At 38.0% G+C, this 72,089-nt stretch overlaps 2 protein-coding genes across 3 annotated transcripts; both read left to right on the top strand.

The window, feature by feature from the left end:
* Positions 1-638: 638 nt before the first annotated feature.
* On the top strand, positions 639-51,610 carry rsu1 (Ras suppressor protein 1). 2 transcript variants are annotated; one of them, XM_007250370.4, is made up of 9 exons: positions 639-867; positions 2,917-3,028; positions 4,326-4,376; positions 8,947-9,067; positions 11,835-11,953; positions 13,543-13,625; positions 15,306-15,420; positions 21,194-21,326; positions 49,371-51,610. In XM_007250370.4, exons 1-9 carry the CDS (start codon positions 850-852, stop codon positions 49,471-49,473), a joined length of 855 nt encoding a protein of 284 aa, XP_007250432.1. In that variant the 5' UTR covers positions 639-849; the 3' UTR covers positions 49,474-51,610. The 2 variants fall into 2 exon arrangements, with proteins under 2 accessions (XP_007250432.1, XP_007250433.1); XM_007250371.4 differs by lacking the exon at positions 639-867 and adding an exon at positions 2,492-2,640.
* A 6,797-nt stretch (positions 51,611-58,407) lies between these two features.
* On the top strand, positions 58,408-64,184 carry c1ql3a (complement component 1, q subcomponent-like 3a). Its single transcript, XM_007243319.4, has 2 exons — positions 58,408-59,224; positions 61,654-64,184. The coding sequence occupies exons 1-2, from the start codon at positions 58,634-58,636 to the stop codon at positions 61,831-61,833; spliced, it is 771 nt and encodes a 256-aa protein (XP_007243381.1). The 5' UTR covers positions 58,408-58,633; the 3' UTR covers positions 61,834-64,184.
* Positions 64,185-72,089: the final 7,905 nt, after the last annotated feature.

Genomic DNA, 72,089 nt, shown 5'->3' on the forward strand with positions numbered 1-72,089 from the left:
GTAAATTTACAGGAGAGAGAAAAATTCTTCTTAACTTTCAGTGGAGGTCAATGTAAAAGGAGTTTATTTCAGATTATTGTTGAGAACTTCTATTGGTCCATTCATCAAGAAATTGTCAAAAATGGATATATTTGTTTTTCATTGGACATCAACGATACGTATTGTCCGTATGGCCCCATTCTATCTGGTTTAGGATTTAGGGTTTTCTTAAAGATATACACTAAAAGCTGCTAAGGTTAAACACAAGTCATTACAATCATTGTACGTGTGTTACATAAATCAGTTGTTATAACCAGAATAACAAACACAAGACATACGTAAACACATTGATCCGTGTATGTGCTTACAGTTACAACCACATGATATATGATTTTAAAGGGACACTATGCTATGATGTTTTCGACAGCATGTCTTTTTTTTTTTTTTTTCAGTGGTCGACGAAAGTTGATAAAGATTTTTTCACAACGTAAACATGCAGTGACACTCAATCCGTCTCAGTGAAGCAAAGTTTAACCGGCCTGTTGGCATCTGTTGCCACTTTACCACTCACCAAATATAATCAGGCCTAAAAATAGAGGCCACTGTTTTTCGCCCCCTCCTTGTAATGATCAACCGAACAAGAGAAACACAGAGGGACAGACATGACAGAGAGAGAGAGAGGGAGGGAGATTAAACCCAGTGATCCAAGTCTGAAGCAATGCCAGCCAGGAGGCAGCTGTTTCCCACTGAGAAGAGGTGTCTTGGTTTACCTCAGCTCACTGTTGGGGTGCTCCATGCTGGAGGAAGAGACAGAGGAGTTTCAGGTTGCTGTGGGCCCCCTTGTGCAGATTTCAGGACGCTGGCCAAAGAATGTGTCTACCATGCAAGGTAAGCTTAAACTGGCACTCATGTTGGTTGGGTGAGTGAGATAAATAACAGCTAAATAACAGCTGTACCAAAGTCACTTGATGTTAGGGATTCCCTTTTTGAAACTGTAAACTATATAGGATTCAGGCTTTCATGCTGGGAGGTGAAAATTCACACTGATTTACAGTGTATTGTATTGCAGAGCACACTGTTTATAACTATTTCTCTCTATAATAAGTGTTATGCTTGTACAAAACAACATGTCACAGTAAAACAGCTGCACCTGACAGAAAATACAGTGAAAATAAACAAGAATTTTTATTTTAAAAGCAATAGTTTAATATCTTGTCGGCTTTGAAAACAAACCTTGGTTTCAGATTTCTCCTGGATGCCTCCATCCAGCACACGGATTTTATAAATTCCATCACCAGCTTACTTTACATTATTAAACACTGATAGCCCAAACCAGGTGTAAAATGACTATAAATATCGCTTTAATTCTTCCATGACATTAATTGACACGGAATCATTTATTATATAAATTATGTTAAATGTGTTGTGATTATTTTGGTAGTTATGTAACAGTAGCAAAACATACACTTTTCTTATTGGAAATGCTGATCCTGTAGAAGTCATTAGCTGTAACAATAAGAGTGTTTATTATAAGAGTGTAATAATAAAAGTGTTTATAATTGTACACATATCATATAACATTAAGAAAGATAGAATTTATTTCTTGTTTTAAAAGAAACAGTTATCTTGTCTACCCCTCTGCCAGCACATGAATTTGTTAGATTCTATCATCTGGTTTAACATCATTAAGTACTGTTTTGCCAATTAGCTTGGTGTTGGATAGTGACTATAAATAATACTAGACTCCCATGAGAAAAGCTTAAGCTCTGGACATACCTAAAACCTTTTCTTTTAGTGTTAATGTCTTTCATATTTGTTCTAATATCAATGATTAACTAAATTCTACAGCCAAGATAAGAAGATTTGAAATTCTAATTTAAATATAGACTAGATTTATTAAGACCACTGTCCAAGGCAACTTTATGGCAGTTTCCCAAACAGAGAATAAGTATCTACACTGCAGTATTTTAAATTGGTGGTTCAGTAGTTAGAGCACTGGGTCATTGACAACACCCCACAGATACACACATACATACATGTATGGTATGTATGTGTGTGTACTTGCATATTATGAACACTAGGACTGCTACTACTAATACTACTACTACTAACATGACTATCACTACTACTAATACGACTTCTACTACTACTACTACTGATAATAATAATAATAAAAATACTGACGATGATACTACTATTACTACTAATTATAATAATAATAAAAAAAAATTATGATCATTCTGATATGCTGAGATTACTGATGTTGTTAAACTTAAATAAATATGAATAAACACTTTATTGTATATTTATTTATTTGTTATGATAAATATTTGACCATAACTCGGTATAAATAAAATAAATAAATAGAACATTTTCAGAAATTGCACTAAAATAAACAGGGCTCCTGGATACATTTTTTTTCATGTATTGGATCTTGCTTGTCGCTGATTGGCCTAAAATGTTTATCTGTCCCAGTAAATCCCTCACTGTCCGCCGCAGTAAGAGGCCTTTTATGGAAGCTGGAGAATGTGTATCAGCTTCCGGTTGGGCGTGCGGCAGAGTTGTCGCTCTTAGAAACAGCGGAAGATTGTTGTGCCTGAGGACAAATATTTCTATATATAACTATAAACTGTTTTACAAGCGTCCATTCCGTCCGGCGAGGTAAATAACTCACAGCTTTTACCTCGCGGCTCCGTTTAGCTTGTTGTTAGCTTTCGTAGCGTTGGCTAGTTGAAGTTGTAACTTTGCTAGATAGCTAGCTATATAGCGGGCTAACCACTTCCATAACAGTTCGCTAGCTTAGCCTGCTAACCTAACGTTAGACTGTACACTTATAACGTTACTGACTGTAGCAGCAGCAACAGCCTCCTCCTCAGCCTCGGTTACAGGCTTAGTGTCTATTTTTGCCTTTACTCATTCAGTCTGCTTTCCTTTCAGAACATGTCCAAGTCCCTGAAGAAGATAGTGGAGGAGAGCAGGGATAAGAGTCTGCCTGAGGTGGATATGTGCGACAGGGGGATCTCCAACATGCTCGACATTCCTGGGTTGTGTGAGTATCACCTCAGAGTCTCTCACCAGGCTGAACGTTTTCAGGGATTTTATAAAACGTTTAAAATGACCAGCTGAAAACCTAGCTAACAGCTAACTAGCATAAAGGACTGACTACACTCTTGTTTTGTCAGCCTTTTATTTTCCTACAGATTCACAGTCTTGTTTTGTCGTTATTATCTATCTACTAGTAGCCCATGTAGTTTTGTTAGGGTTGCCACCTTTCAGAAATGACCTGGAACTGGACCATGACCCCCACAGGCCACCTCAAGATATAAACATATAATCAAATGGTCACCCTGTCTTCAGTTTGTCAATAAGTGGAAATTGAATGCAGATTTCATTTACAGCTTTTTTTAATTAGATTTCTATGTACTTCTATTATTATTATTATTATTATTATTATTATTATTAGTAGTAGTAGTAGTAGTAATAGTAGTAATAGTAGTGTTTCTGTGTGTAACATCAGTAATATTCACTTTTGTTTAACAAACATGCTTTAAAATATAAAACATATAATTATAACTGATGTATACATAAAAAATTACATTCTTTTGTAAATATATAAAAATGTAACATAATTGAAAAGTTACTTTGTTTCAGTAATTTCTGTTTAAAATGTGAAACTTTTATATATTATAAAGATGTATTAGACACAGTGATCCATTTTAAGCGTTTATTTCTTTTATTGTTTATTATGGCTCACAGCCAATGAAAACCCAAAAAATCAATGTTTCAGAAAATGTAAATATTATATAAGATTAATTAGTAGTTTTTGCGGTCTGGGACATCTCCTTAAAAGTTGTCAGTAGAGGAAAGCATGAAGTGCTGTAAGATTTTGTGCGAAAACTAATAAAACACAGTGGATCAACACCAGCCGATGACATGGTTCTCCAAACCATCACTGACGATCAGTAAATTTTGCTTTTCATTTGAAAATCAAGGAGTCAGAGTGTGGAGAAAGAATGGAGAGACACACAGTCCAAGCTGCTTAAGGTCTAGTGTGAAGTTGCCAAAATCAGTGATGGTTTGGAGAGACATGTTATCTGCTGGTGTTGATCCACTGTGTTTTATCAAATCCAAAGTCAGTGCAGTGTTTTCCTGGAAAATCTTACAGCACTTCATGCTTCCATCTGCTGACAACTTTTTATTCAAGTTTTGACTAATGAAACGTTAGTTCAACATGACTTTGCATATATGTTTTAATATTTTTTGGACTGTTTAACAGCTCTAAATAGAAGTCCAGTATGTTATTTCCCAAAATCAATTGAATCATTGTTTGTTATTCTGTCTTTTAGTCACCTTGTCCAACATAACACAACTTGTCCTGAGCCACAACAAACTTTCAAGTAAGTTCATTATTTCACATTTTTTTGACAAATAGTTGCAAGAAATAGTATTGAAAGTTAAACAGACTTCCTAGGTGTGATCTTTGATGTCAATGAATATAGGTCTAGGAATTGTGTTTGAGAAGTAAGGGAACCAGAAAGTAAAAAACAAAAAAACAAAAACATATGATTGGGGGGAAATGTGCTACTAATATATCTTGTTTAGACCCTCCTTGAAATGTCTGTTGAAGTATGTGCTCATGTACACCACTAGAGAGCAGCATTGGCCAGAGAACGGTGGTGTAGTTTGATGTTCATAGATTTATTTGTAGATAAGAAACACCATGGTAATTCAGGTTAAAGAATAAGGTTAAGTTTGTCACACAGGACATCTGCATATTTAATATCATGGTCTTATTTGCAAATTTCATTTGCTACAGTCTTGAGATATTCACGTATAATAGTTTTAATTGCATGATCTTGATTTAGTGTTTTGTCTATAAACTGCAGGAATATGTCCAATTGATTTCAGTTTCATTTACTAGCTGGACTGTATTTTACTCCAGAGTTTTAAATTAAGCCAAAATCTACGTGTCTTATTTCATGTTTACTGTAAATGCCTGAGCAGGATTTGTTTGTTTGCAGTGGAATCATGGTAATCTCCATGAAGATCCTCCAAATTTGATATCGCTCATGTTTGCCAGGTGTTATTTTTAGTGATGATCAAAGCAGCCTAATTAGATTAAGTTCATCTGTGACTTTTCACCTAAGGGGGAGTTTGTAGTTTGTGATGCTTTGCTGACAGTATCACAGCATGTGAATCCAATACACACTCTTTAGGTGTATTTAAGCAAATGGAATCTTTGGACTCAGTTAGAACAGTTAGATTTGGTTCCACTCTACATTCTAGATAAAACATCTTCTCAATTTCAAGTTTTTCTCCCTTTTTCCCCCCTCTGTATACCCCTGGGCTTATCATCACACTGCTTATTTCCATGGTCGAATCCTCCCATCTCACAGCCTGTCTGCATAAAGTGCAGCGATGTAAAATGTGCCATCTTTCTGAACTTTTCAAGGTAGTCAGGAATTACAGTGACATTTGGAACCCTTTCATTAGTGAGGCCGCTGAGTAAAGTACCCGCAGTGGCAGGGATAACAGACACTGCTACTGCCAGGGTAATGAGAGAGCGAGAGAGAAAGGGAAAGAGTTGGGGCAAAGGTTTGAAACCTCTCTCTACCATCCAGTCTTTACATCGCAGTCACTTATTACCATCAATCACCCTTACCATTAAAGAGCTTTGTGGTATTACTGAGAAGGCAGGGCATCTTGAGTTCCTCAGCTCTCATATTTATTCACCTGCCTGCACTCACTTTCTCACATTTATATGAGGCCTTGCATGTATGTATAGTTAACACAAAGGATTGTAAGTGATGCTCCTTTAATGTATTAGGAGTGTATGATATAACAAACATGTAATAATAGAATATTTAGTTTAATTTCAATGTTTAATAATATGTGATTACTTTCACAGTTTTGTAATGACACATTTAGTAAACATATATAATAACAAATTATCTGTATCAGCTGCATTCTTGCTACTTTAAATGTATTTCGTGTGCTTTAGGCAAGGGGTGATGCCTGTGTTGCATGTGCAGGAGCATGTGCACTGGTATAAACAAAAAAAGAAATCTATTTATATATTTATAAATGCGCACAGTAATGTGCACAGTGAACTCTCCGTATATTTTTCCAGACAATTACATGCTTGAGTCACATGTGCCTCGTTCAGACATTGTACTAGTAGGCTGCCAGAATAAACTACAGGCCCAAAAAATAAAACATTTTTCAAAATTTGATTTGAATTTTTCCCCTCAGGATTTTACTTTTTCCATTAAGTCCCTGTTTGGAATACAGAGTTTGTACAGTCATTAAAAACCTAGGAAAAGTCTTGGAATTTAAAAATGGCAATTTCCAGGCTTGGATATGTTTTGGAAAAATAAAAATACTAAAAGTTTTGGAAATTTGTCTACAAATCTTTGTGTTTCCATTTATTGATGGAGAAAATCAATTTTGAGCTAACAATTACATCAGCTCAGAGTTAATTCAGTAATTTAGCCCTACCTTTTTCAGGTTTATTTTAGGCCTACTATAATATATTTTGATTATAGTTTTAGTTGATTTTTGTTGTCCATGTCTGCACTGATGTTTTAAAAACCGAATGGTCATGAAAATTTGCCTTGAAGGCATGGAAACGTTAGGAAAAAAATAATGGAAATTTATAAAAAGTGTATGAACCCTGGGAATAAATTATTTTTTCTTTAAAAAGTTTGTGTGATTTTCAAAATATTCCAAATATTCAGTAAAAAAAAAAAAATCCCGATTTGTATGCACATATACATCTTCTCTGGACAGTATCTGAAAAAATGGGTGCCCATGCTTGTATGACAGGTGCTTGAGATGGTTGGTTTGGGAGAAGTAGTTTTGTCTTATAAAAGAGCTGGTGAGCTTGACTCAACCTCTAATCTCTACTGCTCAGACTGGTTGCAAAAATGTAAACATGGTGGACAATTTTGTCTTTTCTATTGTCATTTCAAAACAAGCAAAATAAAATCACAATGTCCATGTTTTTCAATGGTTGTTGGTTCTTGTGATCTAAAGTAATAACTATGTCTAAAGTATGCATAAGAAATGTTATAAACTTGCACACCCCTACTGAATATAATTAATTTAAATACTGTCAGAAGGGCTGTCTCACCTAAAGAATCCTTTTTATCTGAGTATCGATTGTTGTCCTTTATTGCACTTTAACACACTAATAATGATTCAGTATTCTATGAAGTCAGGCCCTCTCTTGAGCTAGTTAGATCACAGTAAGTGAATAACATCCTGAAGAAAGAGAAGGATAAACTGATAACACTTATTCCTAATTTGAGTTAGGGCTCAGGGCTGTGTTGGTCTAGGACCTGTTCATTCATTCTCAGTGTATTCCCACACTGGCCTATTGAGGCTAAAAAGAAATTGTATTGATTTAGAAATCCTAGATAAAGTGTAAAGATAAATACTGACCTTTTTTTCAACAACAGTTGAGTCAGCATACCGGTCAGTAAATCATTTTAGGTCCCTTATATTTCTAGCAGTTCTTGACCTACATGTTTTGTATTTTTATTTATGCTATATTATTACAGTGCTATGGTTGGTTAATAGAGCAGTGTTTTTCAACTTTTTAAAATAGTTAAAAAGTAAAATTGTATTATTCCTCTATAAAAAAAACAAAAAATATAAAAGAAGCTTGTATAAATATAAATATTAAACCTCTCCAGACAAATAAAATATTGTTATTGTCAGATTTGTTCTCCAGGTTGTTCAAGTTGGCTGGGTGGCCTCTAATTCTAGTTTGGTTTAAGATCTGAAATAGTGCTGGGCGATATGGGAAACATCATATAAACAATTCCATATCGTGATATCACGATAATGATATATATCATGATATACCACATTTAAGTATGTTTTCAGTTATTCTTCGAAAAATATGACAAAATAATATCATTGCTTACTTTTTTCCAACTTAATTTCAAAGTGACATTAAACCCAACATTCACAAATGAGAATTACTACCTTTTATTGCAGTAGTATATATGTATCAAATTAAAACAGATGAGGTAGATGCAGTAGCTAAATTTTTCGAAAGAACAATGTGCCTCCATTGTTCAGCTCTCATGAGTTTAATAATGTAAAGCATGTCGCAAACCGGCGTGTTCGCGCAATAACGTAAAGCAGCGTCATGTCGCAAAACCACATTATGAAGCTTTTTTTTTTTTTTTTTTTTTTTGCTTACTTTGATTACTTTATTATCACTTATGTAAACCAAGTTTCTGCAAAGTGACCACACTAATACATTTCATTGTAGCCTACTTTATTTATTTGCATGAATTTGCATAATTGATGAAATTATTGTAGAAACAATAGGGTATGCGAAAATCGCACAGCACAGAGCATGTGTGTGTCAGTCTACTGGTCTGTGCTAAAATCCTGAAATGTCCCTGTGATATTGTATCAGTATGCCTTGTGTGTTGTTGGTGGAGCTGATCTCTCTGAATGCATTCACATCATGGTGTTTGTGTAAACCCCCACCCACCTTTATAATGAATGCCAATTGAACGGCCTATAATCACATAGATGCCCTGTTATTCTCATTGATCTTTGTCTCAGAAAACACAGGCGGGCCAGCAGGCTAGAAGGGTGGGAGGGAATTGGGTGGGACAGAACTGTTATGCTAAACGCCTCCATCATTAAAATGTCAAATCTATTGCTGAGCGAGTGACCCTTAATTGAGTCATCAAACACGGAGCGCCCATGCCCTGGCTCTTATAATTAGCTCATTAAACCCTGCCATGTCACTAGCAAGCCCTCGACCCTGTCCCTCGATACTGTTTAAACACTTCATATGGACTAACTTTTATTCTAGATTTGCATCTGTGAATCTTTTGGGTCCAAGAGTAATTTGTAATATTGGCAGATTTGACAACAAGCTTTTAAGAAGATCTGCTGTTTTTATATTCTGTTTGTTTCTGTCTGTTCCTCCTCTGTTAGCTGTGCCCCCAAACATTGCTGACCTTAAGAACTTGGAAGTGCTGAACATGTTCAACAATCAGATAGAGGAGTTGCCCACCCAGATCAGCAGCCTTCAGAAGCTCAAACATCTGAATCTAGGGTAAGAATTTTCCATGCAATCACTTATATTGCGTTTTTCTTCATTGCTTTCATTATCTTTATTGAATTTAAAAAAAAAGAATTATTTTTTATTATATTATTTTTTATTTATACAATGAAAAGACTCAATATTTTATTTGTGTCAGTACTATTTAAAATACACAGAAGTCTGCAGAGATTACGAACCAGGTTCAAACTTTTTAAATGGCATACCTGCATTTCCCTAAAAAAGCGTTGCTACGTGTTGTCATTACCTACGTGGGCTGTGTCTTCTTATACTTGACATTGATTGGTCTGTAAAAGGGTCAGAATACATGCTGTAAATTCAGTGAGTTGCCTTTCCAAGTGTTGTGCACAATTCTGCTTCCCTGCCAGAACAGAATTTGTCTCTCTTTATGCATAAAAGTCAACACAACAGCTTACATCTCTATGAATAGTTTTATTTCTGTTTATTAAAAAAGAGGATTCATTTACAGATACAGTAAGAATAGGCTTCACCAGCGTAATCTGTTGTGCCCATACTGCTGTGTTCAGTGTGTGCTTGTGCCCCTGAAATTCTCCCTGTCCTTTTTACCAGAGCAGTGATCTCTAAGGCACTTATGGTTGTTGCTTGTTTCTGAATGTCATTCCTGAGTGCAAAAAAAAGGAGCAGTAGTGGATTTTTAAGGAGAAGTAGGTCTGAAAGTTGTCTGCGTATCATTTTAAAATCTAGAATATGACTGTGGTTTATGTGGATGGTTTAGTGATTTGAAGTAAATTTTAATGGGAACATGCAGACCACCACATAATTCTTAACTATGGTTATTAAAACACGTTTATTTATAAAAACATTGACAGCGTTTTATTGATGTGACTCATAAAGAAAGAGTGCACCACCTTAATGGCCAATACTGCCAAGAATTGATCATCTTTTTGAAAAACTGGTAACACTACATTAGTGATGGCATAACTGTAATAAGGTAAATTGTTGTCATTTAAATTGACCACAGTATCTCCAAATAGAGACAATATTTCAAAATTATGACTTGTCTGATGTGTCACAGTTTTGTTCTGTGTATATGGATAAATAAACTAATTTCTCCATGTGCCTTTAGGAGGGCGGCAGGGCACAGCTCTCTGGGAACTCCGTGTCCCAAACCACATCCCACATACATTAATGAACACTTCTAATGACCGTGCATTTTTATGAACATACTATTTAGTACGGTACTGCTGTTTGGGATACAGCTATTGCTTTATGTGGCATTAGTCATCTTCGCAACACATTAACACACTTTATACAATTTGCCCCTGTCTGTATTAGAAATGTTCAAAAGTACTGAAGTTTGTGTTCTAAAATATAATAAACACATTATTATAATTTACATTACATTTACATAATTTTCGTTAAGCTCCTATTAAGTATTGTTTAGTTTTTTTTGGGGGGGGGTTTTACGCAGCAGTTCACGTTTGCTTGGCTTCCGTAAACATGTACAGTTTATGCTGAGTATTAAATCAGATTATTTGGGAGGTCTTGCCGCTAAACCATTCATCTATATGTGACCTATGTTCATTTGTCTAAAGTTGTGCCCTTGGAAACTTGGAACACAATAAACTGAAGTTCTATACCAGACTTACTTCCCATTGTTCCTCTGCTTAATGCTTCAGTACAGTGGGACTAAGTCTCCGATTTGGAGCTTGTAGTTACGGGACCATTGTCACCCTTTCACTCTTCTGCTTGTTCCCTTTTCCCACAACAGTTCACACCACACTGCAAACCGCACGTGTTCTTGCACCTAAATCCTGTGGGCCCTCCTTAAGCCCTGAGGTTTGTGAAGAGGAGGAGGCCTCCTCAATGTCACGCGGGATTAAGGAGCGGCACAATCTCCCCCTGCATCTGACATCCCACATTTTTATTGATTTGCTGTCAGACGCGTCATTTCCAGGCATAATCTTGAAAACATAAGCCGCGCCGCTGTATTCGTGGCAGTGAGTCCCGGCGTGAGTGTGTGTGTACGTCTGCCTAGCCGATCTCATTTGTCAAAACAATTCCCCACCTCTTGTAATTGCTTCACAAACACACAGCGGAATCAGTTTGTTTGTGTCTGTTAAACCTGCCCGCAAAACTGTGTACGTCTTTTGTGACGATGTGCTGTCACTGCTGTGAGGGAAAGGTGGGTAATGAAATTGGGGAGGACATATAGACTTAGAGCGGAGAGGCTTAAGTGGCCAGAGTTAATCAGTCTTTGATCTCAGTTTTTCCTCTGTTTTGCGCACACACACATTCCTCACACACACAGAGTCCTCTTTAGCTCTTTAGCTCATTGTCAGACACCTTCAACTCTTTGTAGACCAGTTCTCATTTACTGAGAAGTACTCTCTAGATGTCTGCCATCACGTTTCTGTCCATTAAATGGTGAAAATTAAATGTCCTATCTGTTAATTAGAGCTAATAGGGTGGGGTTGAATTACTGAAAGTACAGTTTTTACTGTAATTACTTTTTTTTCTACAGCCTTAGCAATTCAGGCAAAATGAAAGAGGTTGTTATTGATTCATTCACTTAATGTTCTAATTTTAAAATAATAAACAAGAAGTACTTACATATTTTTGAGAACCCAACTTAGACAGCCATGGTTCTCGTACATGTATCATCAGTCTTAATCAGGGGTATTGATCTTTATTGTTCAGCGCAGTCCGTTTCTGACTGTGTAACCATCGTGTAGACCTCACTGTTCAGTGTCAGTTTGTAATTTTATGTGTGTGCGTGTGTGTGTATGTGTGTGTTTAGGATGAACAGGTTAAGTTCACTGCCCAGAGGGTTTGGTTCTCTCCCAGCACTGGAAGTCCTGGATCTCACCTACAACAATCTGAATGAATCTTCACTGCCAGGAAACTTCTTTTACCTTAGTGAGTCTTTCTTTCTTTCTTTCTTTTTCTCTTTCTCTCTTTCTTTCTCTTTTAGTTTTTGCACATTTTGTTCTTTTTTCTTTTCCTTTTCTTTCACTGTCTTTATTTTACTTGCAACGATCTGAATTAATCTTCTACCTTCCATTCTTCATACTCTCTTTCTCTCTTTTAGTTTTTGAGCATTTTGTTCTTTTTTCCACTTTTCTTTCACTTTCTTTATTTCGCTTCACTTTCTTTTTTTCATTCAGAATTCACATTAATTCTTCACTTTTTTTTTTACTTCTGGTTAAAATGTTTTGCTTATTCTTTTTCTGACACTTTCCTCTAGTTTCTTTTTCTCTTTCTTTGTATCTTAATATTATACATTTGCTCTCTCTTGTTCTTTATGTCTCACTTTCATTTGCTTTCTTCTTGTTTGCTCTTTCTGTCTTTGGAAGTTTGCTCTCTTAATGTTTTACTTTTCTTTAATTCACTCTTTCCTTCTTTCATTTTTTTTCCTTTTTGCTGTCCTTTTGCTGTTCTCTATTTTTGCTCCTTTTCTTACTTTAGCTTTTTTGTTTCCCTTTTTTGTTGCTCTTTTGTTTCCCTTTTTTGTTGCTCTTTTGTTTTTTACTTTTTGTTTCTGTTTTTCTAACTCTTTCTCTCTCTTCGTTTTACACTCTCTATTCCTTTATCTCTTACTCACTTGGTCCCTCTTACGCTCTATTTTTTTATTTCTATCTTTTTATTTTATCCCTCTCTCTCATTTTATTATTTATTTGTTACTCTGTTTTCTCTATCACTCCTTCTTGCTCCCTCTATTCTTGGTATACAGTGCTCTCTAGCCTGACACTCAGAAAACAGAATAGCAGTTAACTGACTAAACTTCATCATCATCATTCCAATCAACCCCTCCTTATTAGAGGCCCAGTGATGATCATTGACCGTCCCCAGTGCGCTGTAGTCCTTTAATGGGCTGTTATTTTAATACTGATGACATGATGAAAGCACGCACTGAACAGTAATCAGTCCTTTACTCCCCTCCCCCCCCCCTTCTGCATGCACCCTCCCCGCACAATTTATCACTGCTGACGACCAGCCTCTGATATTACCTCTGATTCCATAGGCAAATTAAAATGGATCTGATTAATGAATGAGTTTCAGGTGATTAAGGACAATCAGTGACTGCAAAGTGCACTGGAGGAAGAGGAGGAGGAGGAGGAGGGAAGGGTGGAGTGGTGAGGTAGTTCTAAAAACAGCCTCTTAAACAGAGTTATATTTGAAGAGCTTAAAGTTAGGGTTTCCTTTATGAATAAAAAAATGCACTGTTATTTTTTTTCTTTTAATTCCTCACTGTCTGAACATCTGAATATATGTATACAATATATGTACACATATGTAATGTGAGGTTTTACAACTTCTGTCAATATTTAATGTCTGTGTCATTCAGTCATGTTCTATCCTATGTCTGTGTGCCATTGGTTCTTCAGAAAGACACAGACTTGGACATGTAGTATAAATCAACCCTGACCATCTCTATTGATCAGCCAGCGCTCTGCGCAGGTCTCTAGCACCCCGGCCTAGCTTACGCTCCCCTCCTCTCATTTCAGCCACCCTGCGCGCACTCTATCTCAGTGACAACGACTTTGAGATCCTGCCCCCAGACATCGGCAAGCTGGCCAAGCTGCAGATAGTGAGTAATTTATCTAAATTCACCCTGTAATCAATCCACTTTTTCACAGGGCTGTTGGTTGGATTTATTTTTTAACAGTGCATACTGTCCTTTATCACAAGCTTGTGAGTTGTGATTTAGGGGTGTATATGTTGCCTCTAAGGTTCTGAGGGCTCACAGTTTTCTCAGAGCGGATGTTACGGGGCGGAAAAGCAGGCTTATGAGTGACCCGAAGAAGAAGTCTTTCAACACCTTACGAATAACTAAACCACTGAAACTGCAACCAATTATTAGGCACTAAAACAATATTCAGCTCTTTATTCTCATGTCAGATATGCTCATCTGTATTTGTAAATGTGTTTTAATGTAGACAGTTATTTATTCAAATATACATATGTAAAGAAATTACATTTAGCATAAAAAACGATAAATAATGCCATTGCAAAAGTATATTTGTCTGGATGAGTGGTGAGTGATATGGTCCTAAAATAATACCATAATATTGCATGGTATGTTTGTTGGAGCGACAAATCGATTGGAATGAGATCCAGACTATGACTTAATCGTTGTAGAACATTCACCTTTTAGTTAAACTGTCACTCGTTCGTTGTTTGACCTGGTGCTGGGGTTTGTGTTCCTGCTGAACAGTGTAAGTTCCCTAAGCTAGCTAAAGTGTTTAAGAAGACCAAATCACTCACATAAACTGTTCTGACCAAATACAGATCTTTTGGTGTGTGTTTTTTTTTATTTTTATAAATCTTCTTTAGTACTTTAGTAATTATTTCTAGCCACTGAGCCAGTAACAGGAGGCCATTTACGATTGTATGGTATGATTTTATTGCAACAAGTGATGTTATTATCATTTTAAGACCGTTTTATTCCCCATATATAATGAGAAAATAATAGCAATTACACATAACAAAGAACAATGTACTTTTGGTTTATTAAGAATATTCAAACATTGGGATTGGAATATAAAATATTTAAATATCCTAAATTAATAACAAATAAATAAAATTTTGTTAATTCAGTAACAGCTTGCAGTCCATGCTATCTAAATCAGTACAAAATGTAGGTTACATCTATGTATTGTACAATAAGTTTTGTATTTATTGTGAAAGGCTTAGTAGAACTTTGAGATTATTGACTGATGTTCCTTCATTTCAGTCAAATACACTGAACTCTGTAGCTCTTTCAAAGTGATAGTTGGCCGCTCTGTGGCTTTTTTGACAAGTCACCTCCATGCACCAATGCTGAGATTTGAGGGAGAACCTTGTCAAAACAGTGCCTAAATGATAGAATGCAGCTCCAGTTTTCCCACATTTAATCCAACAGTGGCCACTGGGAAATCATTCAATTCAATCTGACAAATCTGTGCTTAAGCTACATTTTTATTTACTTATTTATTTTTTTAAATAATTGATTTTAATAATTCAGAGGTAACTCAGCCACTTTGGTGTTTCCACAGCAGTACCAGTTATTCAAAATATGTATTTTACATAATATCACTTTAAATGATAGTTTAAATAATATTAAGTATTTGTCTTTTCTGTTAAATTAGCAGCATATCAAAACAATTGAGAAAGATCTGATGACTTTTAAGGTGTTTTAAATAAATATTTGATTTGTTTGACTCTATAGTCTGAATGGCATTCACACCTGACCCTTCCTGACCCCTCTCTTTCTCTCCCTTTTGTGCAGTTGAGTCTGAGGGATAACGATCTGATCTCCTTGCCTAAAGAGATAGGAGATCTGGCTCAGCTGAAGGAGCTGCATATCCAGGGCAACAGACTTACAGTGCTGCCTCCTGAACTGGGTGAGATGTGTGTGTGTGTGTGTGTGTGTTTTACAGTACACCATAGTTAATGTAAAAAGGATCTACTTTTTTCAGTCTTTTCAGTCTTTTTTATTTGATTGAATATTGTTCTTTGTGTAATGTCATAACATCTGCGGGAGAAGCAGCAGGGTCTGTTTTTAAAAGCTAGTCTACGCTTGTATGATTAGTAAATACAAATATCTGCTTCTGTATTGCGCTATGATATAGGTACTATTGTAATTACTCATTTCAGTTAATAGTGCATCTCCTTCTAAAACAAGATATCAGTCTCTAGTACATACACTTATTTGCTAGCTGTGTGTTGTAGTGTGTGTGTGTAGTGGGAGTAAGCTGTTGTGTTGTCTTCTTGACGCTGTAGTAAACAGTAAAACTGAGGGCCATGATGAGTTTTGACTCAGTGGGACAGCAACTCTCACTGGCAGTCTCACAGGCCATGTCAAGCTCCACACTCACTCTTATTTACTCGCTCTCTCTCTTTTTCTTTTTCTCTCTCTTTTTTTAAGCATATGGTCTGACAGCGCTCTGGGTCTGCTCAATTCACAAAACAAGTATTTGTAAGCGTGTTTGGTGTGTAGAAGACATTTACACACACCCAAAAAAAAAAGTTCAGCAACACGGTTAGCGCACAATTGTGAAAACACCAGTCAATATACGCTCAGTCCATCATTCCCTCAGTAGAGAAAACCATAGTGGTCTCCCGGGCTGTGCCGTGGTTGTTTGGCGGATCATTGGGGAGTGAGCCACGCCCTGCTGACCCAGTGGAGGATGAGACAGCAGGCATCACCTGCTCCTCTGTCTCCTCTCTTTCTTCTCTCAACACTGAACGCTTCACAGATCCCCACAGGGGTCAGCACAGGTCAGAATGCTCTCTGCCTGAGTGCCTCACCACTCGCAAAACAGACACCAGCACTGGCTTCCCTCTGCCAGCAAACAATAAGCTCAAAGCTCAATAGGCATTTTTCCTGTTTATTCCGGCCTTGTAATTAGCATTTATTTCGTGCTGCCGGCTTAAATAAGCTTTACTTCTCTCGTTCGTTTCAAGAGCCATATTATTATGTCTTCAAATCTGGTTTGGCCAGTCTCACATCTCATCACAGTTACAGGGCATAAAGGGTGCTTCTGAAATGGAGCCCGGTCGGGCTATTCTGAGTGTAGGCTGACACACACATACACACCCACTGCCCTGTGCTTTCTTTCCTCTCCTGTCACAACCACACACACACACACACACACACACTCACCCAAGCCTGGCTGAGGAGGCGATAATTGGTCTTAAACAGCCAACGTTGCCCACACCATGTCTCTTATGAACTGCTTTATAGAATTATTGACCAGTGTGGCCTGGTCAAAAAGTCTGGCAATTTCCACTTAAATTGTTTTCTGTTGTGGTGCTTCAGTTTCAAGTATTAGTCTAATAATTTTAAAAACTCCCTGACACACTTCCTGTCTGCACTAGAACATACAGACTGTGTAATAAAGCACAAAGCGAGTATCAGAACTTATTACAGATGTTTATAGAATCAAGTACAACAAACAGTCGATAACAGTAATACTTGAAAGTATTTCCATGTTTGGGAGTTCACCATTTAGATGACATTTGGAACAGATTACATACAGATAGAGGTGGGCTGGTCAATGTTCATAGGGGCTTTCAGTATAATCCCTGATCACCAAGAGTGTTAAGGGTGGACTTGATGCCAACCTTTCCAGCCATACTTAACATACAAAATGAATAATTTGCTGATGGCTGGTCACATATGGTCTGGTAAATTGCATGACACTTATACTTATCAGATCTATGCTTCCATCTGGCAACCTGGTATTATATGGTACCATACAAAATCTAAGACCACCATTTGTACGTTCAGCTTTGGCATCAGAATGAAGAGAGCAGACCAGTGTGGATGTAGTGTTGGTTAATTAATTAAAAGCTCTGGTCCAGTTTAGGTCCAGTAAGATCTGAGACATGCATTTGAGACACAGACATAAATACCTATTTAACCCTTTGGTATTGGCCCAAGGGGTAAAAAAAGAGCTGTTTTGACTTGGTCTTCTTCTGCTCAACATGAGAATTTTTTTTTTTTTTTAGGAGATATTTCTGGAGAAACTATTTAAATATACAAAAAAATATTTGACTTGTAACAACCATTCAAGGCCTGCTTAGACCACCAGGGCCATATTTCTATCAGATAATCAGTAATCAAAGCATTCAACGTTATGAGAAGGCAGTTGTCAGGGTGGAAAAGGATGTACTAAAATGAAACGTGAAATAGACTGTGGGTGTATTAAAACGTGATTAAAAAGTACTTACCTTTGTTGAATAGCCCACCTCCGCTCTCCCACGCCTTTCTTGGATCCAGTATTTTGTGCACTTTGCCCCAACAGATTCTTAGAATGGATGATACGGGGCATGTCTTGCGCCTGCAGATAAGTCGCTTTTTCCACTGTTATTCAGGCTCAAAGTAACTCCACACTTCATTGGTAGAATCCGGAGAGCCCTGACATTTAAAACGAGGCATTAATACCTTGAAAAGTGAACAAGAAGCTTATTAAAAATCACTGTTTACATCCCATAGTGTAAGTAAATCTCTGCGCGATACCGTCTTCAATTTAAGACACAATAGGTCAACCGTTGAGCACAAATAGTGAAACTTTTTAAGCAACGTTTATGTAATTTGTTGTTGGTTCTTTGCGTTCTTATATCGACAGTAACAAGATATTTTCAGCAACAGCTGCAATTCATGCATTTCCAAGAAATCAGTTTTGCAATCTGCTCTACTATCCTACCTATTTGTTCGTGCTCGATGGTTGACTCGTGCCCGGAAATGTATTTACGCTATGGGATGTAAACAGTGTTTTTAATAAACTTAATAACTTTAATAAACAGTTTTAAAGTTCTAAATGCCTCGTTTTAAATGTCAGGGCTCTCCGGATTCTACCAACAAAGTGTGGAGCTACTTTGAGCCTGGATAATGCTGTAAAAAGCGATTCATCAGCGAGCGTGAGGCATGCACTGAATTATCCTGGCTAAAAGCTTGTTTCGACAAAGTGCACAAAATACTGGATCTCACAAAGCTGCAGAAAGAGAGTGGAGGTGGGCTATTCAACAAAGGTAAGTACTTTTTATCACATTTATTACACCCAAAGTCCATTTCACACCAGAGATCTCCTTTAAGTGTGTTAATTATTGTATTTTCCACTTGCTTAAAAATGACTAAATAGAACTTAATGGCTATTTTGAGTTAAAATTACTTTAATGACTCTAATGAATAGTAAGAAACTAGTGCAATGCTAAATGCAATCAATTCCATGTATTATTAGTAATGGTAGTTGCACTGCGTGGGAGCCTTTACTTCAACCAGTGACATGTCCTCTCCTGTGCCCCCTACAGGGAGGCTTTGCCTATGAAGCTTATTAGGACCCTCCCGTTATGTCTCCTTAATCCTGTTCCTCATAGCTCGGTCTCGTTAGAGCTGCCACAGAACTGTGTGTGTGTGTGTGTGTGTGTACATGAAAGAAGGGAAGCGAGGAGGAGAGCCCAGCTAACAAGGAGCAGCCATGCGCACAGAGGAGGGCAAGGGAGAAGAGGAGTACAACATGGAGAGCAGGGAGCTCAGAAGGGATGGCAAAAGATAGAGCGGGAGAGAGAGAGAGAGAGAGAGAGACCAAGACAGTGCAGGCACTTTATGACACCAAACAGTGTTTAGAGCGACTCTTCAAGTGCTTGTCTGCAAGAAGAAAAGCACATAATATATAACTGTGGCTCCTTTTTAGTAATGGAAACAAAATCAACACACACATTTTCATTCAGGCCATTTTTGTTGGGTTTTTAATATATATATATTTTTTTAATTTGTAATGATTAATTGTCAAAATAGAAATAATCTATTATGTGAAACAATTCCCCTAAGAGATTCAGTGTTCAGAGGTGTATAAAAAAAAAGTTCCATCCCAGAATGTTTCCCATCTCTTAGCTCTGCAAAGCAGCACTTTAGCAGTTCTATGTAATACCAGTAGAACTGAATGTGAGGCAACAGATTAACAGCTAAATTACACTAATGGTGCTGTCTGGCTGGTTTTGTGAGGCATGACGTTGTATGCCAAGGCCCAGGTTTAATTTAGCTGCCCCTCTGACAGCTTTTCCAACACTTTCTAATCAGAAACAATTTAATTAGGCCCCTTGTGTGCTACGATGTGCCACATTAGCACTGTGACCTGTACTGTTACGTTGTCAAAATTTTCACTCCCTTTCTCTCCCCTTTCTTTTGTCTTCACATCTCCCTACCCCTGACTACCCTCTCCCCTGTTTTCTTACTGCTCCTCTTCTCCTTCCACTGTAAATCACATAATCTCTCCTTTGCTTCATCTAGCTCTGACTTTTCCCCTCTCTCTTTCTCCTCTGTCCATATTCCTTGCTTTCTGTCTGACTGTTGCTTTAACATTCAGGGCATTTAATCATAATGTAGCTTTGTGAACAGCAGCACAGGCATCTGTTAGCTGATGTATCAGAGTGAGGAGTCTGGTGCTTTCCTGCATTGGCATCAACTAAAAAAAAAAAGTGGTGCTTGAATTTGCATATGTCAGAGTAGGCATGTGCTTGTCTTTATCCTCCTAGTGTCTGGAGCATTGCAATTGATAGGAATAGTCCTAGTGCTGGGCGATTTTTACGATTAATTTGTTAAATTCGAGTTAGAGTTTTAATGTGATTTTCAATTTTACATACAGACATTTAATCTTTTTAATCTAAGATATCCAAAAACGCTCCTCATTTCTGAAGTGTTTATTCATCTTACCTTGGTTACCGGCGCCTCCCACAGACCAACGTGGGCATATTTTCCTAGCAGTTCGCTGAGGACTGAGCTCATACCGAAAAAAGTTCCAGCAATGTTCCAGCCCTTGGGATAACGCCTATATTTACCTAGGAAATCCTACTGTTTCTAAAAACTTGCAGTGTTGTTGCTCTCCGGTGAGGATCCGATATTAATTGTGGAAAACAGTAGTAGACTCGTTTAGTGCATTCTCAATTTTCAATCACAAACCCACGTTCTAAAGTGTATATAATAATGTTTTTACAGGTAAACCTAGATTTGATTCATTTCTTAGTCATCTGTAGTTTGATTTTTAAAAGGAGTATTTTTTATTTTAATTAAAAAAAAATCTAAGTTTTTTTTTTTTTAGGCCATAATCGCCCAGCACTAGGGAGCCCTAATAAATGGGTGGTTTAGAGACATGGCAGCTACTGCACTGTTTCCTTTAGGTGGACAGTGGATAAGACCCCCTTAAATTCAAAAAGTGGTATTCATATAAAAAGCTGTAATTTGCCTTAATCAACATGCTTCTTTCACTTTTTATACTGTTCTATTTCTGTCAGCTTATCAACAATTGCACATACATGTCTGTCTGTAGAGTGGTGCTCATAGCACAATTTGTATTTAGGACAGTGGAGTAAAAGAAAATTACACTCTCCAGCCATAGCATGAGCCAAAGTGCTATAAACATAGTACTTATGTCAGTAACAAAAAGTGTTTTTTTTTTTTTTGTTTGTTTTTTTTTATCCTTTGTTTAATTACGTCTCTGTTGTGTTAACCGATCTTACTGTCTCAACAAGAAGTGTTTAAAATAGTTTTGTATTATCTCATGTTTTTTTTTTCATTTACATCAGGTTTTTCTTTTCTCTGTTTTGTCCTAAAATTCATTTGAAGCATTTAGTAAATTTCTGTTTATCTCTCTTTTTTCCTTTTTTCCTGTGTAGGTAATCTGGACCTGACTGGCCCAAAGCAGGTGTTTAAAGCAGAGAATAACCCCTGGGTGACTCCAATCGCAGACCAGTTCCAGCTGGGAGTCTCTCATGTCTTTGAATATGTCCGCTCTGAGACCTATAAGTAGTAAGTATCCCCTTCACCATTCTTTTCTTATACGCTTTCAAACTACTGTCATAACTCTGAACATTCACATTAATGACTGACAAGCCAGTGAGTAAAATAAAGAGGAGAGATACTCATATTCTGTTCCCGTTTTTTGAAATGGGTCCCTGAACTGGTAAAGAATTGTGGGCACCATTATTCTGCCTGTTATTGTTACAGGATCAGTGCACACCATTGAGAAGAAAAGTAGCAAGGCATGCAGAAGTCATTCAGTTTCAGTTATGAGAGTAGCGACTGATGGAAGCATGATGTGAGCAATCAGAGCAGTCTGACACAAGGAAGTTGAGCTCAGCTCAACAAATGAGCAGTAATAGAGTAAAGCAACAACCAAAGCAAAAAGCTGTCCATGTGATTTAAAAAAAAAAAAAAAAAAAAAAGATTCAGTTTGTTTGTGGTGAGAAGGTGATCTGACCTTAATTAGACCCAATTTAGCAGGTGTACTCCACTGATTTTAGCCTGGCGTGTTGCTCAGATAATTGCTGCAGGTATTTACAGAACCTTCTACACGTTTTTACTTTCTTGCCTCAGACAGGTCTGACCTGTAGTAAGTGGAGAGAAGATTATGTGTTTAGTTCTAAAGCATTTTGGTTGAAATGTATGTGTGAAAATAAACCAGACTGTGAGAAAAACACTCCCAAGTTGTGTCTCCAAACCAATTAACAGTTTCTGATCAGAGAAAACAAACTGTAGATGTGGAAACTCTATTATTCCTGAAGTTCTATGAGCATATTTTTGTTCTTTAGGAAAATATGTAGGCTCAGTATCCAAAACAGAAGGACACATTTCCAAACTGCACTCGGGTGGTGGTTCCAGGCCCAAAATGTTGTTGGCTGAACATAGCATACAGCCTGTTGGCCATAAGCTCCACTCTGCTACACTGCCAGTGTTTGTACCCTGTTGACAGCCACAGTTTTGTCTGAGAGCCCCATCATGGCTGTATGATGGATTGAGTAATACAGCTCTAGCTAGCATAACATGACCGAACCTTCAGAACCCTCAATGTAATCTGATATAGATTTCTTTTTTAAAACACACTTACTACAGTTCTGACTCTCATTCCTCTCTCTTCTTATCATGCCCTTTAACTAAAAGACATTGTACTGATGAAATGTCTGGCTTTTATTGAATATTCAGTTTAAATATAGACTTTTTATACAGGTCAGGTTTATTTTTGCCCATATTTTTCTGGAACAGGCCCAAGGTTGGATCAGTGAAAGCAGATGAGCAGTCGTTTGTATTAAGTGCTGTCGATTTGCCACAGAACCCAACCAATTAAAGTGAAAGCTGGAGGCATTCCTCTTTTCTGAATGATGGAAAAAATCTCTCAGGTCTCAGTAAAATCACAATCAGTGACAAGCTTTTGTTCTCTGGATGTTTAATAAAATATATCAGAATTGCCTGCAGCGGATTTGAAGGTAAGAACAATACGAACACTAAACATGTGTATATATAATTGTCACAAAAATTAGGAGAAAAAAAAAACGTTAAATTAAAAATATTAAAAAAATGATGCAATTGAAAAAAAGAACGACTGCCAAATGCACAATATGTACAATACGTTTACAAAGGTTTAGTTTTAAGGTCTCATTCCATTGTTTTTCCATTCATTTTAAAATGTCCAGTTGTAGTCTCTAGTATGAATAAATGCCATGTGAGCTGTTTTTTGTAAAAAAAAAAAAAAAAAAGTGCTTTAGACACACCCTAATATAGACATATAAACATATGGTAGTAGGGACTCTAAGTCAGCAAAGGTGACTCTCAGCTGTACTGTGTACCTAATCACTGTAATTTCACTGTAAGCCGCTTTCTTGGTGTCTCCAGTACCATTGTTAACAACAGCGCTGTTCTTTTTGTCCTGAAAAACTTTCAGAATTAATTGTAGCATATCGTTGACAATCCTTTACAACTTCTCAATCCCTCACAACAGGAGAAGCAAATCCCTCTGTTTGATCATTTAGCTGCTTACTGAGCTCGAGTCCTCCGAGACACACAGCCCACTTACTGGAACTGATCTTCCTCTAAGGCACGAACATGTTTGCCTTCACTACAATGGCAGAACCTCAGTCTGAGAGTATGCATGTGTGTGTGCTTGTCTTGCTGTATTTTTTTTTTCAATACATTGCCTTTCTATAGGTTATATGTATGTAATATGCAGCTGATGTTAAAAATTGGGCACCATTGCACATTTAGCGCATTTTTCCATGTTAGTTCTTAATCGAGAAGCATTAAATATAGTCTATATTTAATCCTATTGAAATCCCTATTTTAACAAAATTTAATGCATAGTTACAGGTTTGTTTCATGTTATGAAAAACAGTAACACTTTATTTAAAGAGTAACACATTGAGCTTCATAACATTGAAAAGTGTTGACAATTTCATTAATAAAGCAATGCTTCAATATTTATGAACAGTACTGTTTTACAAAGATGTTGTCAGTGAAAAAATCTCAAAATCATTAATAATATCATGTTAACCTCTACAGTCTATAGGAATTATGCCTTATACCAGTGTTTTAAATGAAGCACTTTAGTTTAAGGGCATAAAAGTACAATCCTGCTGACAGCAAGGGCTCCAGTGGCATTGAAACTATTGCACAAGTGGAAGGAAGACCTACACAAATTACAGACGAACCACCAATGAACAAGCTGAATGTAAAAAAAAAAAAAAAAAGAAAGGCTCATACACAATACACCACATGTCAAATCCAACATGGAGAGCCTGAGGAGAGAAGCTTTTGAAATTACCCTCACAGTCCCCTGACCTAAATGTCATCAATAATTTATGACGAGACAAACAAGCATGCAGGACCAACCAAGAACGTCTTAGAACTAAAAACTAGAACCTTCTAAAAATATGAAGTGGGAGAAAACAGCTTCAAGAACTGAACAACCTGTTGCTGCTATAAAGCATTTACACTCTGTGATTTTTGACCCTGTAAGGTGCCCAACTTTTGCAGAAATTACATTTATGTTTTAGATTTAGTGCTATTAAAGCCTTGTTTTCTGAAGGTACTGTTTAATGTTAGAGTAGCTACAGAGGATAACAAAGATGCCCAAGCTTTTGTATACAACTTTACTTGGCTCTCTGCATTACTGGATATGCATAACTGCTACTTTTGCATTGTTGGACATGTCATTGATAGGTCAGCACTGCCTGCTAATCAAAACATAATGCTCATTCCATTGACTGCATCCTCATCGGTTAGTTGAAGGTTTTTGTGACTGATTGCTGAGGCAGCAGTAGCTCTTTGACAAATGAGAATTTCTGTATTTAGTGAGTGCTGTCTGCAGTTACGATCAATTCAGAAAAAGACAGTCACCAAAACTGCAAACTGCTTAATTTGCTTATGTCCTTAGTCAGATATATCTGATATCAGACTCATTGCTCATGACACACTTATTCGTTTGTATACTTTTGACAGCCTGGTGTGGACTTTGGCATTTTAGTGCTGTCTATAACAGTGTTTCCTCTAAGGTTTGTTTTAGTAGTGACAGGCCCATGCTCCTCCCAATCTGCGGAATCACAGCAGGGGGAGCGCAAAACACTAATCTGATCTCATAAATTAACAATTTAGCATCCTTTATTACACTTGGTATCAGTTTACTTACTGTTTATTATACCACAGTTAGTTCCGACCCTGCACTGTGATTGGATAAGAGGCGTTCTATGCATGCCATTATCAACTGGTAATGCACTGTAACCTAAGCTCTCCATGTATTACTTTGTCACATACAGGGAACATAGCAACGATGCAGCGCTTACCAGCCAAACAGCGCAGCTACAAACAGAGCAGCAGTGGAACTATTTTAACTTGCGGCGTGTTACTATCCAAACAGATCGTATTTTCTCATCCAATTTAATAAAAAATCTTTTAATAAATAGCGGTAATGGAACTGTGGTATATTCACAATAAAACTGAGAGGGAGTGCTATGCTGATCTACAGTGTCAGTATTACACGTTATAGCACTCCCTCTTCTGTATTATTGCTTAAATAATTCTTCACAAATGGACTTTTCTGGGTTGAAAGGCTTGAGCTCTACATGACTAAGGATAGGAATATTAGCTTTATAGTTTTGTAAGTGCAGTTTCATGGCATTTCTTAAAATTTTGTTAAGAAATTTTCTTAAAGAATTGGGAGCAACATGTTTGCTGTAATTGGATGCCACCTCAAATAAATGTACTGGAATCACTGCTGTACAGTATACTGCACTGTGTAACTTGCAGTGTGTGTGATTGTGCAGAGTTAACTTGGAATATCTGGTACTTTTAGCTAAATCTAGGAGCTGAAATGAACCATCATTTAGTTAATAACCTTTTCCCTAAGAGCATGTTCCACTATTATAAGAGAGATGTCAGTGTCACCAGCCCTATTAAGGTCAATGATACAATAAAGGCCATGGTAAATGGAAAGTAAGTGTGTGAGCGTCCGTGTGCAAGTAGCCATTGATGTTTAAAGAGGATCTTCAGAGCAAATCTTGGTACTATTGTTTGGATTGATCAAACACTTAATGATCAATGGATGACACTGCCTGTCTGCTGTGTTGAGGGCACAGAGAGAAGAGCTCTGGTAATGCTTGGCACCTTTGGGTTAGCGCTGGCTGTTCGGTTCTGCTCTGCTTAGCTGTCTGCTATTGTAGCTCTGTGTTCATCTGGTTATCTGATTCTCATAACATTGGTGCTGTGGGGAGCTTATTTCTGTGCTGACAGAGCCAAGAGGCTAAGGTGTGTGTGTGTGGCACAGAGAGAGAGAGAGAGGGGTAGAGAGAGACACACGCACACAATGTGAGTAAGTGTGTGCATGGGGTGAATCCCGTTAGACAAGCGTTAACAGGGTGCGAAGTGTGGACTCTCGATATGTCCATGGCTCAACAGTTTCATTTACACCTGCCTAAATGTCCTTCAGCTGAGACAGCGTTGGACCCTCACCTTCACTAGGCCTTTTTCTCTTTCTCTCTTAAACTCTCACTCGGCCCTCTCACTTTGGTTTCTCAGTTACACAGATCTATATTATTTCTGTCTGCAGGACAGCTGTTTTTGGTTATACAAAGTTTTGTTTTTCTTTTCTATTAAATATTGTTGTCTTTTACCACTACAATAATTATTATAATTACTGTAATTCATCAATTTTTTTTGCATGAAATAAAACCTGGCGGTGTTTTTTTAGATTCTTCCAATATTTAATGATGAATGAACCATAATAAGTGCTTAGAAATTAATAATTTTTTTTCCCATTTTCCTTGCCCTTTAATATTTAAACAGATTTCTTTATTTTGTCTATTAAATTGCTTTCCCATTTTCCCGTTTTTTTTTTTTTTTCCGTTTTTTTCCCCGTCAAAATTTTAAATGCTCAGCAGGGGTGGGGGAGAGATGGCCCTAAAATATCATGATATTTCAGAGAATTTTTGCAATAACTTCATTCAGCATTGACTTAAACAAAAAAATCCACAGTAAATTACTGCAACTAAATGAATTAAAATTTTTATTTGGCAGTTTTATTGCACACATTATGATATGACACTCCCCTAAAAAAAAAGTTGTACCCTGATGACCCTAAAATAATATAGTATAATATTTCAGGGTATTTATACAATAATTATATTATAAAATGTTTGCAATATTATTACATTTTATATGATTTGGCACACCCTAATACTAGTGCTAGTGGCAGCCATACAAACTATTCTTTGCCCTATTGAACCAGTTGTAGGTGGCAGTTAGGTCATGAGATCTGATGGTTTGGAAGGAAGGAGCAGTTACACTGTATGATAATTTTAGTCAGTATGGAGATGTGCTTTTAAATTTCCTCACTGGTGACCCCCGGGAGAACACATGCTTGTAGAACATGCTCACTTGTCCGTTTAGGAGTTAAAATGAATGAAAACATGCTCCACTAAATCTTCTCTCTCCTCCTCTTCTTCACTCCTCTTTCCTCTGTTGGGAAGGGTCTGGGAGTCTCGTGGTAAAAGTGAGTTTGCTTGGGAAGGGGGTTGAGGGGGTTGAGCAGGGCGGAGGGGGCACCAGCATGCATATTTCATGGGATGGCTTGTTAACCTGACAGAGGGATCTTTTGGCTGACTGACGGTGTGAGAGAGCAACTGCATGCTCATAATGCATTAACATATCGTAAAGCCTGCCTCGCCGCCATCTTTTATTCATCCTATCCTCTAAACGCTTGTTGATAGCGAGCAGAGGCAGGCGCTGTGCAGAGCGCTCGTCACAGCTGTCTGAGACTGACTGGGGGGAAAAAAAACTGCAATTAAGATTGCCTTACTCCTTGAATTGTCTCTCTGTCCTGTACATGTACATCACTCATATATCGCTCTCATATACATTCATTCAGTCACACACTCATTCTCATACTTTCAGCTCAGTCAGTATCTTTTACTTTTATTTACTCAATCATTCACTCATTCACTGACCCTCACACTGAATTAAATTCAGTATTTAGGGTTATTTAGGGTATTCAGTATTTTTGTAAAAAAAAAAAAAAAAAAAAAAAGGAATCAAGCACAGTTAACACTAAGTGGCTCTTATTGTTGTTGAGTATGAATTACCTACGTTTTAATGCTGTTAATGTGTTAACACACGATTGATCTGGAAACTTTACCATGCTGTGTTTTTTTTTTGTTTGTTTTTTTTTTCGTTTACCGCAAATAAAAAAAGTTCCTCCCTAACTACCCCCTTAATTTATTATACAGAGCTAAGAGACATTAGTTTTTTATTGATTTTTATTATCAGTGTGAACATGGCATCGCTTCTGCCAAGTTCATGTTAAAATATGTATTCAATTTCATAACTAACACTCACTCTCTTACACGACAGCCTCTTTTCTCCCAAAAACAAAAATACAGTTACTGGAGCATTTTATTTTCATGCTTAGCCTCAGTGATTCCTTTTTTTTTTTTTTTTTTACTATTGACACCACTACTTAATTTCCATGTTGGTAATTCCAGTTTTATTACAGTTTTAATACATCAATACATCAAAAAGTGATTATTTCCATTACTATTTCCATTGATATTTTCATTACTGACTAAAGACTGTACAGCTCTAAATCATTTGTATAACATGGTCTTAACATTTCCATATGTTTTATGTGTATTCATTTTTAGAAGGTATATATAAAAATGACCTAAATCAGAATGAAAAAGATCAGATTCAGTGTTTCTTTTTTCCCTACCATCAGATTTTGCATTTACACTGTGACACACAACACATATGTGACGCACAAGATGAAAAGATCAGATTTTGACCACTTTCATGTGCTGTGTGAATGTAGTGTAATTTTTGGAAAGGACTAATTCAGACTTTAAACAAATAAACAAAGAGCAGGACCATAATAACCCCCTTACACATAATACCCTTACAATAAACTGTTCCAAAAAAAAGCTTCTGTTCTGCACTTGAAACCACTTGTAGTGGGGGACTTGAATCTAGCCTCATGAGATCATGATCATTTGTTTGTGTTAATTAGAGGCTGCGGTCTTATTTTTTCTGCATCTTATTTTTATCTTTTTTTTTAGCTCTGGTAATGGAATCTGTAGAAGCAATACTGCAGTTTTTTTACATCTGCTTTAAAAATGCTAAATATCATTGAGCAAAAAAGAAAAAGGTTAAAATGTATTGTTGCAACCCCCTCTCTCATACAGTCAAGCTCCACTTTAAGAGGCTTTGGTCATCATGAGTTTTAAACTGTCAGCATGAGTGCATGAGTGAAAAGTTTACTTATTGACTTGACTTATTTTAGTAATTTAGATATCAAGTATAATTCCTTGGACATTAGTTGAGACAGAAGTATTTTCATAGTCACTGCAATTGAGTAAAAGCATTCTGTAAAACTTCCTGTCAAACCATCTGGATCTATCTGTCCCAACAGAGACTGTCTGCCTGGGTCCCAGAGTGGCCAGACGCAGGAGCTTCCTCTTCTTAGTCAGTCTATAAAGGTTCAAAGGCTACTCTGCTGTCTTCTGTATTGTCAGATAAGAAAGTACCACACACAAGTGTACAGCACACCAACATGCAGTGTTCCCATATACACGACTAGTGTCATGTCTTGTATGCTTAACAAGGATTACTTCAGCAGAAGTCAGACAGTGCCATCTGATCTGTAATATTTCCTCCACGACAAAGAAGGAGCACAATTACCGAGATCAGCTGTAGGGGTGTGAAATTGGAACACTTGTAGACACTGCAGGCTGTGATGGATCTAGCTGAGTACAATGGGTGTAGCATTAGATTTGTGGGTGTAACACAGGGCTAATGATCACTGCGAGACCTGTAATCATGCAGCTTCGGTGGCTGTGAGCACTCAGCACTTCTCACAGACTCTGAGTCACTGCCACATTCCACATACCTGAGGGAATAAACACACCTTTCCTCTGTTCTTTAGATATTCTTAAAAAAAAAAGACCAAAAAAATGCTACAGAAGTGTTTTAGAGGCAGGGAGATGACGTAAGTTTGTGAATGACAGGCTCATTATGTCTTTTAATTTAATGTGGGGAAGATTTAAAGATATTTTTAACATTTTTAGAAATACTTTTTACAATAGAAAAGTGTCATGCCAAAACAGAAATTGTAAGTTGGATGGTGTTATGGTGTTTAAGTGATGTCATGCCCTTTATTGTTAATTATTTTGAACTGGTTTTGACCAAAGGAGGATGGATCTCTCCTTAATCTTGCCAGTTAGTTGTAGTTAGTTACAACAGTAGACTGTAATTGCGTCTTTTATATATATATATATATAATTTTTTTTTCCCTGGCTAACAACCCCCTGAGCATCACCTTTTGAATGATGGGGGAGAGAGCACCATCTACACATCTCGAAAGAACAAGGCAGATTGTGCTCTCTCAGACTCTGGCTGCTTATGGCAGGCAACATGATTGGGGATCAAACTGGCAATCCTTAAATCATAGTGACAGCAGCTTAGGACACTGTACCACCCAGAGCCCTATTGGTACATTATTTAATGTGGAAATGAAAATTCAAGTAAGAACACAACTTCAACTTAGCTTAGCTCGGAGCCTTGTTGTCAATGTGGTTCAGCGACAACAAACAGTACACAGAAACAACAGAACAAATTAGGTAATGACTTTCCTGTGAAATTAAACCTGACTAGCAATGAAACTGTTATACAAATAATGTATAATTGTTTTTCTAAAACAATACTGAACAATTCAGAACCGATCAGTGTTTTAAGGAACTGGAAACTGAATGGTCCGGTAGGTCCAACGATCTCTAAAGTTTAGAACAGTGTCTCTCTTTTTAAAGCAAAATTAATAGGTTTAGAACATGTCATAACATAAACTGTTCACTAAAATAAAGTACTTTTATAATGTGCTGTTTTCTTAAAAGCTTATATTTAAATTATTTGTAGAAACACACAGATCAGGCTGGTTCTGACCAGCATTTAGGTACTCTGATTAGATTGAGGGCGAAAAGTACCTTGATTGGGACTTCTCTAGAATGTATTTGTAGTGGCACTCCGTTTCTTGCAACTCCTTTTGTACCACATTTTGCTGTCAGTCTAACAACCAGTATTTGAAAAAACGCGAGAGAGTCTAAAGCAAAAATGTTATTTAAAGTTTTTTACATTACTGAATTATGCATTTTAGAAAATACAATCATTATAAATGCCTTTATAAACAATTTTCAACATATTTTAACATTTTTAACAAAATTATTCTTCAAATAAAATAACTCTTATTTGGCTCTTACAGTATTTGTACTTTAATATGTTTAGAAATCTGTCTGTAGCACAGCCTCACACTTTGTCCACTGCATATGTGCATTAGCCAGCCCTATTGTGCATGTGAAAAGTGTCTGCTCTCTATGCTCCGAGATCCTCGCAGACCTCTCCACTGTCTCTCTAATTAGAGTCATGCATTGCTGCACTCTGACATTGGTGCATAGGGAGCCTTTGGGCTGCTAGAGACTTTCTGTCTGCAGGTTTTCTTCAATAGGCAGTTACCATAAACTCTCCTAAATGGAACATTTAAAATGATATAATATAATACAGCTCATCTTTATTGGATTTTATATGGATTCTTTTTTTTTGCGAGTTTAGTTTGCGAGATGGTTAAGTTTATTGATAAAGCAGAAATGTGAAAAGCAGTCCTGGAAACAGACCACCATTTGATTAGGACCACCATATGGAGTAATGTAGCAGTAACTATACAATATATTGCAATATCAATATTTGTCCCACCCCTCCTGTGTCTTGGCAAAAACTTGGTAAAAAGATACAGGGGGTTTTGATTCAATTTAATGCAATTTATTGCGATACTGTAATCAAGGCAAAATATTGCGATTGTTCAAATCATTTTTTTTTAACGTAAAAAAAAAAACATTGTATTTATAAAATCTGAAAAAAGAAAAGTTTCCTTTTAAAATATTCCATCCTTGCTTAAAATGCTTAAAAATAAGATACAAATATTAAAACTTTAAGATTTTACCTAATTTGTTATCAATATTTTGATCAAAAGGTTACTTGGTAAAGCTTAAATAAAATAAAATAATCTAAATAAAAAAAATTATGTTCTTTATTAGTTTAGTCAATACAGTAATTTATTTTAGTAAACAGATTTTAATTTATATTATTTGCTATGTGGGGCTTTTGTTATGAAGCTCAAGATTCAAAATTGCGAGTTGATGATAGTGGCGAATTGCTAAATGGTGAAGCGAACTGTTTCCAGAGAAGAATTAATCACTAAATTCTATTCAGCATGATTTTTTTTTTTACTGCACATTATTTGTTCTGTACTGTGACAGCCCTAGTAATTATGTAATCTAATAATCAAAAATCAAATCTGTGTTTTTGAAAATCGATACAGTATTACAAAACAAAATATTGTGATGAGATATATGATACCAATATTTTCTTACACCCCTAATCAGAAATGTTTCTTGTGCCAATATTTCCATATTGGGGTTGAGGAGGCAGCAGTAAAGTAGAGAGCTCATTTTACCCTGTATTTCATGGGACAGATCTGTCAAAATCCTCTAAAGAGGGGTTAGAAATGATGTGCACCACAAATAGAAGAGGACACTGTAGTTTTGCACCATGTGCTTCAAGCAGCTCATGCCGTCTTCTGGAGTTGAGTGTGAAGCAGTGGTCTTTTTTACCAATGCTTTGGAAATTTGTTTAAAATTTGCAAAAGGTTTGAATGGAATCCCTATTGATGAGCTCTCTGCAACTCTGTTCTTTTTTCTTTGCTGTACAGAGAAGCCCAGTAGAGACCCTTCCGATATGTGCTTTTATACACAATTGTCTTTGTGCGCTTATGATTACTGAGTATTGGTCGCCGAGGTTGGGGAGGTGAGCGAGGCCCCATCGCTTCTCATTAGCACAGGCTCATAGACAGCTCTCTGGGCCTGCTTCCACACCTCCACAGCCTCCTTTGGGTTATCAGTCAGAGGCCTCATTAATGGCCCTCACCTTTAAAACACAAGCCCGCAGCCCCCACGCCATGACTGTGTGTGTAGGCACGCTTTACCACACAATAAATTTATTCATGATAAAGACAATTCCAACACATGTAACATGATAGCATAATAGCATTACCCATTAACTCGCAACATACTGTGCTTTGATTATTGAGATGCAGTCCGATTCATTGCTTTGCCAAAGAGAGAAGGGAGAAATACCCGCAGTGTCTGTGAAGTGTCTGTTGCATCATGGTTATCAGCGATGAGAAAGGTGGTGGAGTTAGCAGTGGTGGGATATCTTTAATTTCAGCTCCAGGGTCACGCTATGCAACAGAGCAGTGCAGGTCAGCAAAACAGCATGCTTTATCATCATCCACACAGTTCTAGCTAATGATGGAAGCACCTAGGGAGCGATCAGTTCTGAACTGTGCTCCTGCGCTGTTTGTCATGCGTCTTCATTATTGTCATTTAGTCTCATTGAGCCTGAGCATGGATTTCCATTGGCTGTGTCACGCTGGATTGTGCTTTAGACTGAGCGGAGTGTTCTCCCAGTGTGCTGCTGTCACAGCTCCCGGCTTTTTAGATACACTATCTGATGTACACTGGCTGAGGAGGGAAACGACTATCAGTAATCTGCCACTGTTAATGTCTGATAATGCCCCAATTACTTTCTTTTCTTGTCCACTTTTCTCCCTAGCGTTTAGACGATCTCTCTAATTTACCCTTCTCTCAGCTGCCTGCTCTGATTCTCCAATTGCAGACTGAGCATAAGTGAACTCTGCTGTATTTTAATGAATGGTACGTCAGTTTGTACATCGATCAATCGTAAAAAGAACACCACTACTTTGTTTTTACAGTCATTGTCTATTTTAAGCTCTACTTTCTTTGTAGTTTTATAGTTATTGTCTCTAGTCCATCTGTTTCTCTGCAAACACTGAACATTGTTAGGACCCTACATAGGACTATCCTAGAGCTGGTATTATTTGTATTTGGGTGGTGGGTTATATTTTAGCACTGCAGTGATATTTGCATGGTGATGGTGTGCTAGTGTGTGTTGTTCTGTGCTGCTGGTGTTTGTAAACACCTATTTTCATGTAGAAAAGAATGTGGTGTTTTAGAGATATTTTAATACAATTTTAGCATGATTCAATCTTAATGGCAGTCATTTTCTTGCTATTAATACATTTTCCTAGATTCTTTTCGAGTTTAGCATGGACTTCATACAAGTGCTGTTCAACCTTTCCTATTTTTGACTTGTTTAGTATGGATTCAGCATTTAAACAGTATTTTAAGAGGGCAGTCTCTTTGTTAATTCTTTTACTTCTGGACAGAGCATACATTGATGCACAAGTTTTAAAGATTTTTAGCAAAATATAATCAAAGGGAGATGCTACCACCGCCATGCTTAACAGTTTGTGTAAGGAAAACACTTTCACATCTTGATATACAGGGATTGGACGATGAAACTGAAACACCTGACATTTTAGTGTGGGAGGTTTCATGGCTTAATTGGAGCAGCCTGGTGGCCAATCTTCATTAATTGCACATTGCAATAGTAAGAGCAGAGTGTGAAAGTTCAATTAGCAGGGCAAGGGCACAGTTTTGGGACACAACATTATGGGTGACATACCAGAGTTCAAAAGAGGACAAATTGTTGGTGCACGTCTTGCTGGCGCATCTGTGACCAAGACAGCAAGTCTTTGTGATGTATCAAGAGCCACGGTATCCAGGGTAATGTCAGCATACCACCAAGAAGGACAAACCACATCCAACAGGATTAACTGTGGATGCTGTAAGAGAAAGCTGTCTGAAAGGGATGTTTGGGTGCTAACCCGGATTGTATCCAAAAAAATCACGGCAGAATTCAATGTGCACCTCAACTCTCCTGTTTCCACCAGAACTGTCCGTCAACTGGGACAATAAATTATTGTGGTCTAAAAACAGGTGTTTCAGTTCCATTGTCTATATTGTATACCCCTGTATATTCCATCATTTGTGCATGTTTGAAGAACCAAAGTGTTTTTCTCAAGCATTATGTCAGTCTATGAGGTTAAGGTTACACTAAAACCACATCTAAAGTGACATCACTGGGTGTGTTAGTGTAGAGTCTCTCTTTTTAATTTTCTGTTTTGGCCTATTCCTGACCATCCCATCCAGTTTTTATCTCAGTTTAGCAGTGTTAGCTTCTAGGTCTTGGTAATAAGAAAGGCTACAGCTTCCAATAACATGTACTTATGTCCAGTTATTTGAACTGATAATCGTAACATTTTTAAGTTGTTAAATTGTTTTATATTATTTGCGTCCTAATCCCTCTTTTTATTGTAGTAAACTCAGGTTGTGACAGTTTTTTAAAGGCTTTGTCAGCATAAAGCTACAGTATAATTTGAATTACTGTGGAGTGCAGTAACCTTCATATTAACTATTCTTCTTTTTTTCCTATCTTTTATCCAGCTCCTCTTTGTGTGAGGCAGTATTACAAGGTCTGCTGGTATTAATGTTCCAAATAGTTCACAGTGAAGATGTGTATACCCAAGGTCTGGTTACAGAATGTAAGAACTGGGTTCTAGAAGGTTAGGTTTCATACTATTAGTTTTCAAATGATCACAGAAAAATTATGGATCAAATACTGTGCACGGCTGCAGTAATGAACTTTTATCATTGTTGCCTAAGCCTGATTAGACATTAAATATGCTGAAGAAGCTTTTTTTATTGGACATCCAGTTTAGTCATTTTCTTTGTGAGACTATGAGATGAAGCTCATTAGACAATAAGTTACATTTTTCCTAATCATACCCGTTAGAGTCTATAGGAGGCAGAAGAGAATTGTAGAAATCTGTGCCAACCTCAATGCCTGATCAATGAGCCGTGGACTTCCAGTACATTTATCACTGGACTAGATGAACTTGCTGTATTTACTATATCCCAAACACACACGCACACACACACACACACAGTTGTAGAGACTCATCCTCACCTCAGATGCTGTACATATGCACGTGCAGTCACTGTTCTGAAGCCTCCGTCTGTGATAGAGTGTGCTGTATGCACAGATACACTGGGTTGTAACTGAGATTAATTAACCTGAGAGGATTTGAGGAGCCCATAGGAATAAAATCTCTCTGGCCATCAGGAATCAGATTCCATTAACTGGGCAGCCCCAGTTCTGGGCTTTAATTGGCTGTAAGTGTTGGCTGGGGCAGATGAATGGGAAATCTTTGTGTTTATACCGAGGCAGAACAGCAGAGCCACACTGCTGTAGTAATAAGCCTGCTCTTCATTGATCCGGGATCAGGGAACCCGGACGCTGTGACTGTGTTTGAGAGAGCTGTGGCTACAGCAGCAGACACAGGCGGTTGTAGTCACGGTCTGAAGAAGATCTAAAATTGGGTCTCCAGATAAATAAAAATAAAAGAGATGTACAAAAAGACACGCACTGGAAGCTTTGCTTTATGATTTTGGCTATTATATAAAAATTATACAAAATTTCCTTCTTTCTTTTATTGTAATATCAATTTTGTTTCATTCGAATGGAACATTGCACATTGATTCTTATTTTAGGGAATAGGCTTGTGCTAAGTGATCTAAAATCAAGTGACCTTAAATTATTATAGCAATTATTTGAATATTTTACTTCAATTTCGATTAATGAATGATAACTTGGATGAAAATTTCTAGTATGGTTTTGGGGTTCTTTTCCATAATAAACATCATAAAAAAGGGACCACTTCAGTTTCTGAATGAGTTTCTCTGATTTTGCTACTTTTAGGTATATGTTTGAGTAAAATAAGCATTGTTGTTTTATTTTATAAACTAGTGGCAATATTTCTACCAAATTTCAAATACAAATATTGTCATCAGACGTCAAATAATGCAAAGAAAACAAGTTTATGTTCATAAAGTTAAAAAGTTAAAAGTTTAGAAATCAATATTTGGTGGAATAACCCTGGTTTTTAATCACAGTTTTCATGCATCTTGGCATGTTCTCCTCCACCAGTCTTGCACACTACTTTTGGATAACTTTATGCCCCTCCTGGTGCAAAATTCAAGCAGTTTAGCTTGGTTTGATGGCTTGTGATCATCCATCTTTAAATTTGTTAAAATCAAAGAAACACATCGTTTTTAGGTGGATTTTTTTTCCCAGAGCTGTATATATTGAGGAGAGTGTAAACATTAGGGCTGAGCAGAGTGACCAAAAATATTTATCATGGTGTCTGTTTTAGCCTGTGGTTATAAGTGGACAGTGGCCATACCTGTCAAGTCTCCCGTTTTGGCCGGGAAACTACCGTATTTTACTCCTCTTTCCCGCCGTCCTCCCGTATTAGTATTTTCCCGTAAATTTCCCGTATTATACTAAATAAAAAAATATATAGGCCACAGGCGACAATGCACTGACCGCTGTGTGTCTCTTAACCAATCGTGGTGCCGGTTCAAGTAGAAAGTCCCGCCTTTCAGGAGAAACAGCCAATCAGCTAGCTGGTTTTGCGGAGCGCAGTTTAGTGTGCGGGAAGCCCCGCCCCTCCCCTCGCTGTGAGTTCAGGCAGCTAGTCGGAGCAGCTGTCGTTAAAACTAATCTGGATATACGGAGATTTTTCTAAAAGAAAGGTAACTAACCATGTAAACTGTGATGAGATTGTTTCTGATAGCTGGTTAAAAATACTCTTCTCTGAATCAAAACATAAATTAAACCCACTGTGTGTTTAATAAAATACAGCTTGTGACTCAGTTAGCTTAACTTTAGAATTAGCTAGATAGATATTCAGGGTTTGAGAAAAATCTACATATATATAAATAATGCCCTGCCCTGATGTGCCTGATCAGCCAATAACTATCATTTCCAAACTCTATTAGTTCAGGGCTAGTTTTAGGGTTTGTTAGAATTTGTTTAAATCTCAAGTATTGTGGTAATGTATTATAATGTAATGTAATGTATTATTCAGAAGGGGTAGAAGAGATGGTTGAGCTGGAGAGAGAGAAAATGTGGAGAGGGCTGAAATTAACTGAACTGATCAGGAGTGGACTGAACGATAGAAAGAAGTATTATTGAAAGATTATTAATTGTGTAGGCCCCTTAGGACTATTATTTACTTATGGAATATATCTGATCCATGTCCTTTTTGTAAATTTGTGCACCCTTCAATTTCAATTTAAAAAAAATATATATATATATAAAAAAAAAATATATATATATATATATATATATATATATATATATATATATATATATATATATATATATATATATATATATATATATATATATATTTTTTTTTTTTTTTTTTTTTTTTTTTTTCCTCGTTTGGGCTGTTGGGGCGGCGGAAAAAATCCCTTATTTTTAAGTCCAAAACTTGACAGGTATGACAGTGGCATATTTTACTACTAAAACACACATTGTATAATTGAAAAGCATGTATAGTATATTTATTAATGGATAAACTAGTTGAAAGTTGTTGAGAGTTTTTAGTAAACCTCTATTTGTATGTGTCAGGGCTGTGGCTGAGTGTCTTACAGTGCCACTGGTTGAGAGCTCACTTTTTCTTTTATCACAAGTTAGTTTGTAGCAATATGGTTTATTCGTATACTCATCCGTAACTAGAATAAAAAACAGTAAGGATTCAACACTATCCAGATCTGAATTTAGGACTTTTTAAGTCATTTATTACTGTCTCTGGGTGAGCTGATGATGATGAGCCTGTGGACGCTGTAGATATATATTGTATATATCTTTTTCCTATCTTTTTTCAGTGCTGTGGTATTTCGATATTCCTCCCGTGTTGGTGGGCTTGTCAGTGGAGTGGGACGCTGACAGAGAGAGAGAACGCTTCAGTGATCTCCCCTCACGCACCCTCAGCATATCAGCTTGATGTAAAACAGTCCAATTTAGCCTAGACTTCAGCACCAACATCTACATGCATCTGTCAGCACTGATCCCCCAGCTTCCCACAACCCCATCAGTGCACAATCCCTGTCTAGATCACGACTGCCCAGACCAAACAACCTCCCTATATTCAAACATCAAGTCACATGTCATGAGAACATGCTTTTTTCCCCATCATAAAATCTAATGTGTATGTTGAATTCTCAGTGCGACCGCTGGAAAAGAGTGCATGACTGTCTCTTATGTCACACAGCGGTACTTTCCCTTTGCATATATTATCACATGTATTAATATAGTATCTCCTTTCAAGTGTTTTTGCTTACTCCACTTTCTCAAATGTTCCATATCTTTTATAGCTGGAATCAATGTGCAAGTCCTCTTTCAAAACTCCAGAAGCTCTGTCAATCATTTTATGATAGTTCAGGGTTCCCCAGATTGATTTTTCATTTTCTTTCCACTCCATCCATCAGCTATGCACAATTATGCAAAACAGCCAGGTTTGTTATGACAACAGCAGTCACATTCTGAGCTCTTATCGACAAAATGAGTAATCCACTTTCCTTCTGCTGCCTTCTTAACGTTCAGTCATTAGTTGGTCACTAGTTGACTTTTTCTTGTTGCTCTTTTGTTATCATCTTTAGGGTTCAAGCACCGAAGGTGCGTAGAACCCTATTGTTTTTGCTAAGATTTTTCTTCTTATTATTATTAGGGGTTCGAGCACGTAGTGCTAGAAACCCTATTGTAATTGTTCTGATTATTATTATTATTATTATTATTATTATTATTATTATTATTATTATTATTATTATTATAGTTCTTATTCTTTTTCTGCCATAGAAGTGATTGGGCAGAAGAAACCGTAAGGCCTACAGGGCTGAGACTTGGTCATATGGTAGTACTTCTCACCGCTACTCAGATTCAAAAGATGAGCCCGATCGGCCTCAAGGGGGCGCTATGGCGAAGGTCAACGCGTTTGGCCTCGTAACTCCTACGCCCTGATAGCTAGAGCAAAAATTCTTGCATTATATGATTCCTTGGTTAATGGGAAATCAAAAAGGTCAATAGAACTACTAAGCTCCGCCCACTTAGATTTTTTGCTATTTAGCATAATATGCAAAACCTACTTTTGAGAACTTGTCCTAGGGTCATTGACCAATCCTGTCATATTTGGTGTCAAACAACTCAGCAGAGTCCCAACCTCAATAATTATCAAAAAAAATTTGAAATTTGTAAACAATATGGCCGCCATATGCAAATTAATCTTACCGTGGCACACCCAAATTTACTCTAACAGCTGTAACTTTTGAATGCTTAAACCTACACTAATGCCACTTTAGAACTTTGATGCCAACATGATTCGGAGGTAGCCCGTCAATCTGTGTAGACATACGCCCCCAGGGGGCGGAGCCAAAGCTAAAAATCTGTTTCTCAGGAACCGTACAAGCTATGAAGCTCTCCTTTGGCATGTATCATCTATGGCCTATGTCCTAATGTTTTACAGAAGGAAAATTTGATATGCAAATTTTTGCGATCGTTATTAGCCAATCAGATTCCAGCAAGCTTTTGACAGGCTAAACAATGACCAATCAGGACGATACTTATACCCTACATGTATCTCAGGGCCTTCTATCATCCATTAAAATATGGCGTTGATTGGCCTCAAGGGGGCGCTATAGCAGAAAATCAGTTATATCTGAAGGTACAAGTGGCCTAGGCTTGTTATTCTTTTTTAGTTGTATACTTTGCTGTAGCCTTTACAACTTTGTAATTACATATGTTTACCAAAAATGCAAAGATTTTCATCAGTGGCCAAAAGAGTAAAAATTGCTCTTTTCGAACTTGTCTTTAAGTCCTTAATCAATCAAAACAAATTTGGTCTTGATGCAATCTTGAGACCCTGTAGGTAAATAATTATCAAAAAAATCTTGACATTTAAACTATTTGAGGCCCATAAACCTTGATCAAACATGTACGTGAAAGCCTTTTCAGAGTTATTTGGCCAAAACTCTGTCAAAGTTTAAAACATGCCAAAACTGTTGAACCTACTAATTAACAATGACATTTGAAGTACATGTGCCAAGTATGAGCCAAATAAGTCTTCAGTAGGCTCTACAGTGAAAAAATAACTATTTTCAATTTATTCTATTTATCGCTATTTTCCAACCTAAATGGACAGAAGACAGGAACCTTTCACCCTATCAACACACAAATTTATACACATATATAGACTGATAATCTGATCTTGATTGCAAATTTTCAGCCAAATCGGACATGTTTTGCCTCTACAACGGCTGGAAAACTACAGCGATTTTGTAGGCCTCAAGCCTGTATTATCGCTTTTTTCAAATCTAAATGGACAGAAGTCAGGAACCTTTGACCCTATTGACACAGAAATTGACATACATATATAGACTGATATTGTGATCCTGATTGCAAATTTTGAGCCAAATCAGATATTTTTTGCCTCTAATATGGCCAAAGAGCAACAGTCATTTTGTAGGCCATAAGCCTGTATTATCACTTTTTTCAAACCTAAATGGTCAGAAGTCAGGAACCTTTGACCCTATCAACACACAAATTTACATACATGTATAGACTGATATTGTGATCTTGATTGCAAATTTTGAGCCAAATCAGATATTTTTTGCCTCTAACATGGCCAAAGAGCAACAGCCATTTTGTAGGCCATAAGCCTGTATTATCACTTTTTTCAAACCTAAATGGTCAGAAGTCAGGAACCTTTGACCCTATTGACACAGAAATTGACATACATATATAGACTGATATTGTGATCCTGATTGCAAATTTTGAGCCAAATCAGATATTTTTTGCCTCTAATATGGCCAAAGAGCAACAGCCATTTTGTAGGCCATAAGCCTGTATTATCACTTTTTTCAAACCTAAATGGTCAGAAGTCAGGAACCTTTAACCCTATCAACACACAAATTTACATACATGTATATACAGACCACTTGATCATGAGTACCAATTTGGAGCCCAATCGGACTTTTCTTCTCTTTTTAATAAATAGAAACACACTGATAGGGAATGTTCTGTCTTTCTGATAGAGTGATAGATTTCCAGCAGGTTATATGTGGTCTCTTGCTGCGCTCTGGTGGTCATTTGGTGAAACAGTTACAGTTGAATTATTCTAAATTAAAGCTCTGCTGAACTTATTCAATCTTGCTTGTCTTGCTTAATTGAAGATCTTTATCCTTCTTGGTCATGCTAGTCAGCCGCCTGGGTCATTCTTGTTTATGTTCCACCCACTTAATTTTTTTTTTAATTTGCATAATATGCAAAACCTACTTTTGAGATCTTGTCCTTGGATCCTTGACCAATCATGACATGTTTGGTGTCAAACAGTTCAGCAGAGCTTACTCCTCAATAATTATTAAAAAAATCTTTACATTTATAAACAATATGGCCGCCATATGCAAATGAGTTCTACCATGGTGCAGTAAAATGTCTTTAACACTTATAACTTTTGAATGCTTAACCTGACACTAATACCATATCAGTCCTTTGATCATTACATGATTCTCAGATAACCTGTCAGTTTAAGTAGACATACACCCCCCCAGGGGGTGGGGCCAATGCTCGATAGCTGTTTCTCTAGAACCATACAAGCTATCAAGGTCATCCTAGCCAATTATCATCTATGGCCCATGCACTAATGGTACACCAAATGAAAATTTGATATGGACACTTTTGTGGTCACTATTAGCCAATCACATTCCAGCAAGCTTTTAACAGGCGGAATGTTAATCAAGTCAAAACTTATATACTATACACGGGTTATTTATATGCCCTTTTTATGCCTTGTGTTTTTTCAATTTAAGAACTGAATTTGTTTCACCAAATGCCCACTAGAGTGCAGTAAGACACCACATAAAACCTGATGAACACTACAGCTCAATTTATCAATGCTTTTCAACTAGTTTACTCACACCACTCATCTAGCATTGCCATTATGGTCTTTATGGTCACGCTGGTCACCCAGCTTGGTTATGCTGGCCATCCAGCTTGGTCATGCTGGCCATTCACATTGGTCATTATGGTCCTGCTGGTCATTCAGCTTTGTCCTCATAGTAATGGTGGTCTTCCAGCTTGGTCATACTGGCCAACCACCTTTGCCATGCTGGTCATCCAGTTTGGTCATTATGGTCTTCCAGCTTGGTCAATATGGTCAACAAGTTTGTCATCCAGATTAGTCATGCTGGTAATCTAGCTTGGTCTTCACGGTCATGCTGGTCATCCTCATCCAGTTTGGCGATGCCGGTCAACCGGCAACATGTTTTAAGCCTAACCGGCCTCCAGGGGTCTCTTTGCCTGTAACGCTCGAACCCCGTAAATCGCCGCTTGCGGCTATATTTATTATTATTATTATTCTTTTTCTCCTGTAAAAACAGTTGTGCAGCCTAAACCGTAAGTCATAGAGAAATGAAACTTGGTAGGTAGATGTAGGATCAGTGCATCTCGGTGGACAACAAAAATGGCACCGATTGGTCAAGTGGTGGCGCTATAAACAAGGAAATTCATTTTTCACAATTTTCTCAATAACTCAAAAACCATAAGACCTACATTAAAAATTCTTTTTTTGATGGATTCCTTGGGTCAATACCAACAACTTTCCAATTTGGACCATGCACTTCCGTCTATATAGATTTTGTGCTAATTTGCATAATATGCAAAACCTACTTTTGCAAACTAGTCCTAGGAATTTTGACCAATCCTGGCATGTTTGGTATCAAAACACTCGTGAGAGCATGCGCTTCAATATTCATTAAGAAAAAGTTGAAATATGTAAACAATATGGCCGCCATATGCAAATTAGTACTTCCGGATATATGCCCCATTCACTTCAAGAGGTAAATTTGGAGCACTGTTTCTCAGCAACCGTGCAACCTAGCAAGTTGAAACTTTGCATGCAGAATCTATCATACAGCCTCTAAAGGATGTTCAAAGGGCAACTTAATCAATCAACATGGCTGAACACCATCAGCCAATCAGCATTCAGCAGACATTTTGGCAGGCTGAATGTTGCCCAATCTGGATGATATTTGGCAGTTATGTTCAGGTGGAGACACTGTAGTGACCTGCAAAGTGCTGAAACAATCCGCCCACTGGGGGGTGCTGTTCCAAAAAAACGAGTATATGTCAATCATGCTGTACTATTTTGACATCTAATTGTTTTTGCCATATTTAGTACAGTGGCTCTGACAAATTTCTCAATACAACTATGTTTAAAAAGTGCTTTGTTCATTCATAATTGCTAATTGTTTGAAAATAGCTATATTGAAACTACTCTCTGGATATTTGGCCTATCACCTCCATTTCAGTCTTGCTGCACACTGTAGAGTCTCTAGGTAAATGTTCATTAAAAACATTTGTGAAAATTTCACATACAATACTCTCCAGGCATCAAGCAATCTGTGCGTCCTTGGAATTTCTAACCTAAATTCCTGTAACTCTGCAGTATTTGCTGTAATCTCACAATGTTAAAGACCTCTGTACAATATCACTCTGATGAAGCGCCATTTAATACAGAACTAGATTAAGAATAACTTGACATTACATGTCATATCAGAACATTCACTCCTTTGTGCCTCTTCTCAACATTAATAACAGGTGAAAGACTTTTGATCATTTCTAAATGTGACAGAATGTCTCCAATTGTGTTAGACCTTCTTACACATCACCATCCTATGCTCTAGTAGGCACCATTGTGCTAGTTGGTGCTTGATGAAGCGCCATTTAATTCAGAACTAGATTTATAATAACTTCGTAATTACATGTCATATCAGAACATTCACTCCTTTGTGTTAATTTAAACTTGTTTGGTCAAACATTTCAGCTTGTTCTGCAAAGGTTCAAAGGTCAATCTGAATACCACTTTGTGAACATTCTGGTTGAAGCCACCTGATCAATACCAATAACATGTAGACACCTTTTGACTAGTTCTAACTCACTTAATGAATATCCTACAAAGTTCACTAGATTTACATGTGAATTTAAGCACTGATCAGGTTGAAAGGCCTCTGCTCAACATTAATAACAGGTGAAAAACTTGATAATTTCTAAATGTGACAGGGCATCTCCAATCATGTTAGACCTTCTTACACATCACCATTCAATGCTCCAGTAGGCACCATTGTGCAAGTTGGTGCTTGAACCCGATGATTGCCGCTTGCGGCTATATTTTTCTTTTGTTTTCCTTTTTTGTTGTTTTAGTACATTTTTATGAAGATTACAAAAACAAATGAAACGAAATAAAACAGCTCAAGCATGTGACATTTTAAAATGATTAGTTGAAGGTGAAAAATAGAGAGAAAGAAGCATTTTTAAAATCCAAGCCTCTGCCATCCAGCATCATGGGCGTGGTAGTGGGGGGAAAAGTGGACCTGACTACCCAGGGCCCAAGTAGGGAGAGGGGCCCATAAAAATCCTGATTTATTCATTTATTTTTAAGTGGTATTTTTATTATTGAATTGGGCCCTCTAATTAACTATTTATTAATTAATCTATCAAAAATTATTGATAACATCTACTGAGAGAATTAACTTTAGTTACAGTCCTCTCAACATATGGGACATTCTGGGAGCCCCCTCCTGGAGGCGCAAGATGGTTTGGTCCGCCCGACAGCGACCCGGCTACAGGTGTACCGTCAGTGAGCCCAGATTAAATGACCTGGGGGGGGGGGTTAGAGACTTCATGCTGCCCCTAAAACAGAAATCAGTTTATCAGAAGAAGAAAGAAAGAAGGCAGAGTGAGGGGAGGCAGCTGTTGACGGCTTTCTTTCCCAAAGGTGAACAGAGTTTGCTTGTTATGCTAAGTGTAATTAAAGTTAATGTAGTCCTCTCCACACAGCTGCTGCTGATGTCTGTAGGTTCACGTGAAGCCGTTAGCTTAGCAAATTACCAACCAGGCTGCTGCTGCTGTAAGAATAAAGGTAATTCTGAGCCGCGTAAGGTTAGATATCGACATTAACCGGTCTTAGAAACTCCCCCTTACGTTGGTATGTTGGTTCGAGAGAGAGAGAGAGAGAGAGAGAGAGAGAGAGATTTATTATAAGTTATAAGTAAGTTATTATTTTGGTTCAGTGCGTGTGCTATAGCCTATTGTCTACTAACACAGCAGAGCTGAAAGAGAAACAGTACTGAGACTTAATAAATGATCCACCTAGCAATATTTCTGCTGCATATATCAACATGTAAATAGCCTACCAATATCTCTGTAGGTGCGAGTACACACTAGTAATATATTAAGCAATAAAGCAATTGATTATTTTTGTCTGGTAAAAAGCCTTAGCATTGCAGTGCAGTGCTTAAAAAGCTATTATCAACGCTCAATAAATTCATGATGTTACCAAAGCCAATTAATAATCATGTTAAATAACTGGGATCTCAATATTAATCAAAAATAATTGTGATCATGATTTTTGCCATATATTTTTGCCAGAGATTGTAGCTTAAAACTTTATAAATGCTTTTTATTTTAGATAAATACCGCTTTTTTGCTCACGTTCTTCATGTACTTGATAGGGGCCCACTGACATTGCGAGTGTACAGGGCCCAGAATTTGCTGCTACGCCCCTGTCCAGCATAAGAGAAGAAAGATGCTGGATGGCATTTCTAAACTTGTTTAGTTGTAGAAACAAAACAAAGACAGGCTAGACCTATAAGGATGTTGACAGGGGTCTCAGAGATACAGTGTGAAATAACTATTATATGTTGGAGCAATATCCATATTCCAAGAGCACAATATTCTGTCCTATGACAAAGGTCAGATGTTTAAACAGTGATTGAAGAAAGCACCGGCTCTGTGATTCAAGTAGATCCAGTTTTCCGCCATGTTTACAAATATACAAACTGTGCAGTTTGAATAAATACTACTAGTTCATTAAGTCTAACTACACTAACAGTAGGTGACTGGAAAACAGCTAGCTCTGATTTTTGGAACAGGGTTTGACCTTGACTGATGTGTGATAATCTTGAAGACCAAGAAGGCAGCACAAAGGATCGAGCTCTACTGGAATCCCCAAACTGACAAACAGTTCAATAAGGGCGTTTTCACCCCAGCAATTTATTTATTTGTTTATTTTATTTTTTTAAACCCTTGATGCAGTTCGAAATCGCACTTGGGTGAAGACTAATACACCCATACTAAGACCAGCAAGAGGATGTGGTCTCAGTCTGGTTTCAAACGAACTCTGGAGCAGGTTGTTTGTAGTGAGCATGTTTGAGCTGAATGGCTGTTCAGGTGCAGTTTAATCTGATTTATTACCCATATAATTAACTACTGTAGATATGAACAAATGCTGTCTTTGCACTGAATGAGGTATGAACAGCGCTCGCCGCTTTCATTTACACAGTTCTGCTTACTGCACGGAAATCCCATTGAAAACACTGTTTGAAAGCACATTAGGCAATTTTTATATTTTTTGTTTGTTTGTTTTAAAGCAGCTGTGCACTTTACATATACATTGGTCTGGAACACAGATTTTTTTTTTTCTATTTACTTTTTTTTTCCACTATAAAATCAGCATTAATCATAATCTATAGGGAAGTTCTGCTGTTAGCCTAGATGATGTCATTCTGCATTCTTTCCTTATTTTTTCTTTGTGTGAGATGGAGAAGTGTCACAAAGGTCTCTGATATTTACAGGCTCTCCAGTTCCACAGGGGCCACTGTAGAGACCTCCCATCGGAACCTTCCCTACGCGCCTCACTGGGCAGCTGTGGAGGAAGCGGGAGCCTCCAAAGCCCAGGGGAGACCCCTGAGTTGGGGCCTTCCAGACAGGAGAGAGGGAGAGAGTGAAAGAGGAAGGCAGTTTGATTATCTCTGATTCATAGTGAAGTGCAGTTTGTTTCATTCAGTCTGTAGAGAAACCAGATGTGTGAATGATGCTTGCTAGATAGGGTGCCAAACTGCTGTTAATGACATCATTAATAGGAACAGAGTTTACACTTTTAAAAACCTGTCGGCACCTCAAGAGATTGTGTGTGTGTGTGTGTGTGTGTGTTTTTGTGTGTCAGACTGTGTGAGAGTTTGTGTGCGTTAGTGTGGGACTCTTGATTGAAGCACACACTCACCAGTGGCTTTTTGTAGTCATCTGTAAATATTAAAAATGAGCACTAGCCTTAAACCAGCGCCGTCGCTTGACATTTTACTGGTCTGCAATTAGAAGTATTTCTCAGATGGCAGTTTTTTTAATTACACTCTGAAGCTGCTCACTTCTGAAGCTGCTCACATGCTCAGTGCAGTGTGTCAGATCCGGCAATCACCAGCCACTTTGTCAACAATCAATCAGCCACCCTTTTAGTGTGGCAATGACTGGAGCATAGCATCAATTAGCCTAGCCTCTGCAACCACCCACATACTTTCACAGTATCTTCTGTCCATTTCTCTCTCTCACTCTCTCTCTCTATTGCTCTCTCTTGCTCTTTTTCCTTGTGTCACTTAGCTTAGCTTTTGAGTGCCTCTCATACAGAGAAAGGCAGTGGACTGGAAATGGCTCATCCTTCCTCTCTTTTTCTATCTATCGTGGTCTCCCTTTCCCCGTTCTTTGAGCGGCCTGCGTTTGGATAATTGTCTCTCTGTGCATTCCTCTTATGTAGCATGCAGCTGTGGCAGGACCGCCTTAAACAGCACAAAGAGTCTGCTGTCTCAGTGGGGGACTCATCAGTGTGTGGCATACTCAATTACACCTCCTTCAGCCAGGCAGCCCCCAGAAATGCCCCCTCTTCTTCCTCTAGCGACCAAATTAAGCACAGTGTTTTTAATGGTTTTATGTGTTTATTTATGTTATTCATAATGCTTTATACCATAACACGAATCTTACAAATCAACTTACCAGAATTCCACATGGGTGAAGGTCTATAGAGGACAAATGAGCGATATAAAATCACATGCGTCCCATATATGTAGTGTATGGACAGTAGTATTGGAATTCCTGCTCATTCACCACTTCTTTCAAAATAAACTGTCCAGGCAAGGATTTCTACTAGATTTTGGATTGAAAACTTTGCTGTGAGAATTTGATTGCCTTCAGCAACAAGAGCAAAAGGTAGTGAGGTCAGAATGTGGGGTGATCAACTCCTCAGCTCATCCCAGAAGTATTGAATGGAGCCGCATCATTCCAGAGAACACTGTGCCAAAGCTCACTGTAATGTAGGGAGCGTCCAGAAATATTTGGACGTATAATTGGCCATAGTTTAATTGCAGGCTTTGTGGGTTTTTTTTTTTTTTTTTTTTTTTTTTTTTTGCTCCCCCAATGCTCCCCATTTTTCCCAAATCATTCCTCCAGAACTGAACCGTTTTCCCTGTAAATTCATTCATTTTGGTACTAAGGAATAAGAATATTGTCCAACTGATGTATTTTTTTTAGTACAAATTTAGTATTGTTTTTTTTTTGTTGTTTTTTGTTGTATTGTTTTGAAGAGCTGAAGATATTATAATTCTTAACGATGTCACTGTTGTTATAGATTATTGTGAACTGCAGGAAATGAAAGGAGATCATGTGTAGACGAGGGTCAGGTCAGATAATTACAAGCTTTTTCACTAAGGAACTCATTTAAATTCGTTTAGACCTGCACCTGAAGAGGAGCCTTCCATTTGTTTACCCCAGCTTTATACTGTACCTCTTTCAAGTTGCTAAACTGTTCAGCATGTTAACAGATGTGTACGTTTTGCCTTTCAGTCTTTATGGGCGACACATGCAGGCCAACCCTGAAGCACCTAAAAAGAACAATGACAAGTCCAAGAAGATCAGCCGCAAGCCTCTGGCTGCCAGAAACAAGTGAAGATGAGGAGAGATGATGTGGGGCCCTCGTCTGCCCTTTCCGAGCTGGACCTCACTGCATGTGCCTTTGCTCACTTTTCTATTTATTTACCAAAGGAACACAGATCAATTTTTATACTCTTTCTGTATTGTGGTATCACCTTCCGCATGTGTGGCAGTGTCACCTTGTCCCTGCCATGTCTCAGAACAGCCTTACTGAGTTGTTTTTTGCCTGCATTTACTATATAGAGCCTCTTTATTAACTTACTGTATTATAGTAGGTGCCTTTCTTCTTACTATATGCCCAAGTGTTACTTTATTCCTATTCAAGCTGAATTTGATAAAGTTTTCAGGAAATTTTATTTGTGTCCTCAAATGATCCCAAAATAGCTTGAATTAAAATTGCCTAATCTGAATTCTCATTTGTGAATTTAAACAGGTTCAGACCAAACAAAACAAAAGTTATAAGGATAAAATATAACACCTTTAAGTATTACGATAATAAGGTTTACGCAGATTCATAATAAAGTAAAATCACGTTGTCATCCGTAATCGGGTGAGACAAACCTCATCAAGCTTGTTAAAGGGATTTAAAAGCCATAGTTTGCCAAAAAATTTGTTTATATCTTACTGCAAAACACTGTGTAGATTGTAGTTTTTAACATATTACATTTTTAATGTTTTATTGCTGTTATGCTGTTGTTATTTGTTACAACTAATCAGAACAATCAAGTTCCAACTTTCTACTTTCTCATTCCTGGAAAGGTTATGCTATCACTTTTAGGAATGCCACCTAGCAAGGTTTATTTTTTTATTTCATAAATACATTGTGTTGTATTGAATGGTACCTTAAAATAACTACTTGTTTAGAACATAAAAGCATTATAACATTTAATATTAATGGCATTTTGTTGAGACCCCTATTCTCAGCGACATATACTTTTACATACCAAAAGTCATGGAACAGGAGTGATTATCATATCCTCTGACTTTTGCCATGTGCAATGAAGGATGAAGAATCCTGCACTGGCTCCTCCTGCATTGGATGTGGATGTGATTTCTTGTGAAGTCAAACATACAGTTCTAGCAGGAAGCTGCTGGTTACTTTCATTACCACCCACCGTGCTGTCCATTTCAATCAATCCATGTACATACATACTCATGTCCCATGACTTTTGGCATATCTGTGTAGGTCAGTGTAGTGTTGGGAGTCTTGCCCATGGACTATTATTGATGTAGTGTGGAGTGCTTGCCCAGCTGTCCTGCCACAATAAAAAAACAGTGTTGTTAACCACTACACTACTAACCATATACATATTATACCTTCTCTGCGAAACATAATCTATATTTGTCCATTTTCTTCCACTCTGAATGTGAACAGTACAGTTTACTATTCAGACAGACAAGTAGCAAAGCCGTCTGCAGTGGAGAAGAAAGAATATTATCATATCTCAGTTTGATTTGAGCTGTCTAAACAAGGCACGCAGCTTTTCTGTAGAGCAATTTCTGTCCTCCGGCGCCGGGCTCAGCAGGGGTGGCTGTTGCGTAACCGGAGGGGGATTTTGAAGGGGTTTTAGGGGTCTTAGCCATGTCTGTGCAGGATTGTATCCTGCCTCCAGGGGCATGCATCTGTCTCTTCCCTCTTCCATGGCTCTTGCTTTTAATGACTGATATGAATTGCTGCAAGTTTTGAATGGTTTACAAAGTGGAGGCCAGTCCCACAGCAACTTCGCAGCTCATTTAAGAGTGTTAACAAGTTATTCAAACAATAGACAGCTTGTTCTTGTAAAAACGCATGTCCCGGATGGTCAGCCAGGAGTGTTCAGTATTGTTTGGATCTGTCTCTCCATGTACATGATGGTGCTGTTCTCATGACTGTACTGTACCCAAACTGATAATCATTGTGCGAGAACTCAAATGTAAAGTTATCTTTAATATAGTGAAATTTATAAAGTGGATTAACGTAGGATAGAAACTACAGAATGCAACAAGGCCTGTTCGTATGTGTTTGTCAAGTATTGTTCAGGATATGTGGAATATTATTTACTCTGGTCCTGAAATATTTCATCACAATGCTGAACGAAGAATGTCAAATGTCCCAATCATCATATGTCATATTTGTTGTTTGGAACTACTTTGAATAAAATAACTAAAAAATACACATGCTCGGTTTCCCGGTCAGTTTAAGCACTTGTCTTCGCAAGAATGCATCATATATTCTTTTGTCTTATTTTTTTAATGCAAGTTTCTCAACACTTCCTGTTTTAAACTGTCTGTAATTAATATTTTAAAGTGTTCGTATGATCTCAAAAAACATTAACATGTACCGCTTCCAGCCAAAAGAAGAGCATTGACAAGTTTTCATTTATTTATATATATATATATATTTGACGTTTCAAGTCAAAATTAAATGATTTATTTGTTTCCTAACTTTGTACAAGTACACAGTTAGTAAAATAAATGTATGTGTTGTGTAATGGTGTGCCATATCATATTGTACGCGATAATATCGCCAACATTTTTGAATGAATTTTTTTCCACTGCTTTCTGTAATAACTACATAACACAGTACTCTATTTTTACTTTAATTACTTCAGTAGTAATTTTTAAATAATCTACTTGCAATTCTAGTACAAAAAAATTAAATACTTTAGTACTTCCATTTAAGTGTGGAGTTTAAAGAACACTTAAACTTCTACTCAAGTCACTTTTTTTGATAAAGCACCTGTACTTTTACTGGGTTTCTAGTACTTTTTTACCAGGCTGATGAGTTTACAGATTACGTTTGATATGTGTTTGTTCTGTGTGGGGTGCAGCTCTTGGCAACATTTAAAAACATATTCTTGTGTTAGCAATACCATAGACAAATCATTGTAGGTTCCTTAATGAAACAATGTTGTATTCCTTAGCAAATTTAAAGGCTGTTTTAATACTTACACCACTTCTACAAAATCATATTTTTTTTTTCTTTAGCTAGAGATGTCCAATCTTATTGGAGAATGGCAAGTGTGATTTTTTTTTTTATTCATCCAAGCAAAAGCACATGTGGTCAATTTTTTACAGACCAACTAATTAATCAAGTGGAATCAGATGTGCAGCTCAATGTGTAGAATGAAAACCTTCAGTCACTCTGACTCTTTACAGACTTTACAGATAAGATTGGACATCCCTGCCCAACCTTTTTTTACTACAGTATAGTGCTGGACGATATGGCCAAAATTTATATCACGATATATTCCTTAAATTTCGGTCGATACGATATAATTTCGATATTGATATAAATACTTTGAAGGCCTCAGAAACTGCTAAGAAGCCCTGCAATCCCTGCAGCACTGCGAATTTAAATTATTATATAACTGTGTATTTGCACTTTTTGTATTGCTGGCATCAGATACCCTCATTAAATGCACATCTATCTATCTATCTATCTATCTATCTATCTATCTAATGGAAATCTGTACCTACTACTGTCTGAAAATTTAATTTAAGACTTTGAAACCTCCTTTCACAAAAACTTTAATACTTTAGAAATAAAAGTAGTCAAAATAAATGAATGCTCAATATTATTTGCATATAGCAAAATAATAACATGACATCCCTGTCAAACATAAGCCTATATAACTATTACCAATAAAAATAACTTTAAATTACAACAGAGGCAGAGCTTCTTATTCTTTGTGAACAAATTTAACAGATTAAAACAAGTGTTTCAACTAGGATATATAATACAAGAAGCCTTTATATACATAAAAGCAACAAGATTTTCCCGTCAAATAAACAAACCTACAGGCTCTATCAACTATGAATAACTTAGTTACAACATAAGCTATAAAAGTGCTTCAGTCAGTATAAGAAAAATGTTGTATGTAGTGGAGTTGCTTGAAGTGGTGGAACAGATTAGATGTATTAACATTACCGCTGCTGGTCGGCTGCACTCTCCGGCACAATTTGCAGCAAAGCGGCCGAGCGAGCGGACCCGCGGCCGGCCTCGAGGATCCGGGGCCGACCGAATCGAGTCTACCTTAGCCTTGGATCCGCTCGTCCCGGCTCTGTTTGGCTCCAGCGCGAGACATATGTCCTGAGTAGCGAAGCGGACCCGAGCCTAGCCATTTTAACCTAGCCTTGCCTAGCCTAGCCTATTTGGCTACGTGCCTGTGTGGTTACGTCATCACGCACTGACGTAGCCCAGCTACGGGGGCTGAATGTGTTGAGCTCTGGGGCGAGCTGACGCCAGTAAAAAACGCCTGTCCGTGATTCTAATACATATCGATATACCACAAAACTGATATCACCGTTATTGAAACATTTCTTATCGCGATAAATACCGATATCGAATTATTGTCCAGGCCTACTACAGTATAAGAAAAATGATTGAAACTAATTAGGCCACCAAATTGAATATTTCTGTGTTCAGCAGACAATTAACCACAAACTGTTAAAAGTCAGTTTTTGTTTTTGTGTTTTTCATTTGTTTGTCAACGATGTCTATTTATTTAGCTTTAACTTCACGCATAACTTTTAAAAGTATATATATATTAAATATTCCGATGGTGATGTACCTAATAAAAACATTGTGTGAAAGAATAAAAGAGCAATGTTTTGAGAACAAATGAGATAAAATAAGTAAGCCTTATCAAAGGAAGAAATTAATAAATTGATTAATAAGCTAAGCAGAAAAGCATTTAAGCTTGTCTATAATTCTTGGTTGTGCAACCAAATAGATTTGTTGATTAATTTTTAATAATATATTTGTGCGATAACTGTGAGATACAGGCCCTGTAGGCAATACTTGAACTCACACAAAGTTTCAGTAACAGAAGTTTGAAAATGATGAGTTTAAATAGGTTTTTATTAGAGCGTGTGATCTGAAACAGTGACGGAGGATCAGCACATGTCTGAAAACTGATCTGCCCATAGGAGGTCATGTCATGGCCCTGCCCACCCCAGTGACAGGAGATAAAGAGGAGGTGTTGACCTTTATGTGCTGTGTGCCTAACGGATCTGTCTCTCTCTTTCTCTCTCTCTCTCTTTTTGTGTGTGTGTGGTAAAGTAAAGTGGGCTTGTGCTATACCCCCGAGAGGTCCCGTCACACACCTTTTTCTGCTGTTATTACTCTCATTATTATCCTGACTTCAGGCACGGTGTGTGTCCTCCTGTCCTCCTCATTCACACTCTCCTTACACTCACACACTCAGCAGGCACATCTGTCCACAGCGCACTGCTGAGTGCATGCCACAACACAACACACCTTCCACCAGCCCTCTGTCACACCCTTCTTCTCTTCGTCTTCTCTTCCCTTTTTAAACTTTCCCTCGGCTCCGTCATCGGGCCAACGGCACGCAGCCCACCCGTCCTCCTCACACAAACACACACTTTCTATCTTCGTCCAGCAGTTTGAGTGGGCGAAAGTGTGCCCTGGAAGTTAGCAACCAAACTCTGGGCCATTCATTATGGGACAGAGGCTCACACAATCAATCTCCTCCTCCCCAGAATAACGGCTCGCCGGCTCCTTATCTCAGCCTGTCCAATCCTTCTGTCAGAGTCAACAGGAAATGGGATGTTGAGGTTTAAAAATGACTCTTTGTGGCGATAGATCATTATGCATGCCATACGCCAGGCTCTGACACCAATTACTCACTGACCTTTCAAAGTAATCGTCTTGTGTACTTTTTTCCCCCCACCCAAAGTCAAAGCCACTCTGGAAAGCCATGTAGATCCTGTTCCAGGTGATTACTTTTTCTGTTTGGTTTGTTTTAGATTCACTTACATTGTGCGATTTAAGTGGACACCTTCTCTTTTGTCTATGCATCTCGCAATCTCAAGGACACGATGGCTCTCGGGCTAACCAAACCCATCGATTTCTGCCTGTTGATTTATGGCAGTGAGGGAGCGGTGTAGTGCTAGAGAGCATGTTCTGAACCATCCGAGGGGAGGGATGGTCAGTAGACGCTGAAACCCAGAAAGCTCCAGATTATCCAGAAACCAAGGTCAGAATCAGCGGAGCAGTTATATTCCCACAAAATAGCCCTGTTTGCTGTGTCAAAATTAACTGCAAACAGTTATATCAGCAGTAGTGTGCATCATAAAAGCACAATAAGAGATTGTTTTGATTTGGAACGTTTGGATCATATTAAGTTCAGTTGAAGCTGCTTCAGATGCATGAGAGCGCAGGAAGTTCTGTTTTTTATATTAAATAATTAAATTTGACTTTCTGTCATTTCTTTGCTGTTTGCTTTTGCATAATAGGCTTTTTTCACTTTCTGACATAATGTGATTGTGAATCTCAGGTTCCTGATCATGGAGGAATATACACTAAACCACTAATAAAATCTGACATAAACCTCTTTAACAGTTTGTAATGTTCAGCTCACAAAATGAACAATAACATGATTTTTCTGTGAAAAAATATTTGAGAAATCCCATTCATAAAGCGGTCCTGTCTCCTTTTATTATTTAGGGTTCTGATTCTGCCCTGAGCTGTGAAACAGTGGAACAGTCGGTAATCATCCAACACCCTGACCTCCTTTACACACTTGGTGCTAAATTCAATCAAATCCTCATAGGATTTACACTTCAAAATCTAGCAGTAGTGACAAAAACAAACTCTTTTAATGCCTTTGATCTCAGATGACACAATACATCAGCAAGTGTCCCAATACTTTTGTCCATATAGTGTATTTCCAGAAACGTATTTCCTTGCACAAGAACAACTTTTGGACCTTAACATACAAAATAGATGAATTTGGACACGACATGTAATTCACAGAGTCAGTTGAGTAAATTACTGGTTAGCTGGAATGTCTTAAAACTACCAGCCTAAAACAAGACCTTTAATTTTCCTGTGCTAAAGTGCCACCATTAAAGACATTAAAGTGGCAGCCCTGCTTCAGTCTGTGCATTCGTTTTTCCTGTAAATAATGGACTAAAGTTTTTGCTCTGAGGTTTTGGAAATAAACAGTGACCTGGCCAACAGTCAGATATTCTTTCAGTTACCATATACATAGAACCTAATATATCTAATGAATAGCTTTACAAAACTAAAACCTCAGGCCTAAATGTGGATTTGTTAATCTGGTCGGTCTGCTTTCACCACTGCTTTAGTGTTCATTTAGATTCAAAACATGACGAATTTGTAGGAAAATCACAGGAACAAAATTGCTGCTGCAAGTGATTGTTTCTGAGTAGGAGTCGATTCTCAACGAATGATTTCTGCTCGGGTACGTTAGGGGCAATCCATCACTTGCCAGTATACTATTGGCAAAGGTGTCACGATAATGATCGCTCTGTTACCTTCACAACTCACTCTCCAGCAACGGATACAATATTTACAACAGATATGCAATAGCACAGATATAAATGTCCAATATGCAGAATTTTCACAGAGCAATGACCCACAACTTTCTTTAGCCTATAGGGTGGCTTTAATTATGGTGTAACTGTGCAGTTTGTTGGTGACAAAATTACTGAATGGATAGATGGGTGGATTTGTGGATGAATAAATGAACTAATGAATAAACAAAATGATGGATTATAAATTAGTAATGTATGAACACTTTTATTTTAAGCGATGATGCATGTATGGATGAATGGATGGATTTGTATGATTTGATGTAAATTTAAATATGTAAAATGTGCAAATGGTAAAAGTGTTAATGGATGAATGGGTGGAAGGATGGACATATGGAGGAAAGTGTGTACAGAGGGATGGGTGGAGGACAGATTGATACATAGAGGGATGTTTGGAAAAAATAGATTAGTAAAATGGATAAATGGATGGACAGATGGATGATTTAATTTTGTGTGACATGATTCGAATCTAAGTAACTTTGGATGAGAATATCATACATTCTATAAATGCAAACTGATGGAATGGTGGGTGGATGGATTGATGAATGGATTGAATACATGGATGTGAAAACGGATGAGTAAATGAATGAAGAGAATGGTTTAATATATGACATTCTGCGTTCTGCTGCCCACATAAGAGCATAATGCATGCCGTATGAATGGATGGATGTACGTTGGAATGTACAGATGGAAGAATGGATGGTTGCATGGAGGGATTGATGGATGGATGGCTAATTGGATGGATGCATAGAATTGTTGGATGGCTGGATAAATAGATGAAACAATGGAGGACTTGATTTTGTGTGACTTGATTTAAATAGAAGTTACTCTGAATGAGAGCAACAGACTAATTCTGTAAATGCAAATTGGTGGCATGGTGGGTACCTGTATGACTGTATTCAATTCTTAAATCGCTCTGTACAACAGCATCATCCAAATGCATTTGTGAATGTAAATGTTTGAAGAATGAAGGATGTATGGATGAAAGATCAGATCAACAGTTGCTAACTGAAGAGATGTGTGTGAGATATGTAATGTGTGTGTGCGTGTATGCTCTGTGTCTCAGTGTGTGTTGGTGTTAATTGCTCTGTGCTTTAGGAGTCAGGGGAGATGGAGGATGGTGGTCTGGGGGGCGGCAGTGTCTGTTATAAGCCTGCGCTCAGACTCGGATTCTCCCTCCCTCTCCCCCCCCCACTCGCCCCCTCTGCCTCTCTTTCTCCCCCTCTCTCTCTCATTCTCTTTCTTCAGGCTCGCGCAGGCTCTCCTGATCTTCATCTCTGAGTGTGTGTGAGTGAGAGTAGTGTGTGAGTGAGAGCGTGTGAGAGTGAGTGAGAGTGTGTGCAGGCGAACCTTTTCCACCTCTCTGCTCTCGTGCATGCGGTCTGCTCGCGCCTCTGAGCGCGCAGGAGCACTTTAAAAGCGCGTGGGGAGAGCTCCTCCCGCGCGCGCGCCTCCGTCCCTCCACACGTCCCGCCACTGAAGAGTCGCTGAAGACGCTGCTCTCTCCGATCAGCGCGCGCGCGCCAGAGGACCACCAAACTTTTCTCTGTTCTTTTTTTCTTTTTTCTTTTTTTTTGGCGAGACTTGAATAAGCAAACATCAGCAGAAAAAGTTCAGCAGGAGAAAAAAAGAGGAAGAGCGCGCGGCTGGGGCCCTGCCCAAACAGCCTCATTAACATTAACAACAAAGCAAATTGGTGGTCTTTTTTTTCTTTCTTAAGGGGACCCTCATCAACCAGCAAGATTTCGCCCAAAAGCAGGCAGGAGGAGCGCCCCGCGCTGACCAGGCTCGTGGGCAGGAGGCGGCTGATCGCGGCCGGGGTGCTCGGGGTGGTCATGGTGCTGCTGCTGGTCGTGCTCATCCCGGTGCTGGTCAGCTCCGCCGGCACGTCGGCGCACTACGAGATGCTGGGCACGTGCAGGATGGTGTGCGACCCCTACGGCACCAAGTCTCCCACCAGCACGGCCACGGCGGCGGACCCGGCGCGGGACGGCGGTCTCGTACAGTCGCTGCCCACCTTCATCCAGGGGCCCAAAGGAGAGCCCGGGCGACCCGGGAAGGCGGGGCCCCGGGGCCCACCCGGAGAACCGGGACCACCCGGACCCGCCGGCCCGCCCGGAGAGAGGGGTGAACCGGGACGCCCCGGCTTACCCGGACCTCCGGGACCCAACGGCGCCGGAGCCATCAGCGCGGCCACCTACAGCACCGTGCCAAAGATCGCCTTTTACGCGGGACTGAAGAAGCAGCACGAGGGCTACGAGCTGCTCAAATTCGACGACGTGGTCACCAACCTGGGCAACCACTACGACCCCGCCACGGGCAAGTTCACCTGCTCCATCCCGGGGATCTATTTCTTCACCTACCATGTGCTGATGCGGGGCGGGGACGGAACCAGCATGTGGGCAGACCTGTGCAAAAACAACCAGGTGAGCGAAGAAGGAGAAGTGCGCGCGAGAACAGCGCGCGTTGCACGGGTTTCACCAAGAGAGAGAGGGATGAAGGGAGCTTATAAACTTTTTTAACGTTTGTTTGGCTAATAGACAAAACATTTAGCGTTTTTATGATAATTAAGTTTTTTGTTTTTTGTTTTATACAGCTTTAGTTTTTCATTTTTTATATAGCTAATCAGATCAAATCAAGTCAAGTAGTTGTATTGTCAATAAATACTTCATATGTAAAGGATATACAGAGAATTGAAATTACGTTATTCTCCTTCCCAAAGTTACAACAAGTACAGAAAAATAAGATTTTAAATATAGAAGAATGGGAGATACTATATGTGTACAGTACAACAAGGACACAGATATAGAGAAATACGTGAGACAAAAGACACGAGACAATGGTGCAGTAGTGATAGAGGGGGGATTGAAGATTAAATTACAGTACAGGTGAAAACAGAACCCGTGTAACAGTAGTGCAAATATAGAGGTATACAGTTTAACACTTATTCAGTTTAACGTGGCTGATAATAGTTTAATGGTTTTCAAGTCGTTTACCGTATTTATAATATTGCAATATTTTTTTAAAACAGTCATGAATGCGTTAGTCATTTTTTACCTTATTTGGTCATTATTTGCAATTTTTTTTTTAATCGTTCATTGAAAAATCGTCAAAATGCGTTAAAGGAGAAAGGAGTTGAAAAAACGTATGCTTCAAGTTGCTGAAAGGACGTTTGTGTGCGTTTTTAACCGCTTGAAAAATACATCTTTTCAACTTTAACTTTTATCTGGCGTTGTTATTTATTTCAGCGTCACACAACAATAGGTGTGTTCTACATTAGTATTTTAGCATTTAATAGTTTATAATAGCTCCTTATTATCCGTATTATTCGCTCTGTCGTTGCTGTATAGACTAAGTAAGGGTAATTAGGAGTCGCGCGCCGCTGGGAGAGAGTGTCAGTGTCTCGCGCCCCGTGCAGACTGATATCAGAATGCTCCCTTGGGGATCGGGCTGGGTGGGGGGGCTTACTTGATACCATCAGCTTATCACAGACAGGCCAGTACTCACTTCTTTAAAAGACTGAAACGATTTGCTTTATTCCTGGCTGCTATTGCATCAGATCTCATTATCTCATTACTACCACATTCACTTATTCCGTTTTACATTCCTTTGTTTAGATTATTATTATTATTATTATTATTATTATTATTATTATTATTATTATTGGCTTTTATAGTGATTGTTGAGAATGTTAAATTTCTAAGTGGGTAGCTTCTCCATGCATCTGGTTCCCATGCCCACAGTGAGCGGCCTGCTTGGAATTGCAGCCCAAGGCCATTCTAATTAGAACAGCAATAAATCTAATCTAATCTTTTAATTTAAGACATATTAGTATTTTAATAAAATTCCAACACATTTAAACACACTCTCAGAGAAAAAAATGTAGTAGATTAAACTGTGATGTGTCCTCAGATGTACAGTATATTTTCAGTAGCTTTAGTTAAGAAACGTAATTTTACCATGTTTCTATGCAGCTGTTTGCACATGTTTTTATACCACTTTTAATGTAAATAATTAAACATTATGGACCATGTTATAGCTTTGAGGGTGCATTTACACTGTTTGCATTTTGTGGAACAAACATGTGTACAGACTAAAAACAGAGGCAGATAAAAGTACTTTCTTGTAGTTAAAGGTACACTTCTTATAATTGTACCCTCATAGGTATAATATTGGTCTTTACAGAGTCAGATGTGTTCCCTCTGAAGTACAAAGTCTTTTCCTAACTGCAGGAAGTACAGATTTGTACCATTTAAGCAGCCAAAAGGTGCATTCTGTATTCTGTATATATTTTCAGTATACATTTCTCTTTTAACAGCCAGACAACTTTGCATCATCAAGTTTTTGACACATATTTAATTGATGATGATGTTTATAATCTTTATAATCTTTACTGGTACAAAAAACATGGGTACAAAAAAAGACTTTCACTAAAAGATATTCTATTGTAGCTCAATATAAGGTACAGCTCCAGTGACAAGCTTTGTACTCTTTAAAGTACAAATATGTACTTATTGTTTCTTAGTGTAATGCACATTTCCCATTAACCAAACGCACTCTTAGTACATTAAGCTTGTTTTAGGTTCTTGTGCAGAAGCAGAACTGAAATAGCAGACTGTGTTTAATTGAGTTTGATTTGTTAGATTTTGATTTGTGTTAGATTCAGTTCAGGTTCAGATTCAGTGTTGGATGAGATTCTTTAGGTTCTTCAGTGGACAGATCTCTGAAGCTCTGTGGTGCTGACCATGGTGCTGAAATAAGTCTTTAATTGTTTGCCTCTCTCTCTCTGTTGTTGTAAAATATATTACATCAATTATTACACCAATTATTCACTTACTCCTACATCCTTTTCCAGGTTCGTGCGAGCGCCATCGCCCAGGATGCAGATCAGAACTACGACTACGCCAGTAACAGTGCGGTGCTGCACCTGGAGCCCGGGGACGAGGTCTATATCAAACTGGATGGAGGAAAAGCTCACGGGGGAAACAACAACAAATACAGCACCTTCTCTGGCTTTATCATCTACGCCGATTAGGACAACACAGCCCCTTCTCCACCACCCCTAGAACTGCTCCAACCCCTGTCCTCCTCCTCCTTCCACTTGCCCCACCCACAACCCTCCAACCCCCACCTCATTTTCCCTTTTATAACCCCACCAGTTTCTGAGGCAAGTGACACACTCCCTCATCCGCGCCATTCTGGACCCCCAGAAGAAGTTGGTGAGGATGTGTGCGTGCGGGGGGCAGCGCGCGAGAAGGCCGCCCTCCCCCGTGTCCTCCAAGTCTCAATCCAGAACGAGCGAGATCCAGTGAAGTGTTTATTATGAAGGACACGTGGAAGTGGAAGTGGAAGTCCAGCCAGCGAAAGGAATGAGAAAAGAGCAGGACAAAAAAAAACAAAAAATCAACAGGACAATGTGCATGCACACACACACATGCCCGAGCGTGCGTACACACACACAAAATATTGCTCAATGAATCAGTATTGCTCTCGCAGTCCCTCTGTGTCAATCACCAAAGCGGTTTCTGTCGTCTCTGTAGCTGTAAAGGAAGTCTAATCACCATAAGAGACTTTTGATAAATAACATGGAAATAGAGACAAGCCCAGTATGTGCAATAATGTTCATTACCACAAATGAACAAATGGTTATGAATATAAATCCAATACACGTTGCTTATCAAGCTTTTTCATCATCCCATCAGCTGCCAAAAGCTTGTGGAGTAGTCCATAGGTTGTGAATCATGTATGGTTCAAGTATCATAATCATATATCTCAAATAGCCCTGTTGAAATTAGTTATTGAAATTATTAATTATATGCACAGCAAGCCAGGAAAGTAATCAGAACACTTAATTGTAGATATTCAGTATATATACAGCTCTGGAAAACAAAATAAGAGACCACCTCAGTTTCTGAATCAGTTCCTCTGATGTTGCTATTTATAGGTATATGTTTAAGTAAAATTAACAGGGTTGTCTAATTTGTAAAGCACTTTAAATGACCGTGTATTGCCTTGTATTGCCTTGCCTTGTTTTATTCTTTAAACTACGGACAACATTTCTCCCAAATTACAAATAAATATATTCTCATTTAGAAATATATTCTCATTTGTAGAAAATGAGAAATGGCTGAAATAACAAAAAAAAAAACAATACAGAGGTTTCAGACCTCAAATAAGGCAAAGAAAACAAGTTCATATTCATAAAGTTTTAAGAGTTCAGAAATCAATATTTGATGGAATAACCCTGGTGTTTACAGTTTTCATGCACCTCGGCATGTTCTCCTCCACCAGCCTTACACACTGCTTTTGGATAACTTTATGCCACTCCTGGTGCAAAAAAGTCAAGCAGTTCAGCTTGGTTTGATGGCTTGTGATCATCCATCTTCCTCTTGATTATATTCTAGAGGTTTTTTTTTTTAAATCAAAGAAATTTTTAAGTGGTCTCTTATTTTTTTCCAGAGCTGTATATAAGAAGATTTATATATGTAAATATGTACACACACACATCGTCAAAGAAATGGTGACAGAAATAGTTGATCCCAGAAGGAAGTGTCAGATTGCAATGCTATTCAAAAGGAAGAAAAACCAAGTTACCAGTAACAATAATAACAAGAAATCATCTTATTTATTCATTTATATTTATGGAGCTACATGCTTTCGTAACACCGAAACATGCCAGATATCCTAATAGTGTCCTGCGATAATCCATCTATTAATATTCTCATACAGGTCCTCACACAGATTGTGCAGTAGGTGTGTTATTAGAAGCACATCTAATAACATTGGACACGTATTTAGTCAGGGATAGGCCTGGCAAGGCAGCTGGCGATGCAAGGCAAGCTCTCCAGACAGCAGCAGTAAATGGACGAGCATTGTCCTGTTGGAACCTGCAGGACCTTATTAACGTAACAATGGGCTGCCAGAATACCTGTAAAAAAGACCAAAGGTGATCTGGCATCATACAAAATTGCAGTTGCACTCCACCCTAAAACACCAAGCCTTCTGGACATGTTACGCATGACGACAAACCGACAAAAACTGTTTTGGTGCTGACCCCAGTGCTTCCACATATCATTGCTGTCCAGTGAAAAACATCTCCAAAATGGGAACCTTCTTAAGTTCTAAAGGAAGTCAATGTGGAGTCAATTTCTATTGGACCATTAATCAGTATATTTTTACACAGCATAGAGGACAGTTTGTGTGTTTAAATTATGTAGTAAACTAAAAATTGTCAGAAATGGAAATACTTGTTTTTCATTGGACAGCGAGACACACCAAGGCACACCAAGGCAAAAGCTCCATATAGATAGTCTGGTACGACTTCTCACCAAGTTTTGGTCCTGTTGGTTGATTCCTTCTGGGTGCAACTATTTATTTGTATATTTTTTTGACTGTAGGGGAGGCGACAACAGGCCTATGCCTTGTCCTCCTAATGCGTATTCCGTCTAACCGGTACTTTTAGATGAGACTTAGGTGAGACACTAATTTAAACTAATCTGACTCCATTTATAATTATCAACTAGGTAAAGATTAACTGTTAACTATTAATAGTAGCACATCTACTAAGATTAGAGTCTATCTAATAAAACTAGGTCTTGTTAAATAGTTCAGTGATAGGAGATATGGGCATAAAAGCTAGACACCAATACTACATAACATGTGAGAACAGCCTGATACCTGGGTTGAGATGTTCAGCGGTCCAGAACTTAGTCTACACTAGCGGTTACAGAACATAACACTCAATCTTATCTATTTCCCTCAGAGGTTAGAGTGTGGCATAGCCAACAAAACTACATAACATGTGAAAACAGCCCGGCACCTAGGTTGAGATGTTCAGCGGTCCAGAACTTAATCTAAATTAATAGTTACAGGACATAACACTCAAACTTCATATTCCCCTCAGCGGTTAAGAGCTTAGTATAGCACCCAGTGAAACTCACTATATAACTATGAAAGTCTAGAAACTTAAAGAATCTCAGACTACAGACCTCTTTGGCTCCTAGGCTTACTAGGAAAAAGACTCAACAAAGTAATTGCTACAGATTAACAGTTAGTGGTTTATTGTGACCTTAATTGACATATGTAACAATGTAACAATATTCCTAAAGTAATCTAAAGACAGATCTAAAGATAACAGTTAAGAATAGTGCACAGTACATTTGAAATACAATGTTGTATGGTATATTTGAAGTGATGGTTACATGCAGAGCATGGGAGGTCTCATACTACCAGACAAACTCAGAGAGTAGGTCTTTGTGCTTTCCTTAAATATCCAACCAGAACATTACACCTCAAATTTACATTGAGATTGGAATTTGGCACTATTTACCAACTATCACAACCATTTGTTCATCATGGCCTTTGATCATCACGGGGCAATCCTAAACCCATCAGGAGCAGGAAGGGGAGTGTCTCTCCAGAATGGAGACATTTCTCCCAAAGTTCAGAGATGTTTTATTAAGGTTATCTTTAACATTTCTTCATTGAGACCATTGTACTTCTCACACTGAGACCATTAAAATGATACCAAACACGAAGACATTCACATTTCATATTAACAAGATACATTTCAGATCCAGCATTTAAAAAGATTCTTCAGCTCAGTAGACATCCTCAAGCAAGATGGTCAGTTGCCCTTTGGCCCCATCTTCAAGCAAGAGGTGTCAACTGCCCTTTTGGCCAGGCTTCATGATTTCATTTGATTAACAACACAATGCCCGAGGTGAGGAGCGGAGGTGTGCAAAGACAATTACGGTACCCCATGGAATAGCCTTACATGACGATGCGTGTGAATATAAACTCATTATGACCAGTCAAACATCATCTACTGGCTTTTAGTCATAGTAAGCGATAGTCTCACATCACAGCCCACATGCAAGCCACTTTACGTGTACCTGGATTCATCTGACTGCTCCATTACACGTCTGTAATGTTGGATTCAGGAGGTGTAGAATATGAGCTGGTCTTTCAGAGAAAATAAAAAGTATTTATGGTAGGCTAATTGCGGTTCAGCATGTCTTTCAACGACTGAATTACTCACAGCAGAGATGTCTATAGCCAGTTTATTTTTTAATCTCCATATATCAACAAAATATATTTAAAAAGGTCAGATCCTGCAGTGTGGCGAAGGCTCAGTAGTAGAACCCGTGTCTGTTTTTACATAGACCTTTTGAACAGAGGCAGAATGTGCTTCGTGATATATTGAGAGCACTATGCAGAATGTGTGTGTTGATATGTAAATGTGTATCTATCTAAAAGAGAGTCGGCGAATGTGACAACAGATATTGCTACTTATTTTCTATGTACATAGTGTAGTGATGGATTGATTGATTTATTTTTCTCCCTTAAATATACAAATGTCTGGAAAGCAGAGGAGAGTCTCAGTGTTTTGGGAATGGTGTGCGTAAATCACTGCGTCCATTCAGTCTCGCCTTCAGAAACACTGTATGTATGAACGGGCGTGCAGTGAATTAAGAACGAAGGATTTAAAGCGGATTGCACTTCATTTGTATGAAGTTGAATCACTTTTTATTTCATTAAATGGAAGTTTGATCTGATATGTGTATTTCTTTGATTTATACATATCAACAGGAAGGTCGGATTTATTATGGCCATTAGTCATGCTATAGTTTGTTAAATCCCAAGTGAAATTTTTGTGATATATCTGTGGCATTTCATACAGGTATTAAGACCTGTACGGGACAAAATAGCATTAAATAAATTTCAGCATTGTGATTACAATGTGCATATACGTAAAATGTACAGTGCTGGACATTTAAAAAATGACATGTCATGCTACAATATTTTTGGTTTTTGATACATTCTTATTTTAAATTATATATATTGTATGACATGTATTTTACTGCAGGCCTGTATAATCAAAGTAGATTATTAATGTTGTGAGACTTTTCTTATATTCCAATATTTTTTAAATATATCAAAATGTTCTGCAATATTGTTTAATACTAAAGTCATCCAAACTGTGAAGAAAAACACACAGAATTATTTAGTAAACAAAAAAAAGTGTTAAACAAAACCAGAATATGACTTATATTTTGCATTTTCCAAAGTAGCAACTCTTAGCTGTCAGCTTTGCACATCTTGGCTGGATTTTCTCAGTCAGCTTTATGGGGTAACAGGAATGGCTTTCAGTTAACAGCTGTGCTGAACTTGCCAAGAGTTAATTACTTGAATTTTTTTTTTGCTCTCTTGATGTGTTTGAGAGCCTCAGTTGTAAAGTTGTGAAGAGGTAGAGTTGGTACACAATGAATAGCTAAATGATCTAATCTACATTATGGCAAGAACTACTCAATTAAGTAAAGAAAAAAAAATACTTTAAGAAATTAAGATCAGTATCCTCAAGTTCATTTGAAAAGACAGTATGATGAAACTGGCTCTCATCAGGAACACCCCAGGAAATGAAGACCCAGAGTTACCTCTGTTGCACAGGATAATTTCATCAGAGTTACCAGCCTTAAAAACCACAAGTTAACAGAACTCCAGAAAAGAGACAGTATTTTAGATAGTTTAACACTTTTAAGTTACTACATGATTCCTTATGTGTTCCTTCATAGTCTGGATGACTTCAGTATTAATTTACAATGTAGGACAATTTCTGTTTATTTTCCCAGTATTTTGAAGCGCTAGTATCGAAGAATGCAGAAATGGTTCCTAATAAGATGGACAGTTTTTTTGGTGTCTTTCTGACGGAGAGAATTACCTATTTTTGTGGGGAGAAATAACTGTCTACATCTTTATTTGACTTCACCCATTAAACTAAACCTGAAGCTTGTAATGCTGTAAGCATACAAAAGATCAAGACCATTTAAGGTGTGTGCATTAAGGTGCAACAAAAGATACTTTGAGCAGTGAAATAGAAAAACAGCTGTTGATTTCCTAAAAAGAACCATGTTCGTACTAGAGGTCTGCATATGCATGGTTCTTTGGGGAATCAACAGTGATTCTTCTATGCCATTAATCAAAGAATCTTCTGTATCATTTCTATCACACTTTAATTTTTCAAACTGTGGCGATCAAAACAACTAATCACAAATCAGTCTCTAAAATAGCTCTCTCAGAATAAGTGCTGTTCTGTAGTTCTTTTACATTTCTGTAATCTCTGCACTGTTTAAGGTGGAATGGAACATTCCTGTATTTTATGGATGCGCTATGTGTTGTGGAAAGACTAATCCCTGGAGGGATCTAAGCGTAACATAAAAAAAAAGGATGACCGGGTAAACATGGCCGTTTTTGTATGGATTTAAACATTTCCTATTTGTGTTCAGTGGATTTGGGACTCACTGATGGGCCGAGGAAGGTGTCGGCTCTAAACAATAGCTTCCACCCACACACTGATCCACAGCATTTGGGTTGTGAAGGAAGATGTCTGGCTCTGCTGGCCTCAGTCTGAGGGTCACAGTGGGGGGATTGCTAGAGTCACACACGCGCACACACACACGCACACACACACACACACACACACACACATCCACTACTCACTTGTTGTTTGTTTTGTTTCACAGACTCTAATAAGCCGGGTCAGTTGTTTGGGGTTTAGAAGGGTCTTCATCACCCAATGTCATCTGTGCTCATCTTCAGATAAATCCTGCCAAGAGATGGAGGAACAAGAGCCTGATGATGAAGGGCAGATTGAGGAGTAGGGACAAGACAGACAGCGCAAAGCAATGGACTTGCACCTCAGACCCTCACACAGCAGTCCTGATGGAGGCTTCTTTTGAACACACATGGGTAAAACATTCTATTTTGGCTTGCGCTTTTAGTTATTTTTAAATCACTTGATTCCTTCTAGATAATCTTTTCACTGGATGTGTGCAGCAACTAGTAAAGCACAGGGGTGTTGCCATGTTTTCCATCTAATTCAGCTAAAGCTAAGCTATGTAAACAAAACTGTAATTCTTAGAATATATTTTCTTTTAAAGTCAAACGAGCGCTGGATGTTAATCTACACAGATTTCTCTCCTGAAAACAGTTACAGTAAGCTTAGATTTCCAGATTTTCACTATAGCTGGGTGCATAGTGAAATATTATTATTAGCAGCTAACCGCTAGCATTAGCCGCGGTTAGCAGATAATGTTGCCCGACGGCTCTACACTGAGGAACCCTGGATGTTTCAGTAAGCCTGGGTGATATTTTAGCTAGCGCTTCGTCTCACGTAGCTTGTTTAAACACGGTAAACACACAGGCTACAGGTAAAACGGTAAAAGAGCTAGCGCGATTAGTGGCTAATGCTAATACTGCTCTGGCAGTGCTAGCCAGGGTAAGCAGCAGACTACAGGCCGATAATACTTACCTCTGAACAGCGAAAAAGCTAGTGCTTAGCGTGGTTAGCGGCTAATGCTAATACTGCTGGAAAACTACACTGAAATTCTTTTATAACGCTGTACTTGCACCTAGTAGTTGGAAAAATATGGTACATTAATGTGCCAAAATACATGGCAGGGGAACTATCATTGTGTGTCTTGATTTTCCTTAAGTTAAAGAACACTGCACTGACCTGCGTAATATGCGTGTGGGGCTTTCTGCATTGAATGTTGAGGTGAATTGTGCCAGGACAGTTCTAGCCAGACACCATTGGTCACAATCATTACCACATACAGCACTGTCTACTGGGGTGGTAATGTCCTCTATATGACATATTCCTATTATTCTGAAACCGATATTTCACGTCATCTTGCCAAAAGCATGCTGGCCAGTGTTGTACCTCACTCACAAGATAACACCTCACAACTTATACAGTCTGGTTGTTTTTTAGACATCCACTGAAGTAACACAGATCTATTGACATACTGCTATCTCATTACAGCATTTTGACATATCAGTGTGCTTATTAAAATTGTTTGGAAAACCAAAAATTATGTGGTTTTATAGTATCATATTTTTTTTTATAAAATAATAAATTTTTTAAATGTTCTTGACTTCAGAATGACTTACAATACTGTCACACATGCTCTCTATTGATGGTGATCGTTTTTATTTTTATTTTTATTTAAATTGTATTTAATATGTGATGTTCAAAGATTGAAACCTAGATTTTTGTCTTTAAAACCTGAAACGTTCTGAGGGGGTCTTACTGGACCAATCAGTGAGGGGTCAAGCAGGGGTCAGCACAGTGTGTGTCGAACACTCAGCGACCCTACAGATCCCTCACATAAACCCCAACCTCTCTAATGGGCAGAGCACTCCCTCTGCTCACTACCCACCACCAACCCCGCTTTACTCTCTTTCTCTTTCTCTCTCTGTATCTCTGTCTTTCTCTCTTTCTGTCATTCTCTCTTTTTCTCTTACACTCTCACTCGTGCTTTCTTTTTTTTCTCTAATTAACCCCCTCACTTGCTTCTTCTCACATATCAACAGCACTTTCATGATACTGTACTGTATCACTCTTCCACTGTATCTTCTTTTATCTTACTTTCATCCTTTTATTCTATTAATGGCTTTGACGGTGACCTTTTTCCAAGAATGAATCAATATCAGGCCTCTTGTCGCTAGATCGCTCGGTCTCCAGCAGCAGAGCCCACGCTGAGCTGGTTTTATTAATTACCCATAATGACCACCTCACATCTTCAAAGATTGAAGGACATTAAAGAAAATGAAATGGACCAACAGATTAATATACAGTATATTATAATGGAAACCATGACAATTGTGACCACTCTTTGCAAATATGAAGCTAACAGACTTTCTCTATTGTCGTTTCTATTGTCATATCAGTACAACACTGGTGCGTAACACTATCCGTGTCTCGTTGCTGATTACTCCAGCATGGGGTGTCATTCATCAGCTAGAATCCTCTCTGAGAGGCCACCTGTTCAGACGCCAGTCCCTGTCCTTCATCAAAGCCAGCCAGCCCCTGAGTGTGCATTAGTGACACATCACTCAACAGAAAGAGCCACACACAACACCTTCAGCACAGGAGGTGAGCCCTATCCTGTCTAACATAAACTCACTCAAAACTTACATTGAGACTGAGACTTGAGGGCAAAGTGCAATAGAAAAGTTAAAGGTCTCATTCCATTGTTTTTTAGTTAATTTTAAAATGTCTATGTTGTGGTTTAGTAGTTTCATCCCTTAAAATCCCCAGAGTCCGCTCTATATCATATATCAATCTGACACGAACAGCACCCGCTTTGACCAGTGTTCTGTCGAGTTGTGCTGCCTTGTCAAACCGGAAATCCACCGGAGATCCGATTTAAACCGGTAACCTATAGTTACTTACCCAAGATAGCTAATGCTAACTAGCAGCTGTAAACAGAGCTGTAACCTCTTTAGCTGACAAGACAGTGTTGGCAGTGCCGGCTTTAGCTTTGTCTGTGGGTGGTTCTGAGCCAAGGCGAGCAAGGCCATGAATACTATTTCACGAGTTGACATAGACACGGCTGTTTTTCTTGATTGACTAATTTTTCTGAGTATTTTCTTTTCTTAGCTATTGCAGACAATGGAAGTTGAGGAAGAGTTTCATGTGCAGCATTCATATACAACTCCGAGAGACCTATTGTATTTTACAAAGCAAAAGGAGACCTTTAAAATGTGTCTGGAACTTTAATTTTTTATTTATTCAAGTTGGATGCAAACATGTTCCAAAATGTAACATCCTCTTCCCAGTCTCATGTAGTCTTTTTGTTAGAAGCTCAGCTGCAAAAACAGCTTTTTTTGAGTCACAAAAATGTCACAAATCCAAAAAACGTTCTATCATATTTTTTGGCATTTAGTTTCACCTTTTATTGTTCAGGGGGCTGAAAATTGTGAGTGGCCCAAATTTTTTACTAAATGCATATTTTTAAGGCTGTTTTATATTTTTTTATATGAATATTATTCTCAACGTGACCTATAGACATTCTTCTAAACAGTTCTTGCTTCTAAAAGTGCATGTATGTGCAAAAGAGCAGTGCTTTGGTTTCACCTTTCAGTTTTAGCCAGCATTACATGAGCTGTTAACGTGTTCCATTGGCTAATCCCCAAGAATATGTTTAAGCTTGATGTGAAAAGGCCACACTATTCAGCCATAGACATTTTTTGGTTTACATTCTTGGTTTCTTTAACCTTGTTTTCAAGCTTTTTTTTTTCTTTTTGACACACACACTTTGTTTTTTAAAAAAGAGATTTCACCCCAACTTTTTTTTTGAGATCTGTCACCCCTGCTAAGAAAATCTAGCTGAAGACCAGCTGGTCATCCAGAAAAAAACACACCCTATGCTGGGAGGCTAGCTCATTATCTAGCTCTTGACCAGGACAGTGTATGTTTTTTTCTGGATGACCAGCTTGTCTTGAGAT

This window comes from Astyanax mexicanus, chromosome 6, assembly GCF_023375975.1.
Source record: "Astyanax mexicanus isolate ESR-SI-001 chromosome 6, AstMex3_surface, whole genome shotgun sequence".
Taxonomy (NCBI): Eukaryota; Metazoa; Chordata; class Actinopteri; order Characiformes; family Acestrorhamphidae; genus Astyanax; species Astyanax mexicanus.

Coding starts and splice junctions, on each gene's coding strand:
- rsu1 (XM_007250370.4), top strand. Junction 13,626..15,305: donor AGCTGGCCAAGCTGCAGATA/GTGAGTAATTTA, acceptor CCTTTTGTGCAG/TTGAGTCTGAGGGATAACGA. Junction 21,327..49,370: donor CGCTCTGAGACCTATAAGTA/GTAAGTATCCCC, acceptor TTTGCCTTTCAG/TCTTTATGGGCGACACATGC.
- c1ql3a (XM_007243319.4), top strand. CDS start 58,634: ATGGTGCTGCTGCTGGTCGTGCTCATCCCGGTGCTGGTCAGCTCCGCC. Junction 59,225..61,653: donor ACCTGTGCAAAAACAACCAG/GTGAGCGAAGAA, acceptor ATCCTTTTCCAG/GTTCGTGCGAGCGCCATCGC.